The sequence below is a fragment of the Lonchura striata genome, chromosome 2, assembly GCF_050655825.1.
Source record: "Lonchura striata isolate lonStrDom1 chromosome 2, ASM5065582v1, whole genome shotgun sequence".
Taxonomy (NCBI): Eukaryota; Metazoa; Chordata; class Aves; order Passeriformes; family Estrildidae; genus Lonchura; species Lonchura striata.
The window spans coordinates 141653291-141725379 of NC_140704.1; positions in this window are offsets into that span (position 1 = coordinate 141653291).

The window sequence follows — 72089 nt, forward strand, 5'->3', positions numbered from 1 at the left end:
CATAGTCCCTGAATGTGTTTCCTCTATTAATGCTCTAGAACCAGCTCTGGCTTCTTATTTCATAAATTTTTAATATATACATCAATGGCAGGCTGTTATGGGCCATTCAACACAAGAGTGCTTGACTTTAGTTTAAAAAATTATGTTCTACCACTCTATGTGAGAAGGTAGAAGAATAAAATACTTTCATCTCACTACTGAGATCAAGGTTCAAGGCTGTATATGACCTTCATAAAATGAATTTAACTCAGCCCCTTCATCTGCCATGCCAAAGAATATATCACCATGCAGAACCAACAAGACAACTTAAATTGAAACAAGGCATGAACCTCTGAAGAAATGAATAATGAACTAACTCTCAACATTTGCTGTTGCTGTTGCTTTTAGATAGAAGATGAGGTCAGTGTCAGGTCACTGTTCTGAACTTCATCTATCACAGCTTTGGATGTATTTAACTGGTATCAGTTTAGCAATCTTTATAGGTAGAAATATTCACAATACACAATTAAAAGTAATGGCATCCTCTTGAAAACATATTTACAGAGTGCAAAACACCAGAACAGCTTTGACAGGACATTTATCAGGTAAATAGCATGTATTTTATTTATAAATATTTACCTATTATATTGGAAGAGTTATTAATTGCCTTTTCAGTCCCTTGTGCATGATAGGCTTTTAAAAATAGGAGCTGAAGATATGTTGACCTGAAGGACTGGGCAGCGCTCAGAAGTAATTTTATGTCTTCCTATATTTTCTAGCAGAAGAATAATCATTAAAATGACAAGTTTATACTGTTGTAACAATGATGGAAACATAAAGGAGATAGAATGAGGCAAAATTAGACTGCTATGCTAGATGTCACCCAGTTTTTATCTAAATGAGGATGCTCCAGGCTGGAACAACTTCCTACAAGCACCATACGTGTTCATACAGGACTCCAGAATACCCCACAGATTTTTATGTGGTGCAGGATGAGAACTGTCTGGGCCCACTACCTAACTCACAAGTAGTAGCTACTCTCTGGCAGGACCACACATATATACCACATAACATTATCCCATCAGGCATGACTAAAATATGCCTCATAGATGAATAAAAGTTTTTGCCTATACATACAAGTTAAAAACAATTTGGATCATGAGTTAAATTTTGTGTGTTAGATTTACTCAAACTTCTACTACAGTGTTTAGGGGCCAAATAGAGCACAATGTTATGCTGATGTATCTGAAACATTTAAATTTTTTTTTTCTTTTTATTTCTGGTGGGGAGACAAGGATATTTTGGTGAGTTCCTAGAAGTTCTTTATTTATCTATCCAACTGGACATTAAAGCATAAATATGTTTGCCATGGAGGGATGCTAGAGATGTGTTTAGGAATCCAGGCATGTGTCAATACAAAATGTATGGCACAGCACGCTGCAAGTTAGAATATTCAGAATATATCTCTTCAAGGGCAGGAGGCATGGGAGATGATGCCTTTTCCCATGTCAATGGGTCAAGGGACACAATACATTTTATTCACTTAATTCCTCTTGATTTTTGATTTTGTGAGAGCTTACAATAGAAAACTTTGTTGTTCTCTGCCCTACAGTCTTCAGGGAAGTTCTCAGATAGCAGGAATCCCTATAGTTCAGCACTCTGTTACCAGAGAGATGTCACAAAAATCTCCCCATGAAAACTCTGAAAGTCACAGAGTAATGAAACCAAACTTCACTTTCCTATAAAGCAAAAGCTCCACAATAATTAGGCAACATCAAGAGGAGTACTTTTACAGAATTCAGGCAGTTTATATAGATAGAAGATTATAGGCTGGGCTGCACAAAGGAACTCAAAATTCAAAAAAGTGCATCCAAACACACCTTAGGTTTGTGTTTAACTTTTTACAAAGTATTAGGCTCACAGTCCTTGCATTAGACTTTTCTAAATATATCACATGCAGCTCTTTTCTGTACTCAGCTCTGGAGATGAAGAAAATAATCTTCTCTGTAAGACCAATCACCAATACAGCATTTTAATGAAGGAATGACACAAAACGAGGCTGTGAATCTTTCCAGAGAACCATCTTTCTACTCTTAGTTTATCCTCTTCTGTGATAGCTTTGACTTTAAAAAGACATTGATTTCCAAAAACTGCCATTGGCAAGTTGAAATAACCCTGCAAAGAAATGGGAGAGCTGTTTGTGGCAGTGGAAGCAGTAGGACTCTGCCTGGGGCTACGTGTGTTACACTTGTCACAACCTTGTAAGAGCATTACTGGAGAAAGGCTTCCTCAGCACGAGCCACAGGCAAGTGTGGCCTCCTTTGCCTCAGTCATGGCAGCAGAGGAAGTGCTGGCAAGCTTCCACCCCAGAAGAGTTCAAATTATGGGACAATGCTAATCTGAACACCTGCCCTTTCTAAACAGCTTTTGGCCTAGATGCATCTTGAAATTAAGCTGGACAGTCTGTAGTAGAGATCTTGAAAAGATCTATTGGAAGAAAACCATAGGACAAGAGGTTAAAATAACTTTCAGAATAACTGTGTTGTCTTAGGGCTGCTAAGATTGTTTGGTGTTTTTTTTTTACTATGGACTCACTCACCAGTATCTTAGAACTGTGTTTCATCTGCCAGGACTCTAATGGTTGGCAGTGATTTACAGCAAGGGCTCAGTGCCTCTTGCCTGGTGCCAGAGACAGAAGCAGAACTGAAGAGGATATGCTGCCCTTCCCATTACCTGCAAGGGGCACCATGAATGGTGTGAAGCCTTGTCATTTCTCTTTTATTATTCAACTAGTTAAACTGCATGGTTCCCAGTGAAACATAAAACAGGGTGCAGTTTTCAAGGTATTTCATGTCTGGGAAAGTTATAAACAGCAGAGACCTGTGCTGACTGTAAAATCTTGGATTTTACTCCAGTTGTTCCATCAGTCCTTTAATTGCATCTTTGCAGGAGTTACGCAGAATTCAGGAGGACCCTATACTACCCCAGGCAGGAAAGGAAACAGAAGGAGGAGAGAAATAAAGGAAAGAAAGAAATAAGGATGGGAGCAAGGAAAAACAGATTCCAGCCTATGCCAGAGGGTCACATCTGTCAGGTCACAGGGGCCTGACCTGAGCACAGCTACTGAGGAGCATTGGTCTGATAGCTGAGGCCACTTTCTTACACTGGGTGCTGTAAATCTGTCAGCAAAGGCACATTCACTGCTGTGAATGGAAATCAGGCCAGAGGAATGGGTTCCCTTTCCAGAGGCCCATGGCCAGTGAGGCTACCTAGGTGGTCTGCAGAGCATCCCAGCATTGCCAGCATATAAGTCAATGGTTTAAAACACTCTGATTTCTTTAAGCTCTCACTTCCAAACCACAGGACCTAAGAGGGCATTTTTTTCCCCTAGCAACCAATTTATTAAGAAAAAAGAAGCTCATAGTGAGATTGAAAAGTTACATTTATTCTTCCCTCCAAAACACCTGGTGTTACTTACCTCAGAACTTTCATAGCTCAAAAGGCAAACCAAGCCAAACATTTAGGCGAGACCAAACTTGGAAAATTTTGCCCCCAAAGAAGGATTCTTCTGAATTCATCTGCACATAAAACTAGGATATTTTAATGAAAGCCCCAAAACAACCTATAATTATAATTTGTGCTATCTTTCAAAGAAAAATATGCGTTATTACTAATGAAGCAGAAAATAATGGGGCACCCAGTAGATAGAGGAAACCTTTTGTAGTTATATGTAATTATATATAAATTTTGGCCATGACTTCAGAGTAATTCTGAAGCTGAGTGAAAATTTTGGTCCAGCTATTCATCGTTGCATGATCTAAAATTGGACTACTTTTTTAGGAAGTCAAAGAACTTTGCTGTGAAGTTCAAATTAAAGTATGATATATGCCTTAAAATTATAAAAGCAATTTTTCTAGTGTTCTTTGTATGACTTTTTAACACAAAACAGAAACATTAGAGCTGCTGCTAATAACTAATGTGCTGCAACATATATCTAGCTGCAAATCATTATCAATGTTTAATTCTGAGAACTTGAAACTATGAAAAGAATGTGTAATTGCTGAGACTATTTTGAAGGCAATTGAACAATTCTGTTAATCTTTTCTGTAAAGCACAATATTGTACCTAAAATCGATGCCAGAAGAAAAGGAAGATTTTCTAATTCATAAATACAGGGTTTCTATTTTTTCTTCTGTCTTTTCGTTATGTACCAGCCATTTCCTTTGTCCTTTTCTGAATGCAGGAGGATGGTAGAGGATGACACAGGCCATTTTATTGCAGAGTTAGAATTGGTAGCTGCCTAGGATGGCAATTTGTTTTACATGGGCAATGCCCAGAGATGCAGAATTAGCTTAAATAACATTAGTGTTATGGAGATGTGTGGAGGTCAACAGAGGGAGCTGGCAAAGAGATGTGAGGGACAACTAAGACAGGTAGAAGAAGGTGAGGGGATAGGAAGGGGCTGGGAGAGAATTAAAAACTACAAAACTACCTATGGGTTCCCTGGCTTACCACACAGCCTGATGAAAACCTACTTTCTCCTCACCTCTCCACTCAGGCATCTCTTCACCTCCTTCGCTTTGTACCTTTCACTGAATATTTTTTCTTCTTACATCTTAAGAACCACCTCAACAGTAAAAATTTTATTTTTCTTGCATTGTAAGAAGCCTACAACTTGGTCTGTTTCTGTCAGCACCATTTACAGACAGCTGAAGACTTCCCTGTATTTTGAAAAACTTTTAATTTTGCCATTCTCAAAATAGGAACAAATGTCTTTGTGTAATAACAAATTGTCATTGAGTTTCATACAGTCTAATTCCTATCAATATCCAAGCCTATGTTATTAGCAAAGGGTGAGGTTGCATAGGAAGACAGCAGAGCCCTGTGTGTGTATTCCTGGGAAGTTTCCTTGATCTCTATAACAGAATCCATTTGGGAAAAGTGGTCTTGTAGTGGGCAGCTCCTCAAGAAAGAGCATGTTGAAGCAGCTGCAGCTGCATCTATGAGACCAGGAAAAACTCTCTTTGGCTAAAAACCATGTTGCTACTGTCATAGGCAGCAGTCTGTGCCTGAAGCAAGACCTTTAATCAGAGCTTATTGTCTGTATATTTGAAGTGGGATGCATCTAACTAAATGTAAGCACTTTTTATATATTATTTCCTTATACAGAGAGTTACAGACTCCTAGCAAATTGTTTGTCTAACTCTAAAGTAAAAATCCAACACAGATGACATGAAAAGATCCCTGAACATGCCCTAAAATATGTTTGTCTCCCAAATGATTGCCTCTTAGGTTGCCTAACTCATACAAAGACAATTGTCCACCCTGTCGCAAAAAATGTCAGAGTAGCCAAAGAGAAATGCTTTCATCATCTACAGATAACACAGACAGCTTTTGGGGCAGTGTAATGAATCCTGTGGTAACAAGGAGATAGAGAATTCACCCTCACACTTTTATTCTGAAAAAACATAATTTTTAGCGTTAATGGCTATTCTATCCCATCTTTCATTTCCTGAATTTTAATTATCTTAAGAAAGGGTCTCAAGGAGTGAAAGAAAAGATTGCCTAGAAAAAAAAGAGAACATTTTAAAAATGAAAATTTAAAAAATTATTTTAAGAATAACAGCTGAAATTATAATAATTATGTATATACTACTAAAAATAAACAATGGAAATTATACTAATTTTCTGCATCCAATTTTTTTCTCTACTGAGAACTTTGTGTCAAATTTAAGTTTATTATAAAAGTAGGACATAAAGATTATTATTTTGGAAGAGGTAGCAAGCATTATAGTCAGGAGTTTTAGAAAGAAGCATCAATTAAGAGAAACTTTGCAAAATAATTTCTTCCCATGTAGGGAAAAAATTTTCAAAAGAACTCACAGTTTAGAGTTCTGAAAATATTATCAGAGATATTGAAATGGGAAATGAGTGTAAAGAAGCTTTGAAAATCTCATTGTTATTTAAGTGTTTTTTAAATGGGTAAAAAGCATGTATACCTAAAATATTGTTTTAATGATTCAACAGTTCCTGGGCTCATGCAGCCCAGGTAAAACTATTTTCTTTTTCCAGTGGGGAGAAGTGAGAGGTAAATCTGCTAGTTGCATGTCCAGTAAATCTGTTGCAGCATTCTGAGTAGTGTAATAGTCATTGCTGTCCCTTCAATGATTCACACAATGTATTATGATTTTTTGGATACAAATTCTCTTCATTACTGACAAAGTCATGTTTATATCATACCTATGGAATCAAGAAATTAACAGTATTATGCAGCTTGCTTTCTCTAGGCAAAGCACTTGCTTTTAGCATTTCTACACAAATTTCCTTTTTTTTTTTATTTTTTGTATTCATATTTCCTTTACCACAAGAGGAGTAACAAATTTATATCTCTGTTGGGATGCTATGTTCCCTCTTTTTGGATGAGTGATTTTTGTCTGAGGAAAAGAAGCCTATGTCTAGCTAGTGCAACACCAAATTCCTTTATACCAGGTTGTAAACATATAGGTTTGTGAGCCTCACAAAAGCTTTAGCTTTAGAACATCCACTCACAAAAATCCACTCTCCCTAAAAGCAGATCATTAAGTTGGTTCAAGAGAAAGATTCTTTTTTTTCCCCACAGTTACACTGGTCACTGAAGATTCTGCTCAAAATCTTCCAATTTAGCATATGGGAATTCCACTGCCCTTCTATAAAATTAAATATTGGAACCTGTCCCTTGTTGAGAAATCCCACCTAAAAATATCCTTTTTTTGAGGATTTACCAATATTACATTTTAAAAAATACCTTACCTTAATGGCTTTTCTCAGCTGAATGCTACTAACTGCTGAATTAGTTACAATATGAGACCAATCTCTAATTCTGGAATCACAGTCAGGATCACTCCTAATATTTTGTTTTCTTTCCTTCTCACCTGTCTGGGACAATATTGTACAGAGTGTCAAAGGCAGACCCTAATAATTGCAGAACAATAAGTTTTGCAAGTCCAAGAAGGCTTTGATTGTCTGTTTTTAAAAGCCATTTTCTGCATCCTTATTATGCACCTATTATGTAGACCATTTTAAGGAGATGTCTTGCCTAGTTTCTTCAGTGTTAGCCACAAACATGAAATAATATGATTTTAATCAAAGGCAGAGGCTTCATTTGTAACTGTTAACCTCCATACACAGGTTTTTTTTGGTAATGGCTGATTTCTGAGTTTTGTGTGGTAAAGGTTCATATAATTTCTAAAAAAGCACCAAGGTTTGTTATATTTCTGTAAAATTACTTCAAAATTATTTTATTGTTATGTAATAAGCAGGAGAATTCTTAATGGCACCTGAACAAAAAGACAAAGTTCTAAGACACAGGTGAAATGCTTATGCACTGCAGACTCTCTGCACACTGTTGGTCTATTTGATAGCATAGTTGCAAACCATGCATGAGCACCCATGTCTTACCCAAACCATGCATGAGCACCCATGTCTTACCCAAACAATGTATGACCACCCATATCTTACCCGAAGTCATCGCCTCAGACCTTCCATATCAGGAAGGATGTGATATCATATCCATATCACATCTCCTGGTAAAAATGAGGCCTCCAGAAATGCCTGCTCTTTGAGCAGAGCCCATGCATGGTCTTTCCAAAGGGATAGAAAGCTTTTGTGAATTCCCCACACATTTGTGAATTTCCAAATTTTGCACTGTGTGAAGATTAGGTGAATTATAAGAACTTTTTTGTCTTTGGTCTCTTAGTGGATTTGCACTTCTGCAGGGATGTTAAATCTGACAAAGACAAAACACAGTCTGCAACTAATCACTTCAGCTGATGATTGCAGCCATAGCCAGGTCAGGACAGAGTCACTGATCCTTTTAGCACAGCTTTATCAGAAAGTTTAGAAATTTTACATAAACAGATGTACATAATTCTATTCTTATGATTACCAACAGACCAAAAGATTTATACTTTAAGCAACTATCTTTCACTGCCTCATATATTGTGGGGCTGCTGAAGATGGGGTTTAAATGTTTTTTATGGCAGGAAAATTATTAATATTTTAGATTTGGACATCTTCCCAAACTGGAGATATTCTGGCCAATGGTGCACTTGTGTTTCAATTCTCAGAAAAGCGGAAAGGACTTGCTTGGTTATTAATGATTAATTTGCTATCCTTTCAGATGTCAGACAGTTTTATGCTTACTAATGTATTATTTTCGTACTGCAGGTCAGCTGTGGTGTCCTATGTGCAGCTATGACATATCAATTACTATTTAAGTCTGCAGTACTCCAAGTATACTTCTTTTTTTTTTTTCCTTTTTCAGTCAATTTACTTGATTTCTTCTGTTATTAATACTGAGTTATTGGTGAAGCCCCATTGGTGAGCAATTATCTACACCCTTGTCCACTGAATCTTCCCAACCTAACTCCTTAGTCTTCTTAAACTGTCCTTGGATCAGCCTATTTAATACAAGTGTAAGATTTCCCATCTAGCCTCTTGAGATGAAAATCTCTATCTTGTTTTTTGAACATATTGCTCTCTTTGGGTGGCACGTAAAGATTAACAATTAGAGTCTGTGGACCCCTGTTTTAAAATATGTGCAATAACTGAAAAACAGAACCTTCAAAATTCTTATTAGTTTAGTACTCATTCCCACCTGCTCAATACCCTTTTATCTTTCTGCCTATCCTCCTCTAAAAGCCACATTTTAAGGCTTAAAAATTAATCATCTTCTTTAACCAGTCACCATTTCCTTTTACAATATAACTTTTCTACCAGCTGTCAGTCTTGCAGTATAAGGAACTAAACACTCAAACCGGATGATTAAAGTTAATACCTCTAGAGCTTGGATTTCTTTTTTTTTATAATAACATTTCCTGTAATGTACAGTATTAGTCATAATAAAGAACTAAAGGACTGGGCAGCAGTTATAAGAATTTAATAACCAAATTCCTATTTCAGATGCAATATATCAGCCCACTTGAGAGGTGTACCTGGAAATATTTGAATGTGTTGATTATTCCTGCAGTCTTGAGACTGTCCTCATTTTGTTTATGGCATAAAGAGGGTTAACAGGCTGGCATAGAGCAATTGGTTGGAGAGAAGTGGTGGTGGGGAACACCCTATGTCTGATCAGGTAGTAGTAAATGTTGTTAAATCCTTACTAATTAAACTTCTGACTGGACATGCAACAAATAATTTCAATTGTGTTTAAGCAGAGGTCTTCTTTGTAAGGATAAGATTGTGTTATTTCTTGGCTAAACAAGAATAAAATAAAAATTGAACAATCAAAAAGCATTTTGGAGGGTGTAATTTGGTTGCAAAATAAGGCATTCTGATAAACCTTTCTAAATGTGTTCAATCTGCCAAGTAATAAATAACCTTCACACCTGATTTGTTTTAAATTAATGAAGTCTACTGTAGCTACAAGTTTGGAGTAAAATGAAACTGTTTCCCTACACAGTCAGAGTATCATAGATTTTAACAAGTAGAGACACTCAAATCATTTTCACAGCAGTGAATTGAGTGATTTAATGATGCTGAAGAAAGGTAAGATTGATTGAAAAACTCTAGAGTATATGCCATCTCTTTCTCAGACGGCAGTGTGTGAATTGAAGAGGGAAAGATAAGCAAATGAAGAAATAAGAGAATATCAGTCAGTCCTTAATCAAACCCTGTATTGCTGCTAGGTCTTTGTCTGACATGCCATTGTGTTTGTTGACTGTTAGAAACAGAAGAGGACTTCATTCTTGTCAATAAATAGATACAAAGATACCAAGCTGGTAAGGGGCCAGTCAGCTGCAGAATCTGACAGGTGTGTTTATTGCCATGTGGAAGTTTAGTTCAACACAGTAAAAATATTATATCATCACAAATTATGCCTTTTTTGTTGTATATGGCCTACATCCATATTTTTTTAATTACAGTAGATATATTAGTGAGGAAACACCCTTTACACTGAGAAGAATATTCTCTGCCTTTATAAAAAAACAGAACTCAAAAACAACATATAATTACAAAGTCAGTGTATATGCATAAGCATAATTGTCTTACAAATATAGTTGTTGAAAATATTGTGAGGTTTCTTAAATTGTGGTGCTATAAAACATTACCAGAGAAATAAAAGGATAGTTGAAACAAATTAGAGCAGAGTGAATGAAATTAGTCCAGTAGTTAATTTTAGGCTAATACAAGCTTAAAATACATTGTGCTACAAATTATTTCTTAATCACCATGTGGTTCTGATGAAGTACACAAGTTGTATATATCTATCTGCCTGAAGAACACTCTCACTGGAAGGAGATGCAAAGTTCATCTCTCCTAGTCTTCTTTCTTTGATAACAAGCAGCAGATTCTCAGAAAATACATGAGAATGGGGAATGAGAGAAGATAAAAGCTTCCAGCTTCCAACAGTCAAAAATGTCAGGATTTCCTAAGTAAGAGGTGAATTCTTGATTATTGTAATGCATTGGGTTGGGACGGATATAATTTTCTACATAGCAGCTCATAAGGTGCACCAGCAGAGTGGTGACCTGGACAGTATTGCTAACATAGCAATTTTTTAGTCATTGTGCGACAGGGCATGGACAGCATCAAACTCTTCTGTGATTCCCACTCTGCCTCACCAGTGAAAAGGCTGGTAGAGAACATAGCCAGGACACTCACAGTGGCCAAAGTGGCATTGCACACTACAGAGCACCATGCTGAGAGCTTAAATTTGGGTATTAGTTTCCCCAATGTTGTCCTAAGTTGAAGACTGGCTGGACATCAGTCTTTGGTGGTGAGTTATTGCTTTTGCAAAATGTGTTGGTGAGTCCCTGCTTCTGTCTTCACTTATTATCTTCACTTATTATTCACTTTTTATCTCAGCCCAAGAGTTTTCTCTCTCTGATCCTTCCAGTTTTCTCTCTCCCATCCCAATGGGGGAGAGTGAGGGAGGGTGGTGCTTATCTGTTTACTGGGGTTAACACACCACGAGTGTTGTATATTCTTACTCCCAATAGTTAATTTTTTATTCATTTGCACCCAATATTAATGACTTGGCGTATTTCTCAAATCATATAATTAAGTAGATTTATTCAATTTTTAATCTGTACCTACCAAAGGATTCTATTTCTTTTTGAAAAGCAGATTTAAAAGATTGGTTTGTGGACTCTAACAGCCTTTTTAAGCATTTATGTCGAGTTCTTGTAGGCTTAACATCAGTTTACTTCAGAGCCATCTGAAAAAAAAAAAAAAAGAGAGAGAGAACAGGGGAGGAAAAAGAGAAAATAGAACAGAAATATTGACAAATATAAGAAAAGGATGAATCATTTTCCATTCTGGAAAACTTAAAGATTTCATCATCATTATATGGGCTCTCCACGCTCTAGTATCCATCTCATGAATCTCTCATCTTTTAACTCCCATTATTCAAATGAATGACTATTTTTCGATCCATATAAGAAAGAGTGATTACTCAAACATGAATGTCTTGTTTTCATAAAATGTATGACTTAAATTGTCTTTGAAAATTCACACAGCACCAATATTGAATAAATTATTGTGATGTTCCTTTCTAATTTTATTATTATATCTACTAAGCGATAATTTACCAGTCAATTGAGTAGATGCTGTATTTGAGGAGATATATTGCTCAGCGTGATTGGGTGAACAACACCAGACAACAAGACTCATTGTGTAAAATATATCCCTTTCTTTAGTATGGTATAGTGGATTTTTATGACAAGGATTTTGTAGCAGGATGGGACTACAGGCTTTTAGAGGCTTCCCCTATAGAGTCCAATAGAGCAAAGCCAGCCAGCTCCAACACAGACCCACCACTGGCCAATGCAGAGCCCAACAGATACAGTGGAAACACCTCTAGGATAAAATGTTTAATAATGGGCAAAAAAAAGCATTGAAGACTGGTAGCCAGTAAAGAAGATTGAGAATATATGAGAGGAATAGCCCTGCAGACACCAAGGTCAGTGGAGAAGGAGGGGCAGGAGAGACAGGAGGCGCTCCAGGTGCTGTAGCAGAGATTCCCCTGCAGCCCGTGGTGAAGCAGCTGTGCCCTGCAGCCCATGGAGGATCACAGGGATGCAGAGATCCACCTGCAGCCCCTGGAGGAGCCCATGCTGGAGCAGGTGGAAGCTCAGAGGAGTCTGTGACCTTGTGAGAAGCTCACACTGGAGCAGGCCCCTGACAGGACCTGTGGACTTATGCAGACACAAGCCCATGCTGGAGCAATTTTGTTGGTAGGACTTGTGACCCTGAAGGGGATCCAAGCTGGAGCAGCTGCTCCTGAAGGACAGGACCACATGGAAGGAACAGTTTCTAAAGAACTGCAGCCTGGGAAGGAGTCAGGTCGAAGGAGTTATAAGAGGAACCTCACACAGGAGCAGTGTGTGGAAGAGCGTTTGCAGTCCTTTTTCCAAGGAGGAAGGAGCATCAGAGACATGACGAGCTGACCACAGCCCACATTCCCCATCCCCCTGCATTGCTATAGGGGAGGAAGAGGAACAAAAACCAGGAGTGAAGTTTTACTTGGAAAGAAAGGAGAATTGCTGGGAAGATGTTTTAAGATTTGTGTTTATTTCTAATAATCCTACTCTGATTTTATTATTAGGTAATTTCCCTAATTTCTCCCCATATTGAGTCTGTTTTATCTATGATGGTAACTGGTGAGAGATTTCTCCATAGTTTTATCTTAAGTCTTTCATTAAAATTTCTCTCCCCTGTACAGCTTAGGCGGGGAATTAAATAGTGAATTTGGTTGGTTCTATTGTGGTTTAAAAAACAATCACAAAAAGGGTTCTTCCAGGAAAATATGTGCTCCAGTTTCCAGTGGGCAGTTCTTCAGACCAAATAGAAGGGCTGGTCTGGCTTATTATTTTAATAAAGGAACTTTTGAATCTTATTTCCAAGAGGTGAATTATGAATACTATGACCAGGAATAGAGAGGTCTTGCCTCCAGACAGCTGGAAGAAGAGATTAACCAATTTACTGAACTGTGTGGATTGGATTCAGTGGCCTGGCACATCAGACCCACCTTGCTTTCACTTGAACAGGCATCCTGTACACATAATTGACTGCCCCAGGTTGGAAACACAGCCCTACCATCTGCCATGGACCAATCCAGACTGCACTGGAGCCGGGTGAAGCTCAGGAACATCTGCAATACATGGATGACATCATCATGGGCAGAAAAGCAGAAGATTTTTTAAGAAAGGGAAGAAAAGCTTTCTGAAAGCTGCTTTTGCCATAAAACAAAATTTAAATGGGCCATACAGAAGATAGAGATTTTAGGAATAAAATGACAATATGAATGTGGGCATTTCCCAATGGATGTAACTAATAAAAGAGTGGCAACCTCTCCACCAACTAGCAAAAACGAAACTCAAGCTTTGTTAAGCTGTAGGGTTTTGGAAAATGCATATTCCAAATTATAGTTCTAATTGTAAGCCCTCTTTATCAAGTGGCCCATCAGAAGAAAAATTTCCAAAAGGGCCTTAAGAAACATCTTGCCTTTGAACAAAATTTTTGGGTGACATTTAATGTAGTAGCTCTTGGGCCAATCCAGGCAGGAAAAGATATAAAATAGTATGGGCTATGCTACATACTGGGAGAATGGTCCTATATGGAGCCTCTGGAAGAAAGCTCTAAGGGTTACTCCCTGATGGGTCCTATTGTATTGTAGGAAAGCACCAGAGAAAGAAGGCAGCTGTATGTAATAAGCTGTATGTTTATTCTACAAGTTGGAGACAGGAGAATATTAATCAGACCAATTTGCAGAAATGAAGGCCATCTAGATAACTTTAAGACACTCCTGACCAAAACAAATGGCCAGTGTGCTATCCCTATATTGGCTGATGGTGGAATGCCCTGTGGGGATGTTTAAAGCAAGGGAAACAGAGCAGCTGGCTGTGCAGAGGCAAACCCATCTGGGCTGCTGCATTGTTGCAAGATGTTGTTTGTAAAAGTGTTTCATGCAGATGCCACTGAGAATCATCAGAACAACAAGCGGATAGATGAGGCTCCTAAGATTGAAGTGGCTCCGGTGGATCTGGACTGATAAATTATTTACAGGACAGTGAGCCCTGATACCTATGGCCATCAAGGAAGAGATGCACTACAGAAACGGGCTTGTGACCATGAGGTAGAGTTTAGCATGGACACTGTTGCACACATTATCCATGAACATCGAGTGGTGCTGCAATCAAGCAAGCCAAATGGCCAAAGCATCTCTGGTATGGGGAACAATGGTTGAAATCTTAGTATGTGGAGGTGTGCTAGGCTTTGCCATACTCCTACAAATCTGCCAAGGGAAGCATGTGTTTACAGTGGTGGAAGCAGCCACCCTACGGCTGGAAGCATATGCCATGTCACATGTCACTGCCCAGAATGTTATCCTACGGCCTTGAAAAACAAGTCTTATGGCAACATGGCACCACAGAAACAATTGAATCAGATAACTGGACTCATTTCGGAAACTTGATAGACACCTGGTCCAAAGAACATGGCATTGAGTGGCTACATCACAATCCCTATTATGCATCAGCCTCCAGAAAAATCAAATTATAAAATGGACTGCTAAAGAGTCCACCAATAGCAATGTGTGCTTGGAGCTCCAAACATCAGGAAGAGCATTTAGCAAAAGCCACCTGGTTAGTCAACACTAGAGGATATCATGAACAGGATCAAGCTCTCCATGGCCTATCAGAATTTTCATGTAATGCAGAAAGGGGTAAAGTCCCTGTAGTGCACATAAAAAAATATGTTGAGGAAGACAGTTTGGGTTATACCGGCCTCTCAATATTTATACTGTGACCATCATTCTCCATACCAGAGATGATAAACAGCACAAGAGGGAACATTTAAATTCAATCTGGAACATTTGTAATTGTCTTGAAGGCTTTGAAATTACAGCACCACACACTGTATGACAAAAAAGGGAAAAATGACCTGTCATGGTTTGACTCCTACTAGCAACTAAGCAGCACCTTGTCAATGATTCTCACCTTCTAAGATACCTGTATGTATTTTTTTAAGATGTATGAGCTAGATTCAATCATGTACATCAGTGGTACATCAACATAAGTAACCTAAGGTAGTTATGCAAGTTGTGGCTGTGCATTTTCATTATTTCAATTCAACAGAAGCCCAAAAAACACTCTGGGCATTTGCTTCTTCAGGCTCATGAAAAAAAAAAAAAAAAAAAAAAAAAAAGAAATTATTTAAACTTGATAACTAGCACAATAATAGCCACACATATGTTTTGCAAGCACAGAAACTTTATCAATATCAGACTCATTACATTATTTATGTTAAATTTGTCTCTTGTTTAAAAAACATTTCATCAGCCTGCTGTTCTGTGTTGAAAATACAAGTCATTGCTAATTTAGCTGAAAGGTTTTATTCTCCTTTTAAAAAGGAAAAAAAAAGAGTTTTAAAAATAGTTTAGTTGTATCATGCATACTCTTCAGAATCCATCTGTCTCTGTAACATTAATGAAAAATCTTGGCTCAGATTTTAAGGAGTAAGCAAGAGGAGAGTTAGATGAGCATGCAAAAGAAAAACAAGAGCTACTTCTCCCTGTAGGTGAACAGAAAGAAGATATGGTGAGCAAGAAGTGTGAAACCGAAATGAGATAATGTGCATGTTGGAACTGCAGTAGGGAAGCAGAAGGGAAATTCTGTTATTAAAAAAATAGGACAGAGACTGGTTTGGAAGTAAACTGGTTGAAGAGCCTGCACTCAGTTAAAAACTTTCTTCTTCAGTGCCCAGAAGAGAATCCAATTAATTCAGGTCTCACTAGCCCTTGGCTGCCTGCCTATACCTGTGACATCTGCTGCTTTGTGTGCCCACAGAGAGGCTGACAGCACAGCATTGTTATTAGTTGCTCTGGTAGCTCCAAAAGGAAGTATTTGTGTAGCTGGTGTAAAGGCTGGCTTATAATAATATTAAACAGATTGGATGTGGACTTCTTAAATAAATCTCCACATAATCCCCACTTTTTGCAGCATGATTATCTTTGAGTAGGGATTACAAACTGGACTCCTTTTGCATGGAGGTAAACCAGAGGATACATCCTGAGTCTGTTCCTTTCACTAATGGCAGCCAATCCATGGGACTAAAGAAGCAAATCTGCACAAAATGGCTACAGTGAATGCCAGTTCTTTAGGATCTGCTCTGCAGAATGGATCCATGCTCATTTCCTAATAAAACACAGTTTTGGATTACACTACTGCTAAGCACCAATATGCTATCCCACCAAAATCTGCTTTTTTTTGGTAAGACAGGCATCGGTACAAAGAAAGTCAATATCAGAAGAGCCAGTGAAAAACATCTATTGAAGCTATAATTAAGATTACACAGGGAAACTTAATTAGCAGATTCACAGTGCATAAAGAAATATACATACCTCTTATGTTTTGATGTTAAGTTTTTTTAAAAGATTCAGGTTTTCTTTTTCCATCTTCCTAGGATCCCTTCTTCCCCCATTGATATTGCTCCCTTTTCCAATTCATGCCTTACTTTCTCAGTGCAGAACATGACCTCACCTGACCTTTCCTGCACACTAGTCAGACCTACAATGAAACTGACTTGTAGTTTACCTCATTTGGTGTTTATCAATGCAATACAGGGCTGCCTAATGGACAACAGTGGCTTTTTGCACATCAATACTATGGGGTACTGGATGATATTATTAGCACACAAACCAGCAGCATATGGACAATCTGGGCAAATAATGAAAAAATTGGGTTAGCAGTGTAATTAATATTGCACAATATATATTTCTTGATTTGCAACCATATTCCTGAGTACTTATAAATTTAGAAAGACAGATCTAGTAGACAACAGTGATGGTTACATTTTACAAAGTTGGTTTACAGTAGACATGATGCTACATCTGTGAAAGGACCAAGAAATAAATTGTGGTCTCTCTGGCAGATTAAAACTTCAAGACCTGTCTCCTACAACTTAATTTGTTACTGTCATCTAGTCTGAGTAACACTATATAGCCAGCTTTAATCCAGACAGTACTTCACTATCTTTTTTTTTTTTTTTTGAGTGTTTTAATTTGTAAATGTCTTATATAGAATAAAAAGTAAAATAAGCCAGTTCCTCTGAATAGATGTCAGTTGCAGCTACACCTGTGAAGGTCCTCACTTCAGATATGTTGAATGTAAAAACTCGACCTTGTTCTGTGGTGCAGAACAATGTTATACTACCTCTTCCTGGTTTAAGGTAAGTTTTTATTTTATTTTCAAAATCCTTAGGTTAGACAGCACAATCTTTCTTTTGTTGCCAAGTTCGAAAAGTTTGAAATTACATTGAACAGAGTCTTATCTGCAGCTTTTGAGGCAATATTATTGCTTCTTATGTGTGGGAAATCCTACTAGAAACTCAGGATCCAAAGTTAATATTTTTAAGGTATATTTAACAATACCAGTATTTTCATCAATTGTTTGGATGCAGTTCAAGAGGAACTTAAAAATCACTACTTAGAACTAATATGATATTCCTATAATGCTTTTCTTGGATCAGATGTATAGACTTTTTGTCTCTTTACTTTTAAAGTACGGGTGAATGATTTGAATCTAGGGGAATATCTGACTTTGTATCAATTGTGAATTTCATGAATATCTAATCATTAGAACATGGACTTTGAATATTTATTTAATCCTAAGTAAAATCAGGAGTTTTCATTTGCATTAAAAAACCACCCTCTCTGTTAGTAGAAAAAAACATCCTCTTTACCAAGAATAAAACTCATAAAGGATTCAGAGACAGGGTAATTTCTGTTTTTGCTATGAAGCAGTTATAATAATCACAGCCATCAAAACGAATGCCCTTTTAAAATTACTTTTCTTCCTGAAGTGCCTACCTATGATATTCCAAACAATTTTGTCTGCCTCTTGGCACCTACTTAAGATATCCTCTGCAAATGAAAACTGAATTAACAATAGTACTTTTAAAATCCCTGAGGTAAAATTGAAATTTTATATATTTATAGAAGAAAACAGTTATTCTCTAAATGTCTGGCAACACCATCTCCAGGCTAACTAGTAATAGATGCCAGTGAAAATGATTTCTTTATTCTCACTAGATAACCTTCTGTGCCACATCCCCCTGAGGAACTGAAGTGACTGCAAAGGCTGAGTCTGGCCCTTCCCATAGGTGGTAACTGAAGCCCAGAAAAGTCCATTGAAGTTTGTGCTGTAACCCTCCTACCTGCACTGGCATATTTTTGGGCAACTTTTGACCATTTGTCTAACTTTATCCTTTGCTAGGCCCAAGGATTTTCTCAGTGCCTAGGTGGCCTTTTTATTTCTGACTTGGCAAAGAAGCTCTGCCTTAAGAGTCAACTAGAGAAATCTTGAACTCGCAGCTGTAAATCTGTCCCCTCTCTGTAAGTTCCTGTTAGGATCCTGCTTATCTAGGTGACTCTTACTTTTGTTGCTTAGCACATTCATTCACTTAAATCCATGAGTGTCAAGTGCTCAGACATATGAATGATATCTATAATATAGATTAATAAATAATATATATATTGTTTATCATAGTGTGTAATTTATCTAGCGTGCATTATGGATAATGGTGTTTCTTTTATGCCTTTAATATTTGAATACACAGAAGTATCTTTGGCAATATTTCTTGCAGTCTAAATTCTTATTGTCAGAGTAAAGACAATAATAAAGTATCAGGAATATTTTTCAAAGCTATACTAATTCTTTCTTACTTCTAATGAAGACTCTAAAGTCAAATTAGTCTACTGAAAACAGACTAAATGAGTATCATTATGTTCATATTAGCTAATATTTCAAGAATCTTATTCTCTTGACTCTCAAGCAGAAAGACTTAAAAATTTCTACCACTAAAAAGCTATCCCATTTCTAGATACACTAATCTAACAGATTATCTACATCTATTTGTATGGTAATCTGATCCTTTCCTAAATTCACAATAATTTGCATAACCTGGAAGTAGAGCAAATGTACATACAATTATTTCAAATGAAAACAATAAATCATTAAACAAAACTGATCTTAACAACATTTCCTGAACTACTCATTTAATTACTTTTCATACTAATGATTCTTATTCTCGACTTTCTGTGTCTTTTCTTTATCAGTTTTTCAATTCTAGGACTAATCCCACCCTATGCCACTTTAAAATAGAATTTTCCTTTGCCTGAAATTAAATAACGTAGTTTCATTGTATTACATTTGTCTGCAAATGTTGATCAAAAAAAGGATATTTGTTTAGAATGACATCTTCTAGGCAATGTACATGGACTACCTTAATAACAGCTAAAAAGAAGTGCATCAGTGGTATCCTAGTTCCCAAAAAAGATATTATATTAGGTGAAAAAAATTATTTATCTGTTTCATAGTCCTCTCTGATTGTGTCAATTGTTTCAGCAGGATTACTTGCTGATAGTAGAGGCATATTCTCAAATACTTAACAATTTAGAATAACAGAATTATAGAATGCTTTCTCTTGGAAGAGACCTTAAATATCATATAGTTCCTACCCCCTGCCATAGGCAGAGACATCTTCCACTAAACCAAGTTGCTCATAGCCCCATCCAAACTGGCCTTGAATGCTTCTAGGGGTGAAGCACCCACAACTTCTCCAGAAAACATGTTTCTGTGCCTCACCACCCTCACAGTAAAGAGTTTCTTCCTAATACCAAATGTAAATCAACTCTCTTTCAGAACATGACACCATTGAAACCATTACTCCTCATCCTATCACCTCACATCCTTGTTAAAAAACCCTCTCCAGCATTCTTGTAGATCCTCTTTAGGTACTGGAAAGCTGCTCTAGGGTCTCCCAGGAACACTCATTGCTCCAGACTGAACAACCCTGACACTTCCTCAGATGTAGAGACAAGAATGTCCTGCAAAACTGTCTCAAAACTCAGCTCAAGTCCAGGTAGATAAAATCTGTTGCTTTTCCCTCACCCACTGACACTGTAACCCCATCATAGAAGGCCATCAATTCTGTCAAGCATGATTGGCCCTTACTGAAGGCATTTCAGCTATCACAAATCACCTTTTCCATGTGCCTTAGCATAGTTTCCAGAAGGATCTGCTCCATGGCCTTGCCAGGCACAGAGGAGAGACTAACCTACCTGTAGTTCCTTGGGTCTTCCTTTCTTTCTCTTTTTAAGAAAGAAGCATAATCAGGCTTCTCCTTTTTCAATCAGTGTGAACTTCCTTGTACTGCCACAACATCAACTGGTCAATATAATTTTAATAAGTTTATAAGCTTTCATGAATTTATACTTTCATAACCCTTTGAAAAGAATGTAAATAGTTGACTCCTGATGATTCTGTGGAAATAATTATGCTAGATGTGTGTCAATAATGACTCTGTAATTTCTCACATTTATATTCCAGATAATTTATATGAAAAACTGCATCAAGTTATATGTCCTGTTGTTTTTTAAATCCTTTAATATTCCAGAATTTATATTTTTCTATTGTAACTTCCATATCTTATGTTTTTATGGTGTTCTTAGATTATATAAAAGTGGTCACAAATCTGTTTATATTTTTAGACAATGCAATCTGAAATATACATATTTATCTCACTTCCTGGCCTGTGGAATTAAAACAAAGTTTACTTCCTATAATCATTTTTAGGAAAAATTTGCCACTGTTAATATTTAAGAAATTCTATGCTGAAGTGATGAAAAGTGTTTTAAATTAAGATGTCCTTACTTTGGTTTCTTCCTTGTTTGGGCAACAATGAACCTCAACATGACTGGTTGCACAGCTGCTGTCAACAGATCTAGAACAGCAATCCTGATGTTAACCACATGTGGAACTTTTCTATCCTGAGGTTATGGTTTGATTGAAGTGCAGCATTGATGTCACTAATGTATTCAAGAGGATATTTTCCATTTATTTCAAAGGATTGTAGATTCTAACACAATTTAAAACTCTGAATATACTACATGTCATTCCTCCATTGACAGAAAATCTTTGTCTTCACAGCTACCACTAAGGAATCTTCTCAAACTACAGGATTACATATACAGGAATACTGCATCTGATTCACAGCCTGATAGGCTTCTCAATCAGAGGTTGAATGAAATCTTTTAACTCCAACGTTCACAAACTCTCCTTTCTACAGTGAGAAATTTGTTGCAGGAAATAATTTTGGCTTTTTTCGCTTGTGGGAATATAAAGATAATGGAAAGTTAGAAACTCACCCAAAAAATGTATTTTAGGGGCTATTTGGCTATCTTAAGATTTGTTCTACATACATCTACAATATATAAGAAGTAGAGATAAATATAAACAAGTTAAAATACAAAGTACCTTCTGGGTTTACAAAGGCAGAAGAATTCAGTACTTTGTAATATTTCTACACTTGCTTCAGTATATATTTTTTCCTATTTTGCTGGAGGAATATAATTACTTTTAATGGCATCCCCACCCCTTAACTAAATTAAGGGGTTTGACTTTAAGCATTGTAAGAACAATTTATTTTCATCTAAATTCAGACTTCAAATGTAAACTTCCAGTCCAAGTTAGCCGTATACAATGGAGACAATTGTCTCCAGATTATTCAGTAGAGATTCAAGGAAGGATGCCTACATTTCTGGGACAAAATCAGTTGATCAATGCACAAATGTGCTTCACAATCTCAAGAGAAACAATTTTCTTGTATTTTCTGACCCAGGCCACATATTTTACACAAGACCTTTAATAAGCAGGTTTATGTCAGCAATTCTTTTTTTTAATAGATACTAAAGCACAAGAGTAGCAGGCTAGTGCTACCAGCAGTCACAGCAAAACTCATACCAGTGTGAAGTGCATCTTAAAATTATCATCCAAATATATTTGACAGGGAATCTGTAAAAAATTATAGAATGTTGTGTGTTAACCCTGGTAAGCAGCTCAGCTCTTTACAGCCCCGCACTCATTTTACCTGTCAAGATAGCGAAGAGAATTGCAATGGTAAAAATGAGCAAATGTTTGGGTTAAGTATAATAGATAAAGCAAAGGTGTAAGTTTTAGTTTTGCATCCATTTTCATTTTTTGTGTGTTTTTTGGGAGTGGTAGGGGGATACAGAGGTGGCTTCTGTAAGAAGTTGTCCAAGAGAACCAATGTCAGCCCTGTCCTCAGGATCCACAAGGTTTTCATTATATTTCCTCTACCCTGTCCAATTGAGGAGAGGAAGATATACAGCAGCTTTAGTAAGCACACTGCATCCAGGAAGGATTTAGTCACCACACTGTGCATGTGAGCAAAACAAAACAAGTAATTCCCTCACCCCTTCCCATCAGCTGGTGTTCAGCCATCTCCAGGAAAGCAGGGCTCCATTGTATGAAATAACAGATGCTTGGGAAGACAAATGGCATCACTCTGAACATTCCCCCTTCCTGACTCTCTCTTCCAGCTTTTATTGCAAGGCACAATGTCATATGTTATGGAATATTCCTTATGTGGGTTGGGGTCAGCTGTCCCTCACAACTTCTGGCTCCAACCTATTCACTGCCCAGACATCATGAGATGGGATTGATGTTGTGTAAGAACCATTCAGCAGTAACTAAAACACTGGTGTGTTATCAACACCATTTTGGTCACAAATACCAATCACAGAACCACACAAGCTACTATAAAGAACACCAAATTTATCCTGATCAAACCCAGTATATAGAGGAATTAAGCCCTCTCCATTGTTAAATGCATTTATAATAAATAAAGATTGAACAATAGCTTTCAAAATACTCCATAGACTGGCCATAAATTATAAAAGTTTAAAGAATTTATTAACTAGGTCAAAAGCTTTCAAAATATTGGTAAATGCTAAAAAATCACATTAAAGTTCTTTTTCAGCAACATTTTTCCTAACTGGAAGTTAAAGAAAGTAAATAACATGTGTTTTTCTAATGGCATCAGTTATTCATTTACAATTTTTCATGACATGAAGTAAGAAATTGAATAAAATAGGGAAAAATGTGAGTCATGCCTTATTTGTCTAGATGCCTCTCCTCAAGTTAGAACCATCTGCAACTTTTATTTGCTACATTAGACAAATGAATGATTTTTCATTCCCAGGGCTAAATCCATTTTTAATTTAATTCAAGAGCACGTAGAGTTTGTCCTCTGTAATGACTTCTGCAACTATTCTCCTTTGACTTTGCCTCGGGGCAAAATACAAAAATCTTTAAACTTTAAAATCTTTAAACTGCAAAATATAAAAAGGTATCCTCTTACTAATCAAAATAAGAACCAATTTTCCAAAAATGGAGTAAGTATTTCACTAAAACATACAGCAGATCTACAGAAAAAATTCTTACCATTCAGCATAATTCCATGTATGTGGTGATATCAATTATGTCAGGATGTCATTTGTCACTGCTAAACCTTTACCTGGATTTAGTAGATTCAGGTAAATTTAGCACAGAGAAATTTATCAAAGGCTTTTAAATACAAGGGTCTCCACAGTATGACTCAGTAAGTTGCAAGGCCACAGTTAACCACATGCTAAAATACTATTTAGAGGAAATATCTCTATATACTTTGTTGTTATATTATTTTCCTCTAACACAGAGAATAAAAAGTGAAAAAATATGTATACTGTATATTATAGTATCAGAATATATTTTCTCTATACTTATGTCTTTATATTCCTGTTGTATATTGTACTAGTCGTTGCTGCAGGTAGAGTATAAGCGTAGTAAGGCCTTTCTTCTGGTCCAGCATGGAATCATTTTCCTATGTTCTTAGATTCTTAGCCTCATTTACCTACAGGGGAAACATCTGCAACAGAGCTGCAGGATGCCCAGAAACTTTTTGAAGAGAGTAGATCCAGGCAATTTTAAATTGTGGCTCATCTGACCTGTTGAATAACACCTCTGTATTCAGAAAATGTAGGACTTATAGACTAAAAATCCCAGCCAACAGGATGCATTATCTTTTGCATTCGTGCTCAGTGATTATGTCTGTATCAGATCATTTTATCCTTACTAGTGTTGCGTGGCCTAACAAAATGCAACAGGCAGCTGGAATATATTTTTGTGTGATATAATTTTTTCAATGGGCTTCTCTCCTTACTGATTTATTGCAAATATAGTAGGAAGTGTGGCATTTATTCTTTGCCACCAAATAAATTGACTAGTCTTGATTAAAATTTTTATGGAAAATGACAAGAATTATGGGTGGAACCTAATTCTCTCAGAATTCCCACTTCATTAGCCAGCCTTTGACTGGCTCTGTCCAGAAGACCTCTGTTAGGACCTGTGACAGTGTTGTTTGGCATCATAGATAGCAAGGTGGAATTGAGCAGTGTTCCTGCAGAATCTCATGGCTGATCTAGTAAATGAGTAGAGTTAGATCTTGAACATACTTAATATTATGCATAGTTTATATGAACATTCAGGCAAAAAGAAATTCTATAATTTTTTTTTATTTAGAAAGATGTATTACAGCTGCTTAGTACATATATATCAATCACTGCATTTCTAGTGTCTTCTTTCCGGCCATGCTTAACTCTGAGTAACTTGCATGTGGAATTTCACAACTCAGTTATTTTTCCATCAAATTCATACTGCAGGAAGAGTCATCAAAGACAAGGCAAAAGGACCATAGAGCAATGCCAAGACTACAACAATGGCTGGATAATGATCTGAAATTTCCTTCTCTACAAATATAATTTAAAAATCTAAATTCAGGAAACTTATGAAAATGAAAAAATACTTTTCTTGACAGGACAGAGAAATTTCTAAACCTCTTACCCAAGTTCTAAGTGTGAGAACTACGTCAAAATATCTATCCAATAAATACTACTAAAGGCAATGGCAATTAAGCTGTAAAACACAGAATTCAGAACAAGGCAATTATCCTAGTGGTTACATACATAACAATATATACAATATATCTACAACATGATAACTCTTCTACACTAATTGACTATTCAAATGAAGAATTAATTCTTAATATGTGTCTAAATCTGTTGGTAAATTATTTTCTTTGTAACTTTTGAGAGGGAAATAAAGGTATACAGTGAACAAGATATAAGTTGGCCATCAGCACATGAACAATAACTTTCATGGTATGCAATAATACTTTTTTATCTGTATTATCTGCCAAATACTGCTGTTTGGAGGTTATTCTTCTCCATTTATTAATAATCTACCCCTTCCAGAGGAAACAAAATCCACTAAGGTTTGTGGACACAGGGATCCAGATGTGTTCACAGAAGTGCTGATTACAGAGGAACAATTATTTCCTGCAACCTGCAGGCTGCATTCTTGCTCATAATGTACAAAGAGCTGTTGCCTTTTTTTTGCATTATTTTCCTGCAAAACTACATTCTGATGAGTTGGACTGCAGCCTGTACTGGTGCATGGGATTTTCCTTTCCAAAGGCAGGATTTGGCGCTCCATGGAACTTCAGTCAGACCACTCCTCCAGTCTGCTGAGGTCTCTCCAAAATAGCAGTCCTTCCGGCCATCTAATTGACTGCTAATTTTGTATCATCATCAAATTAGCTGTGAGTACTTTCTATCCCATCTATCAGTTTATAAAAATATATAAATTGGTATTGGCTCCACTTGGCTCTTCAATGACTCAAAACAGGCTACCAGCAAGTCTTTGTACTGCTGCCACAAGCCACTGAGCCTGGTGGTCCAGACAAGCATCCACCTGCTATATAACCCACTGTACTGGATTTGTGTGCCTACATTTTGGCAGCAGGGGACCAGGAGCTGGCTACAGGAGCCAGCTGTGAGAAGCTGTTAGAAGTTTCGCTTATATTTTCCCTGGTCAATGCCCGGCAGCTCCAAGACAGACCCACCACTGGCCAAGGTCAAACCCATCAACCAGAGAGGTAAAGCCTCTGCAGTCATACATTTAAGAAGGTGACAGTTACCATGCAGGGTCAAACTGCAGAGATCAGAGGAGTGAGAATATGTGTGAGAAACAGCCCTGCAGGCACCAAGGTCAGTGAGGAAGGAGGAATACGATGCCCTCCAGATGCCAGAGCAGAGTTTCATCTGCAGCCCTTGGTGCAGACTGTGGCGAGGCAGCTGTGCCCCTGCAGCCAATGGAGGTCCATGGGGGAGCAGAGATCTACCTGCAGTCCCTGAAGGGCCCCATGCTGGAGCAGATGGATGCCCAAAGTAGGTTGTGACCCCATGGGAAGCCTGTGCTGGAGCAGGCTCCTGGTGGGACCTGTGGACCCATGGAAAAAGGAGCCCATGCTGCAGCAGGCTTGCAGCAGGATTTGTCTCCTTATGAGCAATTCACTCAGAGATGTGATGAACTGACACAAAATCCATTCTCTGTTCCCCTGTGCCACTGACGGAGAGGAGGTAGAAAATATCAGTAGTGAAGCTGAAGAAGGGAGGGGTAGGGGGAAAGTCTTGTAAGTTTTACTTTTGTTTCTCATTATCATACTATGATTTGATTGACTGTAAATGAAATTATTTTTTCTCTGGGTCTATTTTGCCCATCATGGTAACTGGTGAGTGATCTCTTCCTGCTCTTATCTTGACTCACAAGCCTTTTGATTTATTTTCTCTCTCTTTTCCAGTTTAAGAGGGGAGTGATAGAGCAGCTTTGGTGGTACCCTGGAACCCAGCCAACAACAACCCACCACTTCCACCAATACAAATCATGATAAAAGTTGCTGCAAAAGTAGCATTTCTGTAGAACAACTATCCCTTGATTAGTCTGGCCGAAATACAGTTTAGCTGGGAAGGAGCTATGAAAAAATAGAAACTTTGCATTTTTTATTTTAGCCAGAGACTGTATTTACACTGAAAAAACAGGGATTCTAGACAGCTAGCTTAGGTTACAGATTCTTAAAATGGAAAAATTGAAGTGAGATGAATCCACTCACACTTAAGAAACTTCCATTTGAAAACTATAGAGAGTGACTGACCTAGCAATCCTTCAGAAACAGATCCAAGTATCTGCAGAGGGACCTATAGACCACCAACTGCAGAGGATTTAAGGACAGTCTGAAGGCTTACAAGTGTGGAAAAGTTCTCACATAAGGAAACACCAAGGAATCCTATGTTGTTTTTCCTCTGCAGTTCTGTCTGAGTCTGTGGTGGACTTGTCAAGAAGCAATGAGCCTGAATTGCAGGAAGAGAGGTAAGAATCTGCTATTAGGAAAAGGCAAGTAAAGGAAGTATTTGAGCACACTGCTGGACATAGCTGTGGCATATTTCAGTCCCTTAAGAACAGACTAGAGAAAATTATAGTATGCCTTGGGGTGCCTTCAGTCTCAGAATATCTCCCAGTCTTATTTTCTATATTTGCCAGTGCTGTGGTTGTTGCATTAGCAGGTGCTTCTAGATAAACATATCTCTTTTTTTGTGGCTAGCTGGAGGAATGCTGCGTCTCTTTTTCCCTCTCATCAAGCATGAAGCAGCTGTGTACCAAACTATTTGATCAATCTGGACGAAAACATAAAATCTGGCCCTCAAGAACTCTTGCCTTGACAGCAGGCAGCATCACAAAATTAACATTTTCCTTCTTACTGTTGATAGAAAATAAACAATACATTAATTCTTTTATAACTGGCATAAAGGCGTTCTATAATGGAGAAATTGTGGGGGTTTGTTGGGTTTTTTGGGTTTGTTTTTTTTGTTGTTATTGTTGGTTTTTTGGGTTTTTTTGGGTTTTTTTTCCATAAAGTTGCTTTCAAGCATTGTATTATTTAACCAATATTTACCATTCACTTTTAAGAATATTTAAGCAGAAATATTAGAAGTACTTAAATTGAATAATCTTTAGGTCTACATTAGTTTAAATTAAATAATTTTTAGTACTTGGGCATTTCATCAACCACAATATTGTTTTGACCACTTAAGTAAAATTAGTTACTTAATGACCGTTTCATTTCTCAATGAATGAAAAGAATCTAAGCTGGTCTTTCTGGGAATGTGTGTGTAGCAGATATGATGAGTCAGGCACTCAGCATGAATTCATACTTATGGCTAGTAGTCCACACCACCTATTCTTATGGACATAGTTTGGGTACATATATCAAACTATCTAAGAAACAATAGTAAATAAATCCTGGATGTTCAATACACTTAACAAGGATACATGGCTTATGGTTACATTTAAAAGTAAGTTTTCCCAATTCCTTTAATATATTATTTATATTTGCATTCTATTGTATTGGTTTAGTTCTCCTCAGTGTGGATTGGACTTCTTCGCAGAAATATTTCATATCTATAAAACCCTCATCTCTATGTGACCTTTAACCCAAAGGGTTGTGTCCAACAAGACTGAAAATGCAGACCTGATAGGAAATGAAAATACTTACCAGCTAACCAATAAACAGCCCTGTTGTGAACATCAGAACTGGTCATCAAGACACATATCCTGTGCTACCTAGAATTGTCAAGGAAAAGATCCATGCCTCAGCAGCTGCATGGATTATCTGTGCAAATATGGCAACCTCTGCTGCTAGCAGGCTGCTACAAATTAACAAAGACATTCACCTGGAAAAGTTCAGCAGAGGATCTACCATAACAGAAATCATCATGCACACCCTCTATCACAATAGAGAAGACAAATATATACACACACTTTGTTCAGATCATCTTTCCAGATTGTCAGGAGGCCAGACTCAAAATCAGGTATAACTGCAGAACTAGAATGCCTTTAATTGTTGTGCAAAACCTGCTGGACTGTATAAATGAAGGAAATCAGTTCCTTCAGAAAAGCATGACATTTCTCTAAATTTAGAGTATCATGATGGGTTCCATGAGTGGCATTTTCTGGATCCAAACATGAATTTTATGTGCTGTTTAAGTGGAACTAGGATGACCAGATTATGAGATTTATCAGTCAATGAATAAACCATCATATTATTCCCATCAAAATGCAAAACCATTTAGTAGGAGCCTCAGACTTATGCAGAACAAGGCAAGCCACAAGGCATTTTCATCTTATCTAGAACTGCTGCAGAAAATTGCATCAAGAATCACAGTATTCTCATTATAGCTTTACAGGTAATATCCCCCAAGTACTCATGACTCCTAGACAATAGAAGTGAAAATATAATGAAATTATGAGCCCAAGGGACATATGAATGTCCATTTGTACTAAAATAAAAGTATGAGCTTTCTACATAATATTATATTCTTTGTACTTTCTTAGCATCTACCCTTTTATTAAGTTTTCCTTCTGTAAAGCAAGGAAGCTTTTCTTCTGTAAGCATTTCCTCCAGATAAATTTTGTTGGTACTAGGAATTTTAAAACTAAAAGAGCTGTATAAGCAGAAAGCTTATTCTGTAATAGTGAGGAGTTCATATATAGTTCGAGGTTGTAAGGTAAGAAAAGATGAAAGTGAGGCCCCTTCACTTCGACAGCTGAATTCCAACAGCAGTTGGAAGGGGGAGATAAGATTAAAACCTCCACCATTCATGAAATGTTCCATTTAGCTGAAATAGTCCTTATCTTTTGGCTTTATAAGATAAACTTCTCTAACACAAACTGTAATTATAGGAAGTATTTCAAGAAATTGTTGCAGTACAAAAGAACATTTTGCAATAATAGGCAGGGTAAATACTGTAGACATTAGCAGGTTTAACTCTTCTGAGGGGTCCATACTTGCCCTGGTCACTGGCTGATGTTCAAGGGGAACAAACATTTATTTTTAAAGATTATTTAATATTTTTGATAACTCTTTGCCAATACTTACTTTGTAAATCTTTAATAGTAAATCTTTTCCTTCTCTACCCCAGAATTAATTCTTCAGAGATGTCTCATTTTCCTTTTCCTACACAAGTATATCTTCAACTTCTCCTTTAGGCCATTGTTATGTTATACTCCTTGAGTATATATAATGATGAGAGGTACCAAAGAATAAATCACCATAAGTCAGTGCTAATTTTTGTAATTTATATTGCTTAATGAATCCATGGAAAGCTAAATGTTTTTCATTTTACTTATCTTAGTCAAAAATCCATAGGAATTTTTTTCAGAAATAGGCTAGCAAAATTTGATCTTATCAATATATGCCAGCTAGATAATTCAGTACTAGTGTCATATATTTTGCATGTTAATATTACATATCTTGCAGGTTAAAATTAAGCTATTGTCATTCTATTTCTCATGACCCATAGAATTGTGATTAACTAATGTAGTTAGCACTTGATAAGTGAATAACAACAACAGTAATAATACTAAAAATACTATAATAAAGCCTGTAAGACACATGCCCTGTTTCTCCCACATGTAGTAAGTGCCTCACTTCAATGAGTGCAACATCTCTTCCCATGGCCCAGGTATTGCATTTAGCCATCATGGAATAGTAACAGTACGGATTACAGAAAATAAGGAGATACTCAGTATGAAGCTGGGATTGTTTTAGCCCTCCTTTCCAAGTGGTGGTAGACAACGTTCCCACATGGGCAGTTGTCCCTATTTCCCAGTTCATCTGTTTTGATTGTGCCATGAGGAAAGCTCAAAACAATGAGTCATAGGAATTAACAATTGAGTTATATCAAATGCTCTTGGATTATATGTAAAAGAGTAAAATAATTTTGTAAAAGTTTTCCTTTTACAGTGATGCAATATGTAGATTAATCAGAAGGGCTTTATCCCAGACTGAAAAAAAAAAAAAAGACAGACAGCTAGCTAGATAGTTAGATAATTCTTATGAAGAAATTTCTAATCAGTACTAGGAGAATTCAAAGCATTAGTACTAGCTGTTAATTTGTTTTCATTGTTAATGCAGGATTTCTAGCTATTCACATTTTTCATTACATGCAAAAATAAATAGAGCTTTCTTATTAAAAAATTCTTATCAAATTAAATGACAATGATATATTTTTTTTTTTTGCATGTTGATTGTATATGGGTCAAGAAGAACCAGGTTTCAAACACCTTTAGGGGTCTTCTTGCAAAGTCATGATAGGTATTAGGATGGAAAATTAGAACCCTCCATTTCCTTTCTGTTTTCCAGACTTCTCTATATCCTAAAAATCACATAAATTCTGCAAACCCGAACAGCACAACTGTCCAAGTTGCTAAGAAATTTTGTTAATTAAAGATTACTTTCCTAACCTTCTCTGGGTTTCTTTGCTGACTGATTCATTTTCATTCTACACATTCTGTTCTCTCCAGCTGCTTTACATGGTAGCTTTCACAGACTTATTTAGCACCACTGAGGTTTCCTTACCTTGTGCTGACAAGAATTTTAGAGGCCTGTGGCTGGAGGCTGGTGTTCAACATTTACCACAAGTTTGTATAAAGACCTGATCAGCACTACAGTTAAACTTCTTAGAATTTCTTCACTCTAAAAAAATAAATTACCTCTTAAGAACAACTGTGGATAATGTGAGTGCCTTTGTTCTTAGTGGATAAGAAGTTCTTTTGACTATATTTTTAAAAACCTTTGAGATTTTATGTTTGCAAAAGAAAATTTAAAAAAAAGAAACATTGCTTTAATTGTCTCAAAAATTACTATCTGCAGTGTAATTTCATAGGCTTGTAAAGATGTTCAAGTTCAAATAATTAATTTTAAAGCATTTAAAACCAATTAGTTCCACATATTCTTTTTAATAGAAAAGATTCCTTTTTTCTCCAGCACTTACTAGTTCACTGACATTACCAAGGTTACTGGAAAAAAAGAATTATTTCTTAGTAGCAGCAGTAAAAATGAGTAAAAACTGACATATGTTCAAATCTCAACTTTATATTCCAGATAGTTGAATGCACAACTAAAAGCTGTTCCAGTCAACAGCTTTTACTGGAACTCCTCTGAGGCTTCCACATCCAAACTGACTGGAATGCATTGGTTGTAATTACCTATTGCAAGCCACTGTTGTACAGATAGCTTCTTACCAAACATGAAGACCAAAAGAGTCTGTTTTAAACTAACATAACCAGGAGCAAAAACCCTGCTCAGTCCTTAATGCAAGCAGCTAGGAAGGAAAGAGCATGCCCAATGGAGCCACTAAATACAGAAAGGATATTTAAATAACAATATAGCTGGATGGTGTTTCTTGTATATAATGTATACAAAGAGAGAGGTTTATGATTTGTTTTTGCAGTGACTTGTATATTTTGAGGAGTCACTGCCATAAAAGTATATGAGTAACCCACCAACCCTCTTGCACTGCTAACCAAAGCCAAGTACATTCAGCAAGTTTGAAAAGAGTACATGTGCATTTCCTTTTCTTGAAGTGAAGGAATATGTATAGTGGAAATGCAATCACAATACTTTAAAGTCTGCTTTAATCTATTGCTGCAACACTTTTTGACTTTTGTTGTGCATGAAAGAGAGTGAGGCAATTAATCTGATGTTCTTGGTAGGGAAGTGAAAGCTGTTAATGCTAAAATACTATTCTGTCAATAAGGAATTTGCCAATAACCCCTTTAACTACACTGTGTCTGAAAGGCCATCACTGTAGTGTCATGAACAAACAACAGGATTATCTTAAAGTAGCTGAGAAATACCCATAAGAATGTTATATCCTGAAATCTTTATCGGGGACAAAAGATGGGCAAAACACTAGAATTGTAACTTTGTGCTTTCATGAATTTATTGTAAAAAGTGAAATTATTAAGTGATTTTCATATTCTTACATATACTTCACCATAAGAAGATACCAAAACTGCAAAAACATTCAGGATTCTCCTTCAGAGGAGGAAAGCTCTATGAGAAGGAAACTGATCCCACATATCTTCACTTTCTGCTGGTATCTCAAAGTGATTAAATTTTAGTCCATAGAATCTGCCAGGGACAATTCCTTTAAGACTGATTTTGCCATGATTATTAACATAATTTACCTCTGGCTAATGTTCTTCTTCAGACCCGCTGTTTCTCCTCCCACCAAAGATTTCCATGGGGAGAACGAGTTATGATACTCAACACAATTATGAGTCTTTTTTATCTCCATCACCTTATATACAAAAAATTTTACTTACCTGGTAACTGGTGCTATTACATTCTCATTTCTTATCACACAACATGGCCAAATGTAGCAGCTGCACTTATCCTGATCAGAAGAGCATGTGGCTCAGTAGGGACACAGCAGGAGTAGGAAAGTAAGAGAGTGCTGCTGGCCTTCTAAAATGGGATAATGTAAGAAGCATAGAGATGTTAAAACCTTAAGTTAAATGTATAAAATTACAGCCCTAAACCTACTCCCAGTTTTTGTTATATTCATGATGTGACCTGTGTTAGCTGGTCACATCATGAATAGCTGTCTTTCTAGAGTGATTGCACAGATTAAGGTTAAATGAATAAATGTCTTAAAATAAATTAGACAAAATAGAATAAAATCGATAAACAACTATGAAGCTCCCAGCAAAATATTCCATACAATCCTTGAAATGTTGCATCATTAAGTTATAAGCTCTCATTTGAGAAAACAAACAAACAAAAAAAAAAAAAAAAAAAAAAAAAGAACCAAAAAGCATTTAGGAATGCTCCCAACACCATAAAATGTTGCAACAACACATGTGAGAAAGATTTATAAAACCTCCAGAAAAGAAAATGTTTGGTTTTCCGATGATTTGCTCATTGCTCATCATGTTGCATATTTTGTTGCTCTCTAATTTTTCTATTCTCCCAGACAATAAGAAACTTTGCTGTCATATCTATTGTAATAATTTTCAGTTCCTGTCTGGTAAGTTTAGATGAATCCAGAGTGGTCAGGTATCTCCATTAACTACTCTCCTTGTGGTGACTTCTAAAGTGATGTGACTACTCCCAGTAAGAAAAATAATATGAATAAGAATATTATGAAACTTTAGTGTCATCATATCCCTAACGCTATTACCACTGAATCCAATCTGCATTTTAAACTATTTCTGGCTTCACTGCCACTGGCTATATTATCATCATTCCTATTTCAAAGTTCCCCTATGCCTCAAGAACATGCAATGAAGATTAATGATAAAATTATCACATGACTCAGAGGGAAATACAAGGTAATTCCTCCAGCAAGTTGCTGACTAGTTGCAAGGCCTGAAAATAAAAAGCAAGCCTTCCCAGCAGATTCAAGGGAAGTGAAACCCAGAAAAGTAGGTGTCCTTTGCTGAGCCTTTATAGAGGACAGGAAAAAATGAAAGGCTCTGTCTACAGCAGTGAATGAAATGGAGCACTGGTCCAGGATCCAGCTCGGAAATGTGGTCATCCATGCTGTTAGCACTCCACACACTGCAAGCTGCACTTTGGAATGAGGGGTAAGGCAATCTATGGTGGCGACACTACCCTATGTGCTTCCTTTTTCCTTATGATATGCTAGCGACAGGACAGGAAAGGGAGCTGACCTGACCAGCTCCTACGCAGAACTCAGGCCACTGCCTTTAACAAACAATTCTTCAGACTGAGCCTGAGAGTGGTGCTGGTGCTGCCATTCAAGGTTGCAGCCAATCACAGCATGAGTGATACAGGAATGTGCAGAGGTTAGGAGATCTACTAGCAAAGCCAGGCCAGGAAAACCATACAAAAGTAACCTTTAGTGTGAGAGGCTTCAGTATCACCAGTTATTCAACTTACAAAAGAGAAGGTGGATGAATGCTTTATCACTGTATGCATTTACTCGTTGATGAAAGACACATCTGACAAAGGCATTGAGCAATCAGGTAGAATTCATTTTGAATTTAAACAAGCTGGCCCAGAATACTCTGGGACAGTTTGTTTAAATTCAAGGAATTTATTTAAATTCAAGGAATAGCAAAAACTGAAGAAATATTTTGGGATTTGAGATTTCTTTGCGGGACTGGGGTATATATGATGGAAATTCTATTTTTTGATGGGCTACAGAAGTGAAGAGCCTGTATTAATGTTTATATGTCTGTAAAATTGTGGAAATCATATGATAAGTCTAAAACTATCATGGTTTTCATAATTTTCTTTGAGATGCAGGATGTGAAGTGGTTTGGTTTGGGATTTGGGTTTTTTGGGGGTGGGGTTGGTTGTTTCCCTTAATAATATAAATATGTTCAAAAGTATTCTAACTTCATATTACCTTGCATTCTTGAGACAAATGGAGGCTGTTACCACCTGTTATGTGTCTGTCTTTACCTCGAGCTGAAAGACTGGGAAGGATGGGCCCTGTTCTGCAGTAGAAGAATGTTAGTTCCAAGTGAGCGGTCAGTGAATCTTTCTTTCTGGTTCAATCTGTCACTATCAGAAAAGCAAAGAAATTGTTCATCTGTTCAGTTTGGTAGTATTTCTTGAAATGTTTTTAACTACTGAATCCTGGGCAAAGTGTAATCATCTTGAAGTATCTCACCAGAATCTGGTGGTACCTCTTTCTCACTCATAGTTTGCTGTGGCTTAGCTGTTCAATATTTTGAAAATCAGAATCTCCAAGTCTAATCGAAGTCATTTGGATTCCTATAGGATTTTCTAAGTGTAAGTTAATCTACTGAATACACAAAGTCAGAAATGATCTAAAGGTCTCCCACAGCCTTATGCTCTAAGTACCTGTTTAATTAATGGCCCTATCACTTGCACATTCAAGTGTAAAGCAGGCAGACTGTTGTGGTTTTACTCAGCTATGAACAAAATCTATGCAAAAGCAACTGATTTCACTTTGATTCAGCCCTTCCCCCCTGACCCTGTCCTGAGTCAGGGTCAAGAAATGAGCCTCCAATATCAAAATGAATTTGAGAAGTGGTCACATTTCAGGCTACTTTAGTTCTGAGAGAAATCAACAAATTAAAAAGAAAATATTTCACATCCAGCAGAGAAGGTTGGGGAAAAAAATAGAAAAATTACAGTAAACCCTTAAAGAAAGAAAGCAAGCACACCTGTTAATGAAATCCCCTATATCTCATTTACAAATGTGAATAGAATGTATTTGTCAAAAAAAAAAAGCATGAGTGAAAAGCAAGTGATCAGCATATTTCATATTTCTGTAAAATATAATACTCCAGATTTGTTCTAATCTTCTTATGAATCTTCTTTTAAGGTACTTTACTATAAATAATAAAAAGTCATTACTTACATAATTTAAAATGAAGTAATATTGTGTAGCTATAATATAGTATATTTGGTGCATTTAGCTTTTTTCTGAGGACAGGTGCACACAGGAATCAGCTCTGCCCTCACTTCAATACTTCATCAGGACCTCTTTGTGAACAGCTGGTGTACAGAATTGCTGGTGACGGAGCAGGAGAGGGCAGACATCTGCTGTGCTGCATGAGTAGAGAGAGCTTGCTCTTACAAATATCAGTTTTCTTACTGCTGCAAGGAGCATAGATTTGTGTGACCATCTGCCAATAGTTTTGGTCTGCAAACAAACACTCAGTCAGTCTTCCACTGTCCAATATGCGCTTGAAATTTTGAAATTAGTAACTCCACTCAAATTTCTCTGATATTAATTTGTTTCTCACTCACAATAAGGTTTGGAAAAGTACTGTCAAAGTCTAACATTGAGACATAGCACAAGATCTTTAGCCCTCAGTTTGTTGATCTGATGTTACCAAAGAAGACCCAAAAAAAACCAACTCACAATAAAAAACCCAACCCACAAAAAAAAAAAAAAAATCACAAAAAAACACTTTTTAAAGTGATGGCAATTAGATAGTGCTCAGGAGGGATAAGGGAGTCAGAGAAATCATAGGGAAAGCTACTGAACCAGGTTCCCTTTAGTTCAATATGCCTAAATTTTTGCTGCCCTATTTGACATGTGTTTTCACTGCTGAGGTATGCTTAGGGCAGATTACATGAAGCAGAGTGCAAATGTTACCCTTGGGTTTTATAAATTTGAGTGTTCACATTTTATTTGTGTATCATAAATACACACTAAAGTCAGCATTGTTTCTTCCCTGTTTCCTTCAGAATTGCAACAAGCATAGAAAAGCATTTTACCTTTTCTATTATGTTCACATTAAGGTGCAAAATATAAGTAATGTCAGAAATTGCACTAGGAGTAACATGTACCAAAGCTCTCTTACTTAGCAAAGATACAGTGGATATACCATGGGAAATTGTTTATCAAAAGTAGATTAAGGAACTGATATTGTAGAATGTTGATTTGTGCAAAATCCCTGGAAAACTATATCATCATAAAGGTGGGTTAATGGATTTAAAGAATTTAGGAAAAACTGATGCATTCTTTTTGTTAAAGCAATTTACTGTATTATGAGTCTAAAGGAAAAAGTTGGAGTAAAATTGAAGTCAACAGCACTTGAGTGATGGATGATCCTTACAAAAATGTTGTGCTGACACTATAAGGTGACCAGCTCTTGCACAGCTTTCTTATTTTCCAGTGCTACACACCCACATAAAGAAAAGAGTCTGATTTTCATGTATTTTGGGTACATATTGAAACATATTAATAGTTTCAGCCAGTCTTGTGGCAAATAACTGGAGAGGGAAAAAAAAATAAAGTTTCATAGATGTACACTATAAATAAAAGGAATTGAAGTATCAAATATATTAAAATAAATATTTTAATCAAATATATTAAAATAAATATTTTAATTAATAAATATTTTAGTTTATTTTAATAGAAAATAAACTAATTGGTATTGTATTTTATTCATATCTCTGACTTTATGTATAGGTATGCAGAAGGACAAGGGAAATAAACAACCATACTTAAATCAAAGCCAAGGACTCATGGAATATCTGGCCGCATTTCATTGAAAAAAATCTTTTTCTTTCTTCATAATTTCTTCATGTTTTTTTTAGAAAATAAGATAGTCTTATAAATAAAAAAAAGAAAACACTCCAGAACTTTTATAACTCTAAGTGGCTTTCTAGGATGAAGGTAATGTAAAAGTCTCAATTGAAGTACTGAATTTTAAGCAATTATAGCACAAGAAGACGAGTTAATGCCTCTTGCTTAAGAGACTTAAAAAATAATGGTATAAAAGATTTAATACAGAAGGAAAAAAATATGAGCAGGTGTTTCAGTCATTGTTATTAAACTAGTGAGGGACTTTGTGGGAGAAGTCATATTTCCTCAAAGTGAGTGCAATGCCACACCTCTCATTCTGAAGGACATAGTTTAAAGACTGGTTCCAATCTACTGCCACAGTAGATGACATTCAAGAAGGCAGACAAAGACCTTTTTCTCTTCTGAAAGACAGAACTTCAAACATCAGAGTGATTTCTTGCACTCCACCCAATCATCAGATAATAAACTGAATAAAAATTAGAGGTAGGAATGATGCATGGATGCTCATCTGTATTCCCCCCCATGAAATCCATTTCACCCTCAACATGGGCACACTTATACATGATAAAATTCCAAATTTAAGCACCCGCAAGTTCTTCCTTACTTTTTAACCTTCTTTTTTTGTGTATTTCTACCATGTCCAAAGTACTCTCATTCTCACAATAAGAGTTATTTAAAATTTCATAGCCACTTGATTCCCAACTGAAGAACAAGGTTTATTAAACCCTATAAAGCTAAGGGCTTCTCCATGGTACCACAGGAAGTTATAAATCTGCACATATCTGCATTCCTGTTCTTCTTGAGCTCTTCATTAACCTGATACTTGTATTACCAGAGCTGAAGGCCCAAGGGAAAAAAAAAAAAACTGGATAGGGACACTGCATTGGGACATAGGTTACCTCAGACAAGGACAGGTTATTAAGTCATCATGTTTTAAAAGCAGTTGTGGGAGACAGCCTCATGTCGTGAAGGTATCAACATTTCCCTAACCTCGTATTTCTTAGACAGTCTGTCCTGTCTCTGTATGAATTCTGTTAAGAATTTAATCAGTTCTCATGGTCCATGGCAGAATCTCAATGTAACTGTCAGAACCAACAGGCAGTACATAAACTGACACTAAGGACCCATGAGCTTTAGGGATCTTCAAATGCACATAAAGAATTTGAGGCATTCATGTTTCAGCATAAACATAATGTACCAGCTGCAGTTTGCCAGCATCTTTACATCTTAATAGAATATGTCTATCATGATCAAACATGGCCTTGGTTTTTCTCCAGGCTTGGAATATTTTATGATAGTTGGCTTTTTGATAAACTTCTTCCATTTCTGGCATCTCTTACTTCTTTTCTAACCACTCTTTTCATAAGATAGTGATAACAGTTCTGGACAAAAATTCAGTCTTCTTGATCAGTCCTTTCAATTGATTCTTCAAGATTATTGGGAAGAAATCTCCCATTTCATTATAGAATCATAGAATGGTTTGGGTTGGAAAGGAACTTAAAGGTCATCTAGTTCCAACCTTCTTCCTTTTTCCCCACCATAGACAGATGGGCAATCCACCAGATCAGGTTGTTTAGGGTCCCATTCAACCTGGCCCTGAACACTTCCAGGGATGGCTCATCCACAACTTCCCTAAGCAGTTTGTTACTCGCCTCGCCACCCTCTGTGTAGGAAAAATGTTTTTGTTGTGGCCTGCTGGGGAAAATGGAAAGAAACCCAAGCACTTTGGAAAATGACAGACTTTTTGTAGTGATAATAAGTTCTTTGGACAGTACTCTGGGCTTACCTTTAGGATGTGGGGAAGAGTCTTGCAGCTGGGGTCAATGGATCTTCTTGAAACCATAAGGAAGTTGAGGAAAAGTTTTAGACTCTGTGTTAGTAAGGGTCCAAAACCAAATTCAAACCTAATCATCACAGTAAGAAAATCACTGAGATACAAGAAAAAAATTAGGTTTTGAGCCTCAAAAGTAGCACTGGAAGTGCATAATTTTCCTGCATTGTGTATGTAGCAGAAAAAAGCTTCATAAACTTACCACACAAGTCTGCTCCTAGATTCACAGGCAAAAAGATCTAGCAGGCTCTTTCCTGATTGTGTAATGCACATATCACGGAATCAAATGGTGACTATTGTAGTGTTTGTAGGAAATACAGATGAAAAAAGTTGAAGTTAGTAAAATATCTTGCAAGATCTCATCATATTGTAAATTTGGAGGTTATTGCAATGTTTCTCCATACTCCAGCCTATAAATCTTTGTTTTAGTATACCATGTGTCAAGGAAAATATATTTCAAGAAAACTATCTGAGTAATCTGAGAAGAAAGCATAAAAGGAGATGTCATCTGAAACATTAGTCTCAAAATTGATTCTTTTGAGGATTCTGACTCTTATTGAATTCTACTATAAGTCATTTTTTTTCCCTTAACACAAAAATACTACAGACAGAAGCTGTCTGCATCTCAATGGAGAAAAAAAGGGCTTAAAACCTACTACTGTTGCTGGAATCAAATCCAAGATTCTTCTTCCTCCTAAGTACTTTCTTTATCTAGGTTTTTATATCTTTCTTTCTAAATTATTGATCCTTGACTTTACACACAATGGATGTCTTAGCAGATAGGCCTGTGAATGCTTTCATCCTATGTACTCATTTTTAGAACAATAAACTAAGAACATTTTGTGTGGTGAGAAAGTTCACTATCTTGAGATAAAGGAAACAGAATGCTGGCATAATAAGAAGTAAACATCAAATACAGATGAAAGATACAGATACAGTTTACTCCTTCAGTTGTATTTTAAAAGAATACAGAACTTTTAATCCTGCAAAGTTTGATAAGTAGGTATCCAAAAGTGGTCAATGATTGATTGCAGATTGATATAGGTTATAAACTTGGAAATGAGCTAGGCATTTTAAATTACCTCTTCAAATATTATAATCTTGCCTCTGCCAATAGTCCTGCTGACATTCTCTTTGCTCTTTAGCCACATACACTTTTGGCTCCTGTCATGTTTTTCCTGCCCAGCTTGTTTAAGTGAAATGGGGATTGCCTGGATTACAGCACGCAGCCCAGCTCATGCCTGGAGGCAATCTCCAGGCAGACAGCCAGCCAGTTGTTTAGCTGAGTGTCGCCTGCTCCCCTGTGAGCTCTGTCCAGCTGCAGAGTCCACGTAGCTGTGTGCTTTAAGTACCAGTCATCACAATGGTAATGGTGTATTTGGTACTCTGTGAGCAAATACCATCAACCAGATTGTTCCTTTATGCTTGTCTAGTCAATAAAGTTTAAATAATATCTAATTCAAACACAAAAATTATGGGTAGTAAGGACATCAGATTCAAATTATCTGTCTGTTCTCTGCCAAAGAAATATCTATAAATATTGCAGCAAATCTGCATGTTACTCTGCACTTTTATGCCTTCTACTTCTGAGAAGCATGAGAAAGTTCAACCATGCTTACAGTATAATCACACTTAGAGACACTGAATAAAATCCCAGTTTTACACTCACATGTCATAGGACTGTTGGGAGATTTCCTATTGCTCGTTGGAAGGTTAAAATCACTTTTGAAATGCACCATTGACCCCCAAGTAAAAATGTCAGCATGTAATAAATATGGACTACCGTGTTTACAATTTACCAGGCATTTTCCCTTTATTGTCTATAAATATTGGTACATTTCTTCCAGATTTATGAGCTATTATGTCCCAATAAGGTTCTTTGCCTATAAATGCAAAAAAAAAAAAAAAAAAAACCAACAATATTTACACAAATTATGTGCAAACATTATGCATAACCTGTGATTGCATGATGAATTATTGAGGGATACTTTCACAAATATTCCTCATTAAATGTTAATCTTGTTGATTATAAAATACAAGTAAATTTGAATTTAATGCCATCACAACATGAAAGCTTCCAGAGACAGACCAGAATAACCATATGGATACAAAACAAAGACTGGAATTTTGAAAACAGATTATTACTTGAGAGTCCAGACAAACTGCAAGGCAGCTGCATCATATCTCCCTTATGCTGTATATACCAGCATTTCACTAATCATGAATATGCTGCCATAGCATTGTTTCTTGCTTTAAAGTCTAATTTGCTGTCCAATGCAGTTGCTTTGAATTATATTGATCACCAGAAGTCATTCTAAAACTAAGCATTAGATGATCAATAAACTAAGCATCAGTGATTAATGATGCTGATTCCAATGTCCATCATTATAAAATAAAATAATATATTGTACTAGGAGGATTTCTTATATATATAATGAATAAATATTTACTGAAGGGGAGTACTTAGAAACCAGAATTACAGTCCCCTGAATGTAATAGAAGGCCTCCCAAAGGTTTTGAATAAAAAAAAAGTGAAAAATGAAGAAAAAAAAAAGAAATTAGTAAGAAAAAAAGGGCCAATGTATAAATGATTGAGCTATTGTGTAGACACTCAGGCAGTGTAATAGATTCATTGTCATTTTCTGGTTGTATGGAAACATAACCATGTTAGTGAAAAAGAATTTCCAGAGAAATTCTTTGCTCATGCACTTTCCCAAGCACATTCATTCACGTATTTGTAATGCTTCCTTGACACCCGATGCAAACTCAAAGTTAGTCAGTAACATTGTTGGAGAAGGGCAATGATTTCTGATGCATCATTCACAATATTGCTGATGCATCTTTTTTCTTTCCTCTGTACTGGAATTAAAAATCATTTTATGCAATCTAATTCTGGACATCCAGGCAAGATCTCATATCTTGAACTACACTGCCATGACATTTTTCTCTTTCCTTTTTGTTTTTATTTTTCTTTCTTTTTAATTAATACACTATTCAGAGAGCTTTTACATGTATTCAAAACTCAGATATACTTTAAATATATGAAATATTCTTGCTGAATTAAAGCTATCAAGCCTGTTTGATTTAATCAATTGAGATTTTTAAGTGCATCATAACTCTGTGTACAAAGAGACAACACTCATAAATCAGTAGAGTCTAAATTAATTGCCACAGGTAACACCCTGCCAATAGCACATATAATTAACTTTTTGTTGTACAGAGTGAAAGACCAGAAAGTTGCTGCTAGCATTAATGAGAAAAAGAAAAATTAGTATATATGACAAAATTATAAGAATGCTTACAAATGTTCCAAAGCTGCATTCTACTTGTGAATTACACTTTTAGGGGTCTTCATGTTCTGTAAATATAGTTATCCCTCACATCAAGCTTGCCTCTGCTCTATTTCAGATTGAATTGTCAATTCAATACCAATGAAGCAATGTCTTCAGTGCCACTGACTGCAAAGGACAATATTAGATAAAACCAGACCTACATGTCAATTAATGCACCAGGAACAAAAGAAGGGATATCTTTAATCTTCCAAATAGTAGCAGGTACAAGATGAGAAGCTGGAAAACCAAGAAAACAGTTAAAATGAAAATTTATTTTTTTAACAACAAACCAATTTCTAAAATTCAAGAAGCTCAGATTTATGGTGAGGTGAAATAAACTGTGTTCTTCATCCCTCCTTTTCAAGTGTGAACCAGCATAACACACGGATGTATGACATGGATCATGTCTGGGCAGCCTTTCTATCCAAATTAAGGTTCTATCCTGCCTTCCTTTGCTTCATTCAAATACTTTTGAAATCAGTTTAAAGGTTTCTATCAACTTCATTTGAATGGTCTCATGGAATCTTGACTCATGAGAAATCAGAGTGATATCCAAACTCCAAGTCAGAGAAGGGGTAACTTTGACATTAGATCAGAATATATCTGTAGGTATATATATTACAAACGCTCTATGTTCTCACTGGGGAGGTACAAAAAAGCTCTAAGCAATGTAATATTTTGGGAGAATTATTACACATTTTTATTTTCTTATCATATTTGTATGTTACAGCTAACTGAAAAAGTATTTGAGTTGTAAATGTAACATTTTGAATTATTTTTTTTATTAATCACAGTTATTATTATGTTGCTTAAATAACAATTTTTGTGGGTTTTTTTCACAAAATGAAGTGTATTTTGAAACTCAGAATTTTTACATAGTTGTGTCTAAAACAACAGTTTTGTGGTCCTAATTAATATGTAGCAGAGGTAAGTGCTTTTTCTCATCCTAAGATAGATAGTTGAGAATATGTATTCAATAAACTTTTTATTTACACATGTAGAACATGTGTATAGACATCATCTCAAGAGACACATTGCAAACACAGAAGGACAGGAATTATTGACAGGTGTAATTAATGATATTGAGGAAGTCCTGTATGGGAATTCACTTTGAATATTAAAGGCAACAATTTCAAAACTTTTGTATAAGTAATTTGTATAAGTAATATTTGCCATTTTAAAACCTTAAATATTCATACTATAAGTACAGGAACTTTGAAAGAAACTACCAGACAGATGAGTCAAGAGCTCTTTCTTTCTCATAGAAATCTGCACAATATGTTGTAGAAGCTTTACTTCATTCTTGCCTTACCAATTTACTAAAGGTTGCAAAACTGTGTACTGTATAAAAATACAAAGTGAAAATGAATGCAGGTTTGTAACATGATAAATATCCTATTAATTTGTAACAAAAAATAACCTTCCTCTCTCTTTTTTAAGAAAAACATTAATATTCTTCCTAAAGACCAGTGTAAATCCTACAAGGCCTAAAGAGTTGCAATTTGAAAATCCACATTTGACAAAATAAAATTATTCTGATCTTTACAAAAAGGAAAAATGATCTAGTGTTGAGTTACATTTTGCAGACATGACCTGCAAAAGTCTCAAGGAAAACAAGAATTAAAATACTTATAAAGTATTAACTAGCTATATGAGGCTGCAGAAAGAATGGACTGTTTCTGCTATGTATATTAATTTTATCCCTCGTTTTGCTCCATACTGTATTGCAGAACTTTTAAAATTATCACTAGACAGATTTCAATCCCAGGAAAATCATGAAGGAAGTCCTCTTGAAAGCCACTTAAAGGCTCCTGAAGGAGTAGAAAATGACTAGGATCATTGTAACTCTGGCAGGACTAAATGCCAAGAGAATTCTGTGCAATTTTAAAAGGACCATAGTGAGTACATGAGAGAAACAGTCATTCTGCTGTATTCTGTGTTTTCTAGATCCCATCCAGAATGTTGCATACAATTTGGGCACCCCAATACTGGGAAGATTTTGATCAGCTAGAGCAGATTGAGCAGAGGGCCACCAAGATAGCCAGGGCTGGATTACATTTGTGCTGTGAGGAGGGGCTGAGGGAGCTGAGCTTGTTATGCATGGAAAATGATCACTGCAGGGAATCTAACAGGAACTTTGGCACCTATGAGGGGGTCACTGAGAAGAAGTTTGCTGAAGCAAGACTTCTTTGCTAATGTTCAGAGTTTAGATATTAAACAATGGTCATAAATTTACTTGAGAGAGGTTTTGACTGAATATAACAAAAATTATGAGGGTAATAACTAAGAATGGTTGCCTGAGAGGTTGCAGGTTGCCAAATCCAACCACACTAAACCCTGAGGCATATGATGTGAATTCAGTGTGGATCCTGCTTTGAGCATGACTTTAGATTACAGACCTCCCAAATTCCTTTGCAATCTGAGCAACGCAGCAATTCAGTGATTTTAATGGCATCAGCCACTATGAGAGTCCATAAGCTGTCAGACTAAATACTTAGAGGCCTCAAAGCTTCTAATGAATCGTGCAGTGATGTTCAGGTTTTGGCTCCTTTCTCTGAGAGAGAAGTGTTCTCCAGCAACGAATATGCAATTAATCCCATGATGGGATTCAGTATTTTCCCAGCTAACGTGTAATGCAAAGCACTTCTAAGTGTCATTTGTTGCAGAACTAGTGCTGTAAAGCTGCCTGCCCTGCTCTACTCTTAAGTCTCAATGTTGTATTTTTCCTAGACAGATGCCAAACTGATAAAAATATAATTTTTCTGCACAGCTGTTCCAATTGAATCCTCATTGCTACAACCACATTAGGAAACAAAGAGAGGCATTATGGTTGGAAGGTTGTTTTTTTTTTCCTACTTAATATCTAGATTGTTGGTGTGAAGGTCTCTAGTCTTTGTTTTGGCTTCCATTTGCAAACTGGGCATTGACATCTGCTAATTGCTAACTTCTAAGGGAATTTAGTTTAAAATATATTGTATATACAAGGCCAAATTCACTGTGTGCCACAAAGGCAAGATTGTTTTCTTTCTCCTGTTTTGTATTTACAGCTAAAGCAAATTGGAAGGAAACTGGTGGCTATCATGAACTGGAGAATAAGAACAACAATAGATACAATCAAATAAAACTTCACTAATGGATCCATTTACAAAAGATGATTTAGCAGCTGCTCAGAACATCTACACAAGCCTCTTTTGATCCCCAATTTTGGATGGTGCATGTATTAAAAAAGCTATAAATAACAAACTTTATAAAACTGTACTATGTCCAGAGTCCTGCAGCCAAAGGCACACAGGAAGTACACCAGAGGCAGCTTAAACATGAGTATTCTGGAGCTACTCGAGGTATATTTAAGAACTGTGCATCAGGGTGCAGGGGAGCTCCTGGGAGTTAAATAAAAGATAGACTGAAAAGGATACCTTACCTGCTGAAACTTGAGTTCAACTCTCCAAAGAGTTTCTCCTGCAGCAGCACAGCTGATGAAATCATCAGTCCTCAAAGCAGAGCAAGGTTATTTTTCCTAGAATCTTGCCCCACTGTGAAAGAAGGAGGCAAATAGGCAGACCCTCTCAACTCTTAATCACTTTCCACATTTTGTGAATGCAGATTTGGTTCCCCTTTCTATCCTTAAATCAGATGAGTAGCCCATAGCTTACCCTCCTGAGGGGCTTTTGTCATTTGCTATAAGTGAAGCAGAAGTGAAGAGCTTTGTGAATGCCAAAAACATGATTATTGTTCCACCCACACAAATGTTTTAAGCTGAAGCCACTGGAGTCTCTGGTGTGGAACTTCAATAAGCAAGAGATATATTAAACTGCAATAGTCACTACTAGAGTTACAGCTGCAGTGGAGAAGTTTCCTCACTGCAATTTTTTGTTTCACTTATTTAAATGTACTTTTTAACTGGGGTGTTGTGCCAAATGTGACAGAGGCCTCATACAGACCTGCAACTCTTAAATGCTCTTTCATACTAATCCTGGAACACTAAAAAAAGGGAAAGTCTCACCTCAGCAGCCCTGCTCCATTTTGAAGAAGAGACTATGTGGGGTCATCCTCAGTTCTTGGTTTGTCCCCCTCATGGTACAGCCACACCTTCCTTCACTATAACAACATGGAATGCAATCTTTCTCTTCTAAAAGTACTCCCAGTTCTCCATGTTAATAGCAATGAATTTTATGATGGGGCTAGGCAGAGAAAACTGGTTTACTTCCCTCAGTTGTAACTTATTCAGTCATTGTATCTTATTTAATTTATCAAGTTTAAGTTCAGTCTTGGCTAACAAGAAGTTGCAGAAAAGACAAGCAGTTCTTCTGAGGCAGAAACCTTTTGTTGTTACATGTCATCAAGATGATTTTATGATTTTTTTATGGTGTCTGTTCATCCCACCTTAGAAAAAAAAAAAGATGGTGGAGTCACCACTTCCAGTGTTTCAGTTTGTCAGCATTTCATATGTCAGTAATGTCACTTAACTATGATTTGGAATCAAGAGGCTTCACTTTGCAGAAATGCTCTCTAACAATGAAAATAGGCTTACTATCTCAATTTCTCTTCCCTAAGAAAACAAGTAACTAAGGAGATAGATAATTTCTTGAATATATGTTGAAGATAAAACTTATTATGAGTTAAGTTCAGCTCTAATTCATTTGTAAAAACAGTGGCCCATTAGAAGAATTAAGCCTGGTAGTATTATTAAAAATCCTCTAATATTTAATTAACAAAATAGATTTTTTTTTTCCAAAATTTAACCATTTAAAAATAAGTACAGTATTACCCCAATTATCAAGGTCTGTAAGATACTTAAAATGTTGAACATTAGTTCAACCTTTCCTTGGAAAGTCTATAGCCTCTTAAAACATTCTGAAATACAGAATAGTTTTTCTTCTAATTTTAATAAGTGCATACCTTGACTCTTCATTAAAATTTCATACAACCTTCTATTGGCTTAATTCTATTAAATTTCAAAGGATCTCTCCAGAAAGTTTTTGTCATCTCTTGTTAGGACCCATATCTTGTTAGAATTTGCTTCAGAAGAGTGTTGTGTTTCCATTTGTTCATTGCACGTGCTAGAAATTGTGTCACCAGGTGCTGTAATTGAGGGTAAACGTAAGATATTATTGGCTGGTTTTGCAATTGAAATCTCTTTACTTTCAAATTCAATTTGTTCTGATATACACATTCTGTAGTCAGTTTTGCAGAATAGTTTTTGCAGAAATATTAATGAATGAGATGTCTTGAAGGCTATGCAGTACCTAAAGCACTCCCTACAGACATGATAGCATCGACTACATTGCATATACATTTCTCTCCACTCCCCCCAGTGGAGAGAACTTTTTGTGCTTATTTTAATTAATTTTTAATGGGAAATATGTGTACCGGTATTGACAAGCAACAAGCAGAATTTTTGGCAAATTTAATACATTGCCTACTCTTCCTGTTGCTATTTTTTTTTTTTTCATAAGAATCCTCTTTTATATATCATCAATTACTACACTTAGATCATTTTTGTATGAGGCAAACTGAACTAATCAGGTCTAATGGCCCATCTGCTCTTAAGACAAAAATAGCACTTTCTACCAAAAATATGTGTGATGTAAAAAATGTCTACATTGTATTTAACTGGTAGGTGAGAAAATATGTTTCAGCAGAAAAGCAGGTGAGCCTGATTAATTTATGTCAACTTTACTTTTTTTGCATTAATAATTTTGGAGGTTTTGGTAACTTTTCTTTAAAAGTGATGATCCAAATGGATTTTTTTAACCGTTGAGCCAAGATTTTTTTCTTATTTATTTCCCTCATCTGTACTGGGTGATATTCTGGATCCAGTGACAACAGAGGGTATTTTGTCAATACCTTTGCCATTTGCAGGGTTTCACTGGTAAGTTACAACTCTGTTCTTCACCCAAATATATGATAATTTTATGTATGTGTTACATGTTTTCATATCTTCATTTAGCTTATTTTATTTATTGTTTTCACAGACAGTCAACCATTTATTTTCCAGATATGAAGTTTTCAAAGTGAGTTTGCAAGAAATCTTTGATTTCTTATCAACAAGATAACTCTACAAGTGTTCTAGACTAAAATAATTTCATATGATAACATCATTATTGCATTAAACAACTTTAATTCTATAAGCCTCTGAACATGGCTGAGGGTTTTTGGGTTTTTTATTAAGTTCTTAATAGCCCATAAAAAACTTCCTGTGCTTTTCAGAGAAGTTATGTCTCAGGGTTCTGTGGTCAAGATGACCTCGAGATCATAAAAAGTTTTTCTCTCCCAGCCCCACAGCCAAAGAAGTCCAGATGCATTGGTTTTGCTTCTCAAGGTTGTTTATTTATTCTTATCTATAACATTCTTTCTCTGACTTGCTAAGCTCGGTTTAGCAAGTTGGATTGTCGCTCTGTTTGCCCTCTAGGGCAGTGCTTACATTTTATACTGTGAACTATGTGTACTTTATTTAAGATTAATCCCAATACCTATCATCTATGTTAGACAGTGTGTCTCTAAACCAATAAAAAGTGTCACCATCACAGTGAAAGATGAAGGACAAGAAGAAGGAGAAGGACAAGACACAACCAAATTCCTCCATCTTGCCTCCTGAATCCCATTCTAAAAAAACCCCAAAATTATACTTTTTTACTCTGTCTTATATAAACTCTTGTGACCTGTAAATCTTCACACAAAGTTGGCAGTTTTTTCCACAGGCTAAAATTGAAGCCACGGGTGTTTTTGACTCCATGCCAAGGTCTCTGAGCCCCTGCCAGGGTCATGAGATAGCCAGGGCAGCCAGAGGGGTGTCCTGGGTTCCCACAGTTGTGAATTCCCCATTCCTGGAACTCTTCTAGACCACTTTGAATGGAGTTCTAACTAGCTTGGTCTAGTGGAAGAGGTCCCCACCCATGGCAGAGGGGTTGGAGAACTAGATCATTTTTAAGGTCTCCTCCAGCACAGGCCATTCTACAATTCTATGTTGTAGCTTTGTTTTCCTCTTCATCAAAGAGAAAAATGTTACGATTTCAAACCTGTGTATGAAAACATCAGCAAGAAGATGCCACAGTATGGATCTTCTCTGTCAGGGTTGCAGTACCTGACTAGAACCATTGCTGCTTGGCAGGGAATGGGAGCAGCCATTTTCTTGCAGCCATACTGCATTTGCTGATGGTGAAGGAGGGCTGCAGCTGCTTTCACATTCCCCAGTAATTCTACAGCAAGTGAGAACAAGGTCCTAAAAAATGTGTCTTTGCTTCAGAAAAGTTACCCAGAAGCACATTGCCTATGTACTTCTTATCCATAAGATCCTGAATTGCTTTGTTAAATACTGTAATGTAAGTTTTCCCTCTCATTTTTTATCTTCTTGTATTAGGAAAACCTGACTTAAAGCTTGTGATCTTGTTTTAATGTATATGTATGAGGCAGTCAGACCCAACTATACCATCCTGTTTTAACTCATCTTCAAGAAACTATAGTACTCAGAAGCTGTTCAGACCCATGAACTCAGTTACTGGAGATTATGGCCACTGGAGAATGACAAAAAAGACATTTAATGGACATTTAATGGAAATAGTAATGAGGAATGTTCATGGACATTGGAACTTCATAATACATGCTGTTAAACTGTTAAACAGTCCCTTCAACATTTTTAAGCCAGGCCAAATAGTGGTCTTCGAAATAATTTCAAGGCATAGTGTCCAACAATTCTCAGTCTGGATGTAGCTGTCCTGTTTTGGAGGGAAAAGAGTTTAGCAGTTTGACCATGAGCTATTTGGTGCCAGCTGAGTTCAATGCCAAAGAGCCATTCCAGGCACATTTGTTAGCATCACTATAGCCAAAATAATCCAAGTATTGTACATTTTGGCAATTTTTCCCCATTTTCTTCCAGCCCACTACTCACAGCTTTAGTGCCCTGGAAGCAAGCAAAGGATTTAGTATAAACTGTTTTCAATCCAGAGAGCCATACAAGTACCTAAAATCAATCAACCGATTTTCCTCGGGAATTTTGTCCTGAGATCATTATGTACTTCTTTGCATTTTTGGAGAAACATCAAGGTGCCTATCACTGACAAGAAAGGTTACCTACCCAGACCTATGACTTCCAGCAAGCTCTACAGCTGCTAACAAGCTCTATCAGATGCCCTTGATCAAATGGTGTGTCGAGAATTTGTTCCAAGTAACTCCTGATCAGGGAGGATCAAGCACCCTTCCAGCAGGCCACAGGGTCAGTTTAGCAGAACTGCTGGCTCAGAACAGTTTCCAGGGAAAGCAGCTAGCAAAGGTGGCAATTCTTGCAGACGGGAGCCAGAAGCTTTGCTAAGGGCAACACAGATGGGCTGAGTGTGGTGTTGACATGCCACAGGGCAGAGTTCCAGCAGTTGCTGGAGCAGCAACTGTCCTTGGATAGAGGAGACTATGAAGGATCACCCAATTTAGACACAGCTTCACAGACCTGGGGCTTCAGGGGCGCCTGGGGCCTCTCACTGGTACTGGGGTCAGAAGGTAAGGTGGGCTCCTTCTCTGCAGTAGGTGATCATGAATGAACAGGTGGAGTTGCCAAGGAAAGAAGCTGCAGGAAGAGCCAAACTGACTTTACAGGACCAATGGTATTGAGGAAAACATCCACTGGATTTTCTTCAAAACCCTGCAGACACAAAAGCCTGAAAATCCAGCTGGTAGAGGCAAAGGCAGAATTTGTACATATCTGGATAGAAAAAAATTTCCATGATGATCAAGACTGAATTCTTGTGACTTCTGTCTCCTTCAGCTCCTGTTTCCCCTGAAAATCTGCAGCTACAGAACACAGCATTGCCCTTGTAGCAGATGAATGGATGGGCACTCTGTCAAATAAAATATCAAACATGGCTGAGCTGAGCAGCAGTAAGAAGTAGTAATAGCTCCAATCTGCTAATCTCACCTCCACCCTGGGGAGATTTCCTGCTTTATAGCACTCAGATATGGGACTGTGGGAAGAAGTTGCTGGGGCTGAGTAGTCCTAATCCCATCCACTGCTGCTCTTCCATGTGTGCACTGATACTTCTAGGGGATAGCTGAAGATTATCAAGTGTGAATACATGACTGAGTGCAAGAGACAAGAGTGTGGAAGGCTGGATGGTTTCCTCCTTGATCCTTAAAGTAAAGGAAATCATAGAATAGTTTAGGTCATTAAATATCTTTAAGACCATTGAGTCCAACCCTCAACCCAGCACTGCCAAATACACCACTAAACAACATCCCTAAGAGCTACATCTTTTAAATATCTCCAAGGATGGTAATTCAACCCCTCCTCTGGAGAGCCTGTTCCAATGCTTGGTAATCCTTTCAGTGAAGAATAGTTTCCTAATATCCAATTAAAACCTCCACTGATGCAACTTGAAGCCATTTCCTCTTGTCCTATTGCTTGTTACTTGCCAGAAAAGACCAACACTCACTTCACCCCAACCTTGCTTGGGCAGTTTAAGGTACTATAAAGTCTCTCCTCAGCCTCCTTTTCTCCAGACTAAAAAAAAACCTGTTCCCTCAGATCCTTTTGAAGGGCTTTAGGAAAGGGTTTTATGAGGACTGGATTTATTCTATAGTCAATGCCTAATTACATATCAGACATGGAAAAAGGAGATTTTGCCTTCAAAACTGTACTACTGTTTTGGAGGATGGTGGTGGGAAGAGGTAGCACACATCTGATAAAGTGGGGCATAAGCATCTTTGCCAACAAGCTGACCAGTCTGGTGAGAAATGCTAAATCAGAGGGAGAGGAGAATGATAACCAACAGTTCACTGAGGAAGTGGTGCACCAGGCTGGCAAGCAAAGCATGCAGGGTGATTTGACAGGGAGAGGCCTCAGAAGGGGCATTGCTGCAATGATAACATCACAGCAGTGCACAATCAGACTAGGAGGTTTATGGAGTACATTGGTGACAACTTCCTAACACAGGTGAGTGAGGAGCTGATAAGAAAAGCTCAGTTGAAGCTGGTACTTACAAACAAGGAAAAACTAGTTGGGGATTAGAGGTGGGATCAAGTTTGGCAGCAGTCACTATAAGAGTGATCACCAGAAGAAGGAATAAGGCAAATGGTAGAATCACAGCTTTAAACTTCAGCACACTACATATTTGGCCTGTTCAGGCATCCTCTTAGAAGAACCCTATGGGATATGGTCCTGGAGATAAGGGAATTTCAGCAGAGCTGTTTTTCAAGAATCAGCTCCTTCAAACTCAAGAACAGTCTATCCTCATGTGCAGAAAAGCAAGCAATATTGTCAGGAGACTTGCAGAGAGAAACAAGAAGCTCCTGAAAAACATAAAAAGGAAGCAAGGGATGGAAAAAATAAGAGGTGGGAGGGAGCAGAGTCCAGTAACTCATAAAAAATTTAGGAGCATTTTCCAAAACTGAGGAAAAGAAAAGCCCATAGAATATGTGGATCCACTGCTGAATGGGACACAAGACTGAAAGAAAAAGAAAATGGGAGAAGCCAAACAACCCCTGTGCTTTTTTTTCTCCTTAGTTTTTACTGGTAAGACTAGGAGTTCCTGCAATTACCAGAAGAGTCTGGAGGAAATTATTTTCCTGTCACTGTACAAAGTAATAACCATGCAAGAGCAATTATTTCATTATTTATTGAATTTTTCCTATTTAAAGAGTGAGCAGACCTAAAGGTCAAAGAACACATTGATGTTTGCTAATGTTCGGATAGTTCATTGGTAGTTAGGATAGTCTGATAATGTCAGGAAAAATTCATTGACATATTCATTTTTCTCCTCCTGAAAAGGTTATTCTAATGATGGATGAACACCTAAATAAGCTCAGGTTGTACACAATATTGATAAACATATGGTAACTTAGATAGTTTATTCATGTTAGGTCAATTTTCTGTGTATTACACCATACATCCAATAGCTATCTGCCTAATTTTCTACATTGTTTTGTTGTTTTGGTTTTTTTTTAATGTGTGTCTGTGTGTGTCCACCATCTCAGAAGCCCAATGTAACTTTATATGTTTCCTATCCATTTATTTTTGTTTACTTCTTTCTGGACCAGCTTTGAAATCCATCCACCATGTTACAGTAAATGAAAGAGAAGATTGCAATGTTCTTCTTGTTCAGGAAGGTGTCATGGGATATAGATTATTACAACATCATGAGTTTTTCAGCATGGGTCAGTCACTGAGACTTTAAGCTGTTTTAGTTGCTCTTTTTTAAGGTAAAGATGAAATATATGCCTCCATGAAAAATGACTTTATTTTCCTTAGATGTCCTTACATATGTTCATTATTACTTTACTGATCACCAGGAATTCCATAAAGATCTATTGGTAGCTGATGGAACCAATGGAATTAGCTTTATATTTTATGTTTGCAAATAAATTTTTAAAAATACAAAAATGAAACTTCAAAAGATATAAAATCATATAAGGATGAAACAAGAAAATACTTGCTTCTTTCTGATATTAAAGAGAGGAACTGAAGACTAATCTTTAAGCACTCATGTCCCCTCTAATAAGTTATGAAACCCCTGTTTATGAAGAAATATATTTTTATTAAACATTATATTCAAACTTAAGAAACTGAAAATTAGTTCTATTCCTTAAATACACAGAAAAAATAAATGTTTTGTTTTCCTCATATTAACCTATCATAAGTTATTCTTGCTTTTCTTTTTATTTGATTACATCAGTCTTGCTTTATTATTCAATTTCTGTAATACTCATGGTAATTGGAGTATTTCCTCTCATTGTGCTTATTATCATATCTCTTATTACTTTTGTACATGCATCTGTTTTAATAAGAGATTATTAAAATTGTAAAACAGATAATATTTACGATATTTTGATTGGCCACTTTATTGTTTATATTTGACAACAAAGAAAGGATGGGAGTTTTAACAAAACCATTATGCATAGGTTAGAGATCAGAAAACACAGTGGGGCAAACCATGGCTTTATTACAATTAATTAATTCTTACTCTTTTTTTACTTTTCTTCATTCCTGGCAACATGTCATATAACATGAAAGCAGCTAAATATACTGTTCTCTCTCTGATTTGTTCATTCTGTTCCTACTGTTAGGGGGTTGGGAAAGGACTTCCAAGTCTATTCTGATATACAGCAGTTTTTTATGTAATAATAATGTGAAATCAAATAAAAAATATATCTAAAAGATCAATACATTCCCTAAATAGGGCATTCTTACACATTTAAACCAAAGAAGTAATGTTTAGAAAGAAAAACTCCTTATATCCTGGCTTACAAATAAATCACTGATAAAAATGAAGTATTTTGTAATTTTATCTTAAAAGCTTCTGTATTTCAATAATCTTGTTTGCAGTCCTGAAACAGTAACATGATCAACTCTCTTCCTTTTAAAAGGAAAAATAATAACCAAAATGCTAATGCCACTCTCCTGTTCAAACTGTCATAAACTGACCACTCCTATTGTGCAAATTTCACTTCTACAGGAATACAAATGAGAAAGTCTTCCAGATAACTCAAATACAGAAAACTTTGTGAATAGACTTTCTATGCACACAAGTTATAAGTTATCTAACAAATAAATTATAACTTATCAGCTCTGATCAAGACAATTCATTCTGATATGAATTAAACTTTGAACTCTAGTTCTTTGATTAGTATGGCTCTCCCAGTGCAAATAAAATCCAGCTTCTCTGACTTACAATTTTAAAATGGTATTTCTAGTGCTTGCTCATATAGCTAAAATTTTCTTAAAGGGTATTTGGCTATTAGACTTTTTATTCAGGGAGAAATATATTTGTCAAGAGATGAAAACACTGAAGGTAGTTGAACTACACAGATACAACACAAGCTGGAAGGAAACACTGCATGGTCAGAGCATCACACTTCGAGGTAAGAGGAGCAGGCTGTATGATCTGCATGGTGACACACAGATTTCATAGGATGAATGAATTTGTTTCAGCATGGAAATCTAACTGCAGAGTCTTTGTACAATTTAGGATAGAAGAGGTCTCCAGAGATCATGTCTTTTAACACCTCACCTGGAGGGCCAGCTTAGATCAGCTTGCTCAGGATTTGACCAAGAAAGCCTTGAATATTTCTCTCAGTGGATCCTACATACCTATGGGCCTCTGCTCCACTTTCTGCCCATACTCATGGTAATTTTTTTTTTCTAATATCTAATTTAAGTGTTCTTTGCCACAAGATGTGTTTATTAACTGTCACCCTGACTCTGCCCACCTCTAGACAAAGTCTGGCTCTGATTTCTTATGCCTTCCCATTAGATAGCAGTAGATAGCAGTAAAACCCCACCAAGTTGCCTCTTATCCAGACTGAAAAAATCCCATTCCCTCAGTCTCCCTTGTCTATGCCATATTCTGCAGCCTCATGAGCACCTTGGTGGCTCTCCACCTGACTCAGATGAAGTGAGACAGCATCTCTTTTTGTATCAAGGAGCCCAAACCTGGACATAGCGCTCCAAATGTGATCTCAAAAGATCAGAGAAGCCACTCCCTTGTGCTACACTCTTAACTTCTACAACCCAGGAAGTCAAGGCCATCTCTACTTCAAGGACACACTAATGAACCACATTCAACTTTTGCCCAAGAGTCCACTGTCCTTTCTTGCAAAGTTGCTGCCAGCTGACTCCTGCCTGCACTGGTAGGTGGAGTTCTTCATTCCAAGGTATAGGACTTTGCATTTTACCTAGACAAACTTCATGATTTTCCCATCAGCTTTCTTCTCCAAACTTCTGATGAGGTTTCTCTAACAGGAGCCCTGCCTTATGATTTATGAACCATTCTCTCATTTTGGTATCATCTGTGAAATTGTTAAAAGTGAGCACAAAGGTATAATTAATGTTGTCAATAAAAGTGCTAAAAATATTAGGTCTAATGTCTACCCCTTAAGACACCACTGATGATCAGCTGCCAGCCAGACTTTATACAGTTGATGAGCCTGGTAGTCCATAAAATATCCACCCATTTATACACTCCAGCTTTCAGCCTTTTGACTAATAGAAGATTATGACAGACCATATCAAAGGCCTTGTGAAAGTTCAATATCTACCACATTTACTGGTCTACTCTCCTTGACAAAACCAGGCCTCTAATCCTAGGAAGCTAAGTGGTCAGGGACACATGCTGCCTGTCTTGCCTGCAGATTCTTCTTGTTCTTCTTCTTGATCTTCTCCTTCTTCTCCTTCTCCTTCTTCTCCTTCTTCTTCTTCTTTCTTTCTTTCTTTCTTTCTTTCTTTCTTTCTTTCTTTCTTTCTTTCTTTCTCTTTCTTTCTTTCTTTCTTTCTTTTTCTTTCTTTCTTTCTTTCTTTCTTTCTTTCTTTCTTTCTTTCTTTCTTTCTTTCTTTCTTTCTTTCTTCTTGAAAGTGGGTGTATGTAGCTTTTTCACCAGGATCATGGATCTACAAGGCCAGCAGCAGATCATGCCAGTAAACTCAAAGGTGAGGAATTAGAGGAAACAGTAGTTCAACCTTTAGATTAATCAGGTTGTTTTGGAAAAAGAGGAAATACACTACTGGTTTCTGGAGAGCAGAGTGCCATGAGGAAGAAATACTTAATTCAGAGTGAGTTACTGCTATTGGAAGTCCAACAGCTCTGACAGGTACTAATAAATAGAGAAGACTGAATTTCTCTGAATTTTGGTTAGGAGTAAATAAATTTTCTTTCTTACTGGAAATGTGAAAAATAAATTTTCTAATAAATTTATTTTAAAAAGAGAATCAATGTAATTTATACTTTCTCAAAAAAGTCTTTGTTTATGTCTAAAAAATTCCTATTTAAAAAGAGCAGATTCTGGCTATCCAAAATAGCCATTCACATTTTTTCATAGTTTTGAATAATTCTTGATTCTGAGTTTTTATAACTGGTATGAATCTTTGCATTTACTTATCAATTTTCTGTTATCCTGATTTTATATTTTTAATATTAAACATCAAACACCTTATTTTCTGATACATGTTGCAAGGGTTTTTTTCCCTAGGAAATTATTGCATGTGGCTGTGTGGGAGATGCACACACAGAAAAAGAGGATTGTCCCTTCCTAGATGTTCAAAGGAAGCTATAATATCTACATGGAATAAATACATGTTATGTATTCAAGCAGTGTAGCTCAAAATACAGGGAGGTTCTTTAACTAGCTTACAGTGTAGATCTCTAGGTCTTTGGAAAGTAGATATTTACAACTGTTCTCTGATAAATGGAGTGTGGATTGTTTTGAGGTTGGTTTTTTTGCTTGCTTGTACTTTAAAAAAAAAAAAGGAAATCTAGAGAAAATTTACCCCCAGTGTATAATGGTTTAGCAGTTAGAATAATCACTCATAGATATAAAGAATTTGATTTTAATCCCTTCTGTGACTGATGAGGTTGAAATCTGTAGACCAATGTCTGCTGAGACATTGCCCCAACCACCTGATTAACATCCATTCTGGATGACAGAGTGAGGAGAACATTCCACCTCTCATCCTGAAGCTATTTTATTTCATTGTGAGGAAAAAAATATATTGGGTCAGAGAAAGAGCATTTGGGGAAGCCTGTCTCTGTAACAGAATACTGAGCACTTTGCTCAGCAAATGATTTGGATCCCAAAAGGGTTTTTGTGTCTTGCATTAAACAGATATTAAATAATATAAACTGAATATAATCTCCAGAGCTGGGACCAAAACATAGCACTATTCCTTCCAGAATGAGGACTCAAACCACACTGTATATAACTTATATATCTCTATGTTACTTTGAAAAAAGACCATTATTTTTCATCCTGTTTCTGGAGACTATTCAAATGAACAGCTTGAAACTTCTGGAGTAACTGTTCTGAACCACAAAATGCCCAAGGTAAGATGGACAAAGAGCTCAAAGTCCACTTTCATCTCAAGAGAATTGTAAACAAAGAATTATTTCTCTGATGATTTCTTAAATATGACATTTAATTTACAAAAAACTTTGATGAAGTTAAGGAAATTAGTCTGGCGAAGTCTTATTCCTCAGTGTTTTCTTATCAATTTTAAAAACTGCAGCCTATATTTAGAGTATTTTCTAGAGGGGGAAGAGAATTATTATCTAGGTTTTCTTCTGTTGACTTTTATAATAGGAGGGATAGGTGAGCTGTGAACTAGTGCAAATCCCATGTATTGACCCAAGAAATAAGCAAGCAAAAAATTGAGTCCAGGAAGTTGTCACTGAGGAAAGCAAATCCTCTGAAGACCTGAATTCAAAGCTGATTTTGCTCAAAATATTTACCATGGATTACAGCAAATTATGTGTGAAACAAACACTTCATAAATTACATATATATATATATATATATATATATATATATATATATATATATATGTGTGTGTGTGTGTGTGTGTGTGTGTATGCATGGGTGTATGTATATATATATATATATACTAACAAAATCCTTATAAACCTACCAACAGAGAAGGAAGCCTATTTGCTGAAATATATAAATTTTGAGGTATTACAAGAGCTAACTAGTGATCAGATAGTTAGGCATAAACTTTATTCAATCATCACATGTGAAGTTGTGAGCTAGGATGGTACTCATTTTGACTGCAGCTGAAAATCTCATATAAGTAAGAACTGAACTTTCAAGAAGCACTGATAAAAGAGCCCTTTTTACATCAACCAGTCTCCAATGTTAATTTGCATTCATGCAAGTGTAGCAGATGGAAATTCTTAATTTGTTACAAATTTTCTGCACAGATTAGGTCTAAATTTTGTCTAATTTTTTTCTCCCACTCTTAGATAGACCACCCCATTTACTACATGGTGACTAAATTGATTCTATGTGAATAAGAGAGAAAATTCATTCACTTCATATCTTTTTATCTATTCTTCCCTAAACTCTTCATCTACCTTAGACTAAATGCCTTGATTCTAAAAGCCTGATTCTAAAGTAAAAAGCTATACTTCTTTAAATCATTCAGAGATTTTCAGAAGTTCCTGAACATTACTACATTCCCTGTAGCTTGTGTTTGATATGCTTTCTACTTGTTCTCTGTGGTGAGAACAGACTTTCTTTTTCCATTTGTACAGCACCAAAGAAAACAGGGATCAGACCCACCGCAGGGACATCTAAATAGTAGCAAAATTATCTAAACCACTTTACTATGAACACAGTTTGGAGAGATGGGGTTGCAGAAGAGAAGGCTCTGGGGAGTCCTTAGAGAAGCCTTCCAGTGCCCAAATGAAGCCTACAAAAAGCTGAAGTGGGGCTTTTGATGAGCAGACGTAGGGATAGGACAAGCAGTGATTACTTTAAAATAGGGAAGGTTTAGATTAGATATTAGAATAAACTCTTTACTTTGAGAGTGGTTAGGCACCAAAACATCCTGCCCAGAGATGCATCATCCTGTTGTGGATGTGCTTCATTCATTAATTAATTCATTCATGTTGTGGATGCTTCATCCACAAATGTTCAAGAGATTCAGGCTGGATGGGGCTCTGAGAAACCTGGTCTAGTGGAATACGTCCTTGCCCCCAGTAGAGAGCTTGGAACTAGATGATCTTTCAGGTCCTTTTCAAACCATTCTATGATTCTATGATTCCTAAAATAAGCAAGCAAAGACCACCCTCCAAAAGTCTTTCAGTTTAGAGGGTTTTTTTGTTTGTTTTTTTTTTTTTTTAATATCACAAGCATTAAAAAAGTCATAACCTCATCTTTAATACTATTTCTAGTGTTTCCCCCTTTGTGACAGGACAGAAACATAAAAGGGGGGAAGAACAAGGGAGTTAATCTATTCAGATGTGTATACTTTGCAATATTCATTCTAGTCTGAGCTAAGTTGTTCACTTCTGCATGTTTCTGCCCAGTTACAGATATAGTGGCCAAGAAAAAAACTTTGTGTCTTACCTTGTATTGTAGGGCAAGTACTCCAAAACTGAAAAAAACTGAGACAGACCACAGCCTTAGTTTCTTCTTTCAGCACCAGAAGAAGACCAAATATCACTGACTAGAAGTAACTGTGAGTGGAATTACTCCCTCAGAAGACATTACATCTAATGACAGGATTCACTGAACAAGAAGCTAGAGAGGCATTTAGGAATCTTGAGTTTCTCTGTCAGAAATTCACAATATGTACTCAGACAAATAGTCACCTCTATTGGATGTCTATGACCATTCTAACTCTAGCTTTCCCTTTCTTTTAGTGATCAAGTTTTATGCCCTGTTCCATGTCTGATACAATGGTATAGTGCACTTAGATGAAGTCTGACAGGGCTTCTGTACCAGATCATGTTGGGGTATTTAAACGCCTGGCAATTTAACTGACCCATTTCCATATTCTTTTATTTACAATTTTTGACCAATAACAATCATTGCATATACTGTCATTGTTTATGCTATCTGTACCACTTTAATGTAATAGTTATCTGGTAAATTCTGTCTGTTGATATCCTCTTTAAAATTACTTACTGCAACAAAGCAAATAGTACCAATAGCAGAAGAGAATGTTGGCAGAAGGAAAAAACTAATTATGATGAAACTGCTTGTGGCAACATTACCTTATGGCAGTAGATATATTTTATAAAAATATAATTTTTATTAATTTCAAGGATTTTTCTGGAGGAAGCCCCTAGGTTATTGTTAAAAACTGTGGAGACCTGGACTTTTACAAGCTTCCAATTCTAAGGTTTCCCAGTGTGAAGTTTCCAAAAGCACATGTTCATCCTTTTGCACAGTTCTTGATATTGCATGTCTTCTGGGCATTGTACTTGTTTTCTGCTCTATTCATTTTAACAAAAGGGGTGAAGTTTTTCTTAGTTTATTGAATTTTTTTGTTTTTACATTAAGATTTTACCATTCACATTAGCAAGGAATGGATTTTGCCTGCAATGAACAATAAATCCTTATTTCAAAAATCTTTCAGCCTGGGATGTTGCAAGTTTAGTTGGAGTTTAGAGCTAATTTAGAGCTAAATTTAGAGCTGATTCATTTTTCCTTTTCACTGCCTAATGCCCCAGTATAAAAACTAAAAATGGCTTAAGAACTTTGTAAGACCAAGAGTGATGATGATCTCTACATACTGTGAGCTAAAACTGCTGGTGGCAAAAGCTAACAAAGCAGGGGAAAGGTCTTTGGTAACTTTTTGCCTTCTGTTTTAATTATTTTTTTGCTTCCATTGTTGTACTATATTTTAACAGATTTATTTTCTGAAACTGACAGGGCAGGAAAGTACTATTACACTTTACAGACAGAAATGTTAAACACTGATAAGCAATAAGACTTTGGACATAATTGGATATAATTGTATTCTAGAAACAGCTTTCAAAACCAGATCACATGGCAAATATCTGTTATGATAGGTTTGAGTATAATTTGATCATGTGTTTGATCAGCAGAATAGATATTGCAACAACTCTTATGAACTTGTAGCTCTTTTTCTTACCTGTTCTTCTTGCTTAATGTTCAGCACTGGATTTTTTTCTATATGACTTCTTGGTCCATTTTATGCATTGTTATAATATGTTTTAAAATACACTGATTTTTCATCCTAAATGGCTTGATTATTTTCTACAGACTCCCCACTGTCACTCATTACAAATTTCCACTTCTAAGAAACTCACTCTAGTATATACAGCTTGACCTAAAACTTCTGTCAGAGTCTATATGCCTTACATCCAGTCTAGGCCGTTTGTTACAGGTGGGAAGGCTTCAGCCAATTTTTTTTTTTCCTAATCTCAACAAGATCAGAAATGTTTCTCTATCCTACCTAACTGGAGAAGGTTTAAAATAGAAAGGTGTATTTAATCAGCTTAATGTGTCATACCATTTTAACACAAGTACAGAGAGCTGTGAGGTTTGAGAACACTGCAATGACACCTGAGAGAACCAGGACTGCTCCAGAGTGCCACCTCATCCCTGTGAGCTGATCTCCCATGCACCAATTTATCCCCCAGCAGCGCTGGGCACTGGTGGCATCCTCGTGTTTATTACTGTGTCCTGCGAAGACAGAATGAATTCAGAAATAAGTGGTTTGGAAAGCAGTATCACAGAATGATAGAAAGAGTGAGGTGGGAGGGCATCTCTGGGGATTGGCTGGCTCAACCCCCCCTTCTCAAAGCAGGGTCACATAGACCAGGCTGCTCAGGGCCATGTCTAGGCAGGGTTTGAGTCTCTTCAAGGAAGAAGACCCCACACCATCTCTGGGCAACCTGTTCTAGTGTTTGATCATTATTAGAGTAAAACAAAATTTTCTTATGCTTAAACAGAATTCCCTTGAGTTCAATTACAATTAATTGCCTCTCATCTTTACTTTATCATGGTCACTCTCACCAAGGCTGCTCCCAGCCTTCAAATTCCAGCTAGTACTTCCTTGTTTGTTATTCCCAGGTCCAGACTGAGCTATTTCTTGTGATCAGATTTATGACCTTACAAAAGTTAAAAATTTTGACCCATGCCTTCCAGAAAATTTTTGGGCTGCTTATGCCCTGCTGTGTTTTTGCTCTAGCCAGTCTGTTTCTTCTTCTTTATCAGGTGGTCTGATACCCACCACAGTGACATCCCCTTATCCTGACTCATGCTGTCTTATCTGGTTCATCATCCTTCCCCTGGCAGAACTCCATTAATTCCCCCTGTTCCTTCACAAGAAGGGCAATTATCCCTTCTTCACTGTCCCAGCCTGTCCTTCCTAAAGAATCCTTATCCATACATGGAAGTACTCCAATCAGATAAGCTATCAACCACATCCGTGATTCCAATGAGATCACAGCCCTGAAACTGCAGACCAACCTCTGGTTACTCCTGTTTGTTCCCCATGAGGTTCTTCACAGAAGCACAGCCATGAGAATTTCACAGGAACTGAAGATGTCAAACAGGATCAGACCCAGTGTTCACCTCTGGGTAATGACCTAGTAATGACTGGACTTCAAATAAACCTCATGACACTGATCACCACCCTCTGGGACCAGCCATTCAGCCAGTTCTTAACTCACTGTCTGCCCACCCAGCCCATAATTCATCACCTTCTTTCTTTCTGAGGATCTTATGGGAAGCACTGCCAAAAGCCTAGCTGAAGTCAAGGTAGACAATACTCACAACTCTCTCATCATTCACCAAGCCATTCATTTCACTATAGAAGGTTTTCAGGTTGGTCAAGCTTTAGTTTCTTTCTTTAATTCTATGCTGACTGCTCCTAATTACCATCTTGTCCTTCATGTGCCTGGAAAACATCTGCAGGATTAACTCAGAAACTTGGAAGAAAGGTTATAAACATACTTAGAACTTGCTTTTAATGGGACTAGGGACTACTCTTTTGTTTCCAACCAGATTTTGGAAGAATAAAATCTAGAAAACACAAGGACAAAATAGTCTGAAACTCCATTTCATTGTGTGTTGTGTGACTTCACCAGTCCATTTAGCTTTCTAGGACAGACTAAGAACCGTTACACAGCTGAGTCCAGCATGGCAGTCCCTGACTGCGAAAAGTACAGATAAAAACATACAAACCTAATCCAAAGTAAACCACGAAGATGTATTTCCAGCATGAAACATGCATATATACCCAAGACTGTTTCAAGACCTCCACACTCTTACCATTTGACCACTGCCAGTAGAATCATTCTCTCAGACAACAAAAAATGTGTCAAGGCTATCAAGGGACCTGTGCTGGGTGTTGGTAAAAATTAGTTTACACTCCTTGGTTGCCTTTTGTAAAGCAGTATTTAAGATAAGCCCTCACACAGGTACCTAACACTTGACTTGCCTTGAGATGCTATTTGTTTCTTTTGGCTGAGGTCACAGCCCCACATGACCCATCCCATTTTAAACATGGAAGTGTTTGAATTGTTTTTTAAGATAAGTGTCTATTGATCAGCATTTTGTGTCATCACTGATATCTGCAGATTGTTATAATCCATAGTTTATACCTGAGCTCTCCAGGCTGGTAAAAGAAAACTCCATCTATTCAAAGTCAAATCTCTATTGAGTCTGAACACTGAAACCGAAACAATATAAAAAAATGCAACTTTTCAGCTGCTGATCAACCTGATATGGGCAGTAGGAGCAAGTTCATATCTAGGGACAGGAACCTCTTCATGTAACCCTGCCTAAAGCAATATTTACAAGTCAGAGTCCTTATAGACAAAATACTACTAGACAGACTCGGAAAATATTTACACTCACACAAATTCCCATAAAGCGAATGTTGATTTTCCTTTTCCTAGAGGGGAACTGAGAAACAGAGGAGCTAAACAATTTCTTCCAAGACACACAGGAAATTTGTGTACAGAGCAGGAAATGAAATGCAGTAAGTTGGACCCCATTATTTTACTCACTTCCTTGTAAGAATGATCTTTCACTATTTTCACTAAAGCAGGAATTAATTAGAATTTCCTCCTTTCTTCTAATCTAGGATGTTCTTATACAGATGCAGTGCACACCTGCTTCTATCTTAATGAATATGATGGCAAGTTATAAACCCTTCTTGATAATGTCCTTTGCCCTAATTATTGATTTTCTTCTAAAAAGCTGAATTTAGTTTTCAATTCCATTCACCTCCTGTTATGATTTTCTTTGTTTTATTTTAACTTTGTAGCTTAGCATTATTGTTCACAGATTTGCTCATGAAAGTGAAAAGTAAACAGACATTATGCCAAAAAAGCAGTATTTCAAAATGCACTCATTAGCACAACATTTGAAAGAAAATTAATTTCATGCTTTAAATATCCACAGACTGGATGAGAATACATTCGTTCTGTTATTCTTTTCTTTCAATTTTTCTTTCAAAACTTAATTATATTATATAGTAGGGGAAAATATTTTTAGACTATTTGTCATTTAGCCCTTCATTATGGTTTAGGGTTTTTTAGCTCCTAGTACCTCCTTTCTCTTTATGTGTTTTCTGCCAGGGTTCAACATTTCTTTCCAGACTTCTGTTGCGTGGGTATCCGGTGCAGTGAGTGGACCTCTGGTTTTGATTCCTCAAAGCATTTAATCATCTACCCGATGAATTAAAAGTGTTTAAGTCCCTTTAGGATTAAGTCAAACTGGAGCACATACACAAATTTTTGCCAGACAATGTTATCCCTTCATCTTTTTAGTCAACTGTGTACATTGATTTATGTCAAAGACTTCAAACTTGGCTTGATTTTTATGTTCACTAGAGATCCATTGAACAAATAACAGTTCATGAGAAAATGAGATGAGGTTTCAAAGCTTTGAATGTTTCTGTAAGACTAACATTGATGTCGAAATAATGAGACCTTTTGAATTAATTTATCTATTTATCAATCTAAAGAAGAGATCAGACCATTGGCTTTATATTAAACAAAAAATACAAATTTCTGACCAAAACTAATATGTTTTTGTACAAGCAGCTATCTAAGTAGATTACAAAGAAAATTGAATTTCAACTCTAACTACTGTGATCAACACACTGTTTCTATTAATTCTTCCTCATGAAATTTTTGAAATTTTAAATTTATATCTCAGATGTTGGGTATTTCCACCAATATCCTAGCCTAAAAAAGAGAGGCCCAAAATCTTGACAGGCTTTCTTGTGGAAATTGCAGTGCCTTCTATTCTTATTCTCATTGGAAGTACTATAGATAACTTGTTGTGTTGTGTTTGTGGCTGTTTTAATTATTTGATTAGAGCAACATGTAGAAGCCTGGCTGCAAAAGGGCCCCATGATGCTGAGAGTTGCATAACACAGAGCTGTGGTTTCTTTCCCTTCGGAGAGGAATGAGAGGTTCTGGGAGTGAAAAAAACAAACAAAAAAAAAAAACCAAAAAAAAACAAAACAACAGCAATGACCAAACAAAAAACCCAAGCAAAATCCAACCTTCTCCAAAAGAGAGAATGATGCCATGATTTCACCTGTGGCCCCCCTGTCTCTTTCTCTCTCCCTCTCGGGAGACAAACTCTGGGGGGGAACGGAGACATCCCAGATTTCTTCCACCCTTCCATCTGCAGGGGCCAGCCCAGTTCCAGTCCCTCCACCCTTGGGTCTACCTCATTCAGGCCATGGGGTTTCCCCTCCCCACCCAGCCCGGCCGGGCAGGGGAGAGGCTGCACTGCGGCTGACTGGAACCAAAGAGAGCGAGTTCTCCTGGGAATTCTACTTTTAACCCCTCTGTGTTCTCAGAGGCGTGTCCACCTTCAATTGGTCAATATCCAAATTGACCTCTTCCTTCCAGAAAAAATATTTTTCTGTGTCAAACCACGACAATTGGGTAACTGTCTTAGAGGCTGAATATAGATCCTTCATGAGAGAAGTTTTAGCCTCACTAAACCAAGAAGTGAATTCCTCTTCACATGAACTCATCAACCTGTTGTTACATAAAGACAAACACCGGAGTCATGGAATTCTTAAAAGTAAGAGTCTATTTCTCAAAGAGTAATTGTAGACATTTACTTTCATAAGAGAATTATGTAATCAAAATACCTTCAGAAAAAACAAAGATTGGTATTCCACAGACAATCTTTTGTTCAGTATTAATCCTCTAGGGATAATCTCCTGTTCACTTCAGCTTGATCCTTCACCTATTAACTGTCAAGATATCTTTAATATTTTTACTCACACATCTAATTTTCTTTGTGCAGTGTGTAGTTGTATTTCCAGCTCCAGGTTTTAACGCTTAATCTATGGACAAGGAGCCTAAAATTTAGGCATTGCAGCACCAGGCTTAAAACCTCCACATCCCCTTATTTAGTTGATTCCTAAGTGAATACCCTAGGATCAGCCAGGAAATCTGTAGCAAAGTCAAAAACAATATATCAGTCTCCAGGAACTTGGGCAAAAGGCCATTGTTTCTATCACTGTAGGTTAAAGATTCTGGTCCAAGATGGAATAGGGAAGTGGGGGAAAAGTAACTCCAAACACTTTTGAAGAGTAGTCAGAGGAATCCTAAAAGCAAGTAAAGCTGCATATTGACCTCTAGTTTTTTCACAAATTCCTTGATTTTTCAGTATATATAAGAGCTTCACAACTGGGAGCAATTATGGACAAAAATTATTACATGATGTATGAGTCAACATACAAATGATCTTTGGGAAAGGAGGTTCTTGAAAGAGAGTTTTGGCATATGAAACACTATAAAGAGCACTGCATGGCTTGATTGTTGGAGGGAATTATATACTGGTATGTGACACCTTTGGGAAAAGTTCTGAGAAGTAGGTCAGGTGCTGTGAGTCTATAGCAGACTGGTTACTTATTCATTGGGATCAGCTGCTCTGAGCTTCAGGAAGTTCAGGTCTCAGCAGCTGCTGTGTAATCAGGGCACAAAATGCTTTACAATGGCTGACTATAAAATATTGGAATTGAGTGAGAGGGCCTGAGTTATTGTCCTCCAGTGATTGGAACATGCAGCACATAGAAAATTCTCTCATGCTTAAGCCTTTCCTTTATGTTTCTAGTATTCATGAAATTAATTTTAAGCCACCAAGGGTTTCTCCCCACTTCCCCATGTCCCCACAATAGTTTCTGGTTCCAATTTAAGGGTTTTTTGTTTGGTTTGTTGTTTTTTTTTTGTTGTTTGTTTGTTTTTTTGGTTTTTTTTGTTGTTTCTTTTTATGGTTTTTTTTTGGTTTTGGGTTTTTTTGTTTGGTTGGTTGGTTGGTTGGTTTGGGTTGTTTGGTGGGTTTTTTTCATAAATATGTTTTAGATGGATGTAGTACTTGTGAAAGTTGCCAGCTTATTTGATCCTGGACTGGGGGGAGGGTAAACCTTAAGTATTGAAAAGAACTAGGACCTCACAGAAGGAAGAGGCCTAGAAAACAATTGATAACTTGGAGAAAAACAATAGTAGTGGAGGATAAAGCATCAGATTACCTCATCAAAACAAAGCTGAAAATCCTATCTGCATCAAGTAGGATCCTAAGGAGTCAATGCATGTTCAATATATAGCTGACTACCACTCTGGGAAAAATAGTACATTTTCCACCCTTTCCATACCATTTACATCATGCTCAGATCCCACACTATCCAATATAACCAACTTAGCAACCACCCCCCTTCCCAATCCTTGATATAATACAGACCATCATTCCTTTAGTCTATGGGCTACACATAAAATGCCCATAAAATATCCACTGAGTTAAATTAATCCATGACTTTGGGTTCCATCTGTTATAGTGGTCACGCAGAACAGTAGAGGTGGTCTCTCCTATGGAACTATTGGGCACCAAAACCAGCCCAGGTTAAGATCCTGCTGCATTTGCACTTGTAAGTCTTCTCTTTCATTGGTTCATTTGACTCCTGTTATGGTAATTCCCACTGAATTTCCATTACAGTCTCGACCCCTGGTCCCTGTGGACCAGAGTACAGCATTTACCATTGCAATGAACTCCTCCCCTTGCTCCTGCTCTGGCTTAGACTCATCCACAGAGTGCAGTCCCTTAGGACTGTACCTGCTTCTAGTGGAGCCTTCCCTATGAGCCCTGTCTCACCAGGGGTATAACTGCTGCAGCAAAGGTTTGTTCACGGTCACTTCGGCACACATCTCTTCCAGCATGGCCTTCTCCATGGGCCAGGAAGCCTTTAGAGCTCCAGCTGGATATAATCCTTACCAATGGCTGCAGTCCCTTCAGGAGTTAACCTGCTCCAGCTTGACCTGGTCGTGACTGTAGTCAGGGTGTCCGGTTCTGTCATGGCCTTATGTATGACCACACACTTTGAGGTGCTGCAGCGTGACCTCATGTGAGAGCCTGGACTGCTGCTGATTAATGACTCAAACACTCGACCAGGTGCTGTAAGAGACCAGACTGTTGATGCTAATGGCTCAAATAATAGGCTGAGTGCTTCACTAGTGATGCACAGAGTGGTGCAGAAGGGTGTGCACATCTGAGGCTACAAACTGGGTTTCCAGATAAGGGAAAAAGCAGACAAGAGATGCTTAAAATAAAATTCTGTGAGGTAGGATAAGTCCCTATCATGTCCTTCCTTACATAATGACTCAGCTATGTAAAACTCCCCTCCAAACACTAAGAGACAGCTACAGCATCTTAGAGGGTGTCAAGACTCCTCAAGTGTTCTGTGATCCACAACATAGCATCAGCCAGTGAGAAACTCCACACCTCAGGGGAGGTGCTTGGGCACTGAGTCTGAGCATAGTATAAACCTAATGGACCAGGTGTTTTGCACTCCTTGCCCCCCACTGTATTTGATGGATGTTGTAGTCTGTTATTTTACAGGCGGTTCTTCTGTAGTAGGTTTTGATATTCCTTGTTATAACTTTGTAATGGTTCAGTCTCTGTACCCTGTCTGGCTTCCCTAATGGTTCAGTCCTGAGTTGTTTACCACAGTTTTCCCCACCAAAATGTATGTCAATCTATATGTCAATCCACCTGTATACCTGCCTTGTTCCCTTGACTTACCCCTGTCTGTCAAAGACAGCACACTCTTTTGGTTCTGCAGTGTTCCCTGTATTTCATCCCTTCCTCGAGGTGGAGTTGGATTGTGTGGTTTGCTCCCTTCTTGTGTTGGTTTCTACTGGGGAGCTCTTACCCTGCACCCCTCCCCTAATGCCTCCTGTTGGTCACAGGTTGTGTCCTCCCCGTGTTCTCCCATCCCTTAAAAGCAGCCCCTTCAGGTTCAGATGTGTCACTTGTTCTGCCCTGACTTCAACATTAAATCTTTGGAGACTCAGACAGGTGTCCTTCCCTTATTCCTGTGCCTCAGTTTCCCCGTGCTCTGTGTCTGCAATCCCCGCCCCCTGCAGCAGTCTGGGCACAGACTCGGGGCCACTGCGGGACAGCGCCGGGAGCCTCCGTCCTGTGGTCACTGAGAGCCAGGCGCAGATGGATACACTCTGCAACCAATACCTTGACACCTGCAACCCCTGAAAAGATGAGGATCAACAGGATGTTGTTTGAATTAGTGATAACTTTCCTATTTATTCTGTTTATCTGTCACTCTCTTTCTCTCCCCCTGACTCCTTCTCTACCTCATGTTTACTATTAAAAAAAATCTAAATTGATTATGGCATATGGTCTTGTTCAAACCTTAAACTGGGCAAAGGCATCTCTCTAATAACTGTAATAATCACATCTCAGTACCTCATGAGGAACCACTGATGCTTCAAGGTGGACCTGCTGCACTGTGGATTTACCCAGAGCAGCATGTGCTTTGAGGTGTATCTCCTCCAGTGTGGACTTACCCTTGGGCCACAGTCCCTTCAGAGGTACAGCTGGTGTGGCACAGACATAACCACAGCCACAGGCACTTTGAGATGCACCTGCTCTGATGTGGCTTATCCACTACTATTGATGCTTCAGGGTGTCCTGCTCCTGTATGGACACATCCACAGGTCACAATTCTCTTGACTCAGTTCCAGTGCAGTTCCAGCCTGTTCAGTACAGGAGTACAGAAATAGCAGGGATGCCCTGGCCACCACCCAGCCCAGGTGTGTCACCAGGTACTATCCCAGGCACAGCAGAGGGGGCTGCTCATCAGCAGGGCACTACAGGAAGCAGTGAAAGCAAAAGGCAGCCAGTAAACAGCACTGGTCTCCAATACACAGTGAGGCAGGGAAGCCGCATGGCAAGTAGGAGACAATCAATAAAAGCCCCACACTGGGTGCCAAAAAGGATTGTCACAGTTTAACTGGCCAGCAACTCAGCCCCACACAGCTGCTCACTCACTCCATGGTGGTAGGATGGGGAAAAGAATCAGAAGGGTAAAAGTGAGAAAACTTGTGCGTTGAGAGTGAAGTCCGTTTGTCTTTGCTGCTTCAAACATAAATTAGCAGAAATTCCAGGATTGGCAAATAAATAATTGTGTATACATCTCTGTGAATGAGAGTGCAAGCAGGAAAGAGCTCCTATGAGTATGAGTAAGTTCAATAGCATTTATAAATTCAAATATGAAAATAAAGGTACCAAGGAAGAAAAAAATATATCACCCACCCTCCCAATTTCAATTCTTTCATATCTAGTAGAACAAGCACAGCTTCAAAATAAAAACATCTGTAGATAAACCCTAAAAGGGACATATGTGTTCCACACCTAACCACAGCAGGGTTGTCACTATAACAGCTTGTTTACTACTTATCACATCCAAGTCCATATGGTGCATTTCTGCCTTAATTGGACATTTCCATGCTTTTGTTGACTTCTGTCAAAATTCTAATGATATTTAAATATTCTTTTGCTAATACCAAAACTTCTTTTGTTTTAAAGAATGTCCAGCAAAAAATAATTCTGTTGTAGGTGTTTAAAATATTTTAGTGACCTAAGAGATTCTCTAAAATGAACAAAAATGCAGTGTTATTTTACTTACATTCATATTTTAATTTCTTGCCAGCATCCAGCCTATACTCCTCCAAATCAAATAAACCACCAAGGCCCACACAGTGAGAGAGGTTTCATTATAGATCACCAACAGCTCAGGATGGAAATGCCAAAGTAAAAGAACAGATAACATTGAAAGACAACAAAT